The 72,089-nt window shown below is 34.7% G+C and overlaps 4 protein-coding genes across 4 annotated transcripts; 2 read left to right on the top strand and 2 right to left on the bottom strand.

Annotated features, from left to right (window-relative positions):
- The first annotated feature begins 13,393 nt into the window (after positions 1-13,393).
- LOC139849323 (uncharacterized) lies at positions 13,394-13,963 on the top strand. Its single transcript, XM_071838985.1, has one exon. It carries the CDS (start codon positions 13,394-13,396, stop codon positions 13,961-13,963), a length of 570 nt encoding a protein of 189 aa, XP_071695086.1.
- Positions 13,964-14,350: 387 nt separating this feature from the next.
- Positions 14,351-18,016, bottom strand: LOC139885701 (uroporphyrinogen decarboxylase 1, chloroplastic-like). The gene is made up of 6 exons (XM_071869456.1): positions 17,837-18,016; positions 17,580-17,734; positions 16,415-16,797; positions 15,247-15,531; positions 14,929-15,164; positions 14,351-14,669 (listed from the first exon to the last, which is right to left on the bottom strand). Exons 1-6 carry the CDS (start codon positions 17,857-17,859, stop codon positions 14,516-14,518), a joined length of 1,236 nt encoding a protein of 411 aa, XP_071725557.1. The 5' UTR covers positions 17,860-18,016; the 3' UTR covers positions 14,351-14,515.
- A 31,489-nt stretch (positions 18,017-49,505) lies between these two features.
- LOC139849316 (ATP-dependent DNA helicase Q-like 1) lies at positions 49,506-53,043 on the top strand. The gene is made up of 10 exons (XM_071838978.1): positions 49,506-49,617; positions 49,966-50,366; positions 50,875-51,135; positions 51,237-51,400; positions 51,492-51,588; positions 51,695-51,738; positions 51,821-51,935; positions 52,014-52,367; positions 52,456-52,677; positions 52,775-53,043. The coding sequence occupies exons 1-10, from the start codon at positions 49,506-49,508 to the stop codon at positions 52,883-52,885; spliced, it is 1,881 nt and encodes a 626-aa protein (XP_071695079.1). The 3' UTR covers positions 52,886-53,043.
- A 2,102-nt stretch (positions 53,044-55,145) lies between these two features.
- On the bottom strand, positions 55,146-57,396 carry LOC139885700 (RNA pseudouridine synthase 1). The gene is made up of 3 exons (XM_071869455.1): positions 57,059-57,396; positions 56,016-56,749; positions 55,146-55,487 (listed from the first exon to the last, which is right to left on the bottom strand). The coding sequence occupies exons 1-2, from the start codon at positions 57,357-57,359 to the stop codon at positions 56,088-56,090; spliced, it is 963 nt and encodes a 320-aa protein (XP_071725556.1). The 5' UTR covers positions 57,360-57,396; the 3' UTR covers positions 55,146-55,487; positions 56,016-56,087.
- Positions 57,397-72,089: the final 14,693 nt, after the last annotated feature.

The following is a 72,089-nucleotide window of genomic DNA, read 5'->3' as shown; positions in this document are numbered from 1 at the left end:
CGACTACTTATATGGATCTTGCTTTTGCAAGAATTCGATATCGAGATCCGGGATAAGAAGGGTGCTGAAAATCTCGCGGCCGACCACTTGTCTAGACTCGAGAATCCAAATCTCGAAGTCCTTCATGAGTCGAGCATCCATGATGATTTTCCTGATGAATATCTCATGAAGATGGATAAGGTGGACGAGCCATGGTACGTGGACATTGTTAATTATCTTGTGGGAAAATTCTTGGAAAAAGAGTGGTCACATCAAAAGAGGAAAAAATTCTTTAGTGACCTTAAGTACTATTTCTGGGAGGATCCCTATCTTTTTTGTTGTTGTCCCGATGGGGTTATCCGCCGGTGTGTTTCCGGTGAAGAGTGTAGGTGAATTTTAACCGAGTGCCATAGTGGTCCGACCGGTGGGCATTTTGGACCCCAAATCACGGGGCGTAAGGTTTATGATGCCAGCTTCTTTTGGCCAACAATTTTCAAGGATGCCCACCTGATTTGTAAATCGTGCGATTCTTGTCAAAGAGCCGGTAAAGTCACCAAACGGGATGAGATGCCGTAACAAAGCATCTAAGTGTGTGAGGTATTCGATGTTTGGGGAATTGACTTTATGGGGCCATTTCCGAAATCTCATAATTATAGTTACATACTCGTCGCCATTGACTACGTGTCTAAATGGGCCGAACCGCAAGCTTTAGCCACAAACGATGCACGAGTTGTGATTTCTTTCCTTTAGCATTTATTCTCTCTTTTCGGAACTCCTAAAGCATTAATTAGCGATAGGGGTACTCATTTTTTTAACGCCCAAATGGAGAAGGTATTGAAGCGATATGAAGTTCTCCATAAAGTTTCTACTTCATATCATCCCCAAACGAGTGGACAAGTTGAGAATACCAATCGAGCTCTTAAAGAAATTCTTGAGAAAACTGTAAGGTCGAATCCGAAGGAGTGGGTGAATAAGCTCGATGAAGCTTTGTGGGCGTTTAGAACCGCCTACAAAACACCGATTGGTACCACTCCTTATCGGTTGGTTTATGGAAAAGCGTGTCATCTACCGTTGGAGATTGAGCATAAGGCGATGTGGGCACTTAAAAAGTGCAATTTGGATTTGAAGGAAGCCGGACGCCTAAGGGCGGGGCAATTGAATGAGCTTGGTGAATTACGCCTTGATGCGTATGAAAATTCGTTGATTTATAAGGAGAAAACCAAGCAATGGCATGATAGAAGGTTAAAGGGTCTGAAAGAGTTTAATGAGGGCGATCGAGTGCTTTTGTTTAACTCTAGATTGAAGCTTTTACCGGGAAAACTTAAGTGCCGGTGGACGGGACCATTTGAGGTTGTTAAGGTGTACCCATACGGTGCGATTGAGTTGAAAAATGCGAGTGGTACTACCTTTAAGGTTAACGGACATCGAGTTAAGAAATATTTCGATGGTCCATTGGAGATTGATGACGGGGTTCACGTTGAACCCGATCCTAACGTCACTTGAAGTTGGGGACGAGTCTTGTGAATGACTAGGTAATAAACTTCACATTGTTGTAGAGTTTGTATGTTTTTGTGCTTGTTTGATAATATGTGCAATGTGATCGTGCTCGGCTTTTTGTTGGGGGTGTTTGTTGGTTTTTAGGTAGAGAAATTGGGTTAAAATGGCTTAAAATTGAGAAAAACTGGGTTATCAGCACTTGGAGCGCCGCTCCAAACCCTTGAGCGCCGCTCCGATTGTACGTATCTGATGTACCAGATGTTAAAAAACCCTCGACATGATTTTTACGCATATTGGAGCACCGCGCAATGTTTTTGAGCGCCGCGCGAATACCCTGCGCGCCGCTCCAATTCACAGACTGGCGGGCTGTTTTGTTTTTTAATAAAAAAAAACCAAGTTTTCACAACCACACAAATAGGGACGGGAATTAGCTGTATTTTACACCCAACCCTCTCATTCTTTTCATTCCATCCAACTTTCTTACACCTACAAACACCTAGATCTACAAACCCTAATTTACATAACTTCAATTTCTTGTCTAATTACTTCCACATCTTGCAAGAATGGCTCCCCCTAAGGTCCGAATTTGTTTTCTATCTTACTAATTTCATCTAATTATGTGTATTTACTTGCTTAATCTTTGATTTACATGATGAATTAGTGTGGGGTTTGTCTAATTGGGGTTTTATGTTCTAATTAGTAATGGGTTTTGTTAGATTATGCTTGTATGCTTTGATTGCATGATTAATTTGGTGTTTTTAGAAGTTATACTTGAACCTAGGGTTTGTGTGCTTGAGAATCCGAATTTGTAAGTGATAGAAGAGTTGCTTGCTTGAAATTGTTCTTGTTCTTGAGTTGTTGATATGCGTTTGAGCTAGTGTGGGGTTGTGTTCGTATGGGCGGGTCATATTGGTTTGAATGACTTGTGCTATATTTGATTTATTTATTTGTGATGCCATGCTAGAGGGAACATAACATGTGTTTTGTGATGTGATGAGTATTGTGTTAGTGGTAATTTGAATTGGTGAAAGTTAGCAAACATGATGCACTTTATTAGTTTTGTGGAATTTACTAGAGTTATGTGCAATCATGTTTGTCATGTTTTGGTTGTGTTGTTATGGGAGTATGGTTGTATGTGCTATGTTTTAAGAGATAATGCAATATGCATAGATTTGAGCTCTTGGCATGTTTACATGTGTTACTTGGTTAACTTGGTGATTGTTGTTTACATGTGTTACTTGGTTAACTTGGTGATTGTCGTTAAGGTGGATTGAAATGCAACATGTTTTGGTTGTGATGGAATTTGGTGCTTATTATTTTGACTAACACTAACTTTTGAGTTTGGTGTTTTGTTTTCTTTATTTGTTTCATGTGTGCAGAGATCGAGAGGAAACATAGAACAACCACCAAATAACCCGGAAATTTGGTTGTCCCAAATCGTTAATAATGAGGAATTAGAGGAATGATTTACAATAGTTAGCACCCGTCCAATAGCACGAACATACTATTTGGATTGGACGCAACTTACAGCGTTGGGTAATAATATTGTTAGAAGATTGCGTGAGTATTTGTGGGTAACATACGCGGGTCAAGAGTCGAGGCCATACGAAAGGTTATTTGAAATTCGTGAAGATATTTTTGAACAGTTGACTATCGAGTTCTTTTCAATGGTGAATTGTCAACCGCGAGCCTCTCCGACCAAGGCAGATTTCTTGACATTTAGGTTAGGCGGGTTAGAGCGTAGCATGAGTAAGATTGGGGTAGCTCAGGCGTTAGATTTGTATCCCGAGTTGAATGACAATGATTTAAAGTGGTTTTTGATTCAATGCAAAGTGTTTGGGCAGGAGGCCTTTAGTGAGAGTGATTATTGGCCAACAATGGCGAAGAAAACTGCGGGGCCTTTTAGTTCCAGTCGAAGTGTTCAGTCAATGTTACGACTTCCGGAGGACCGAATGATTTTCAAGATGATTGCTCATATGTTCATGGCTAGAGGAAATGCAAATAAGATTCAGCGACGGGACCTTTGGATTCTACAGCAGATTAAATTGAGAGAGCGAATTGATGTCCCTTGTATGTTAGGAGTGTGGTTACAAGAGATTGGAACGGATAAACGAACGGAACGCCCGTTGTTAGGTGGGTATTTGGTCACTAGGTTTGCTCGGGCATTTTCAGTCCCGACTAACAGGTGTGATATGTTAGGGGTTGAGGCGATGCCCAATAATATTCTATTTTTCTCTAAAGTCGAATTTATCAGGAGAGGTCCAACAGGTTGGGTTTTATGGGAGGATGAGCAACAACAACCATGTGGCGTTGCTGGACGTGGTCGCGGACATGGAGTTAGTTGATCCACGTATGAGGCAGGTAGTTCGAGTGCAAACGTACTGGGTACGTGGTCCCTCAGTGAAGAAAGTTGGGATTCTCTGGTTAACAGTGTAGATGGGATGCATATAGAGTATCGGGATAGTCGGTCAGCGTATAATGCTCAGGTTGAGCATAATCAGAGGTTGCTAGAGAAGCAACGCATACATAATGAGGATATGAGGGTTTGGCATGAGAACAGTTATGGTGCGATTAACACAGCTTTGGGACGGTTTGGAACAGAGGTTGGTAACTTGGGTGAGCATGTTAATAGGGTCGAGTATGATGTGAGGGGGATTCGGGCTCACAATCAGTGGGAGATGCATCAGAGGCAAATTCAGAGACAGATGCGTCAGAATTAGGAAGCTTACATTCCGACGCGGACTACCATCCCTGATTATACGTTCGTTACTCCCCCGAGGCCGGATCCATCATATGACCCGTACCAGGCTTGCCAGGACACCTATGGTGTAGATTGGGACCCTTTCAGAGACTTATGGCCGTGAGAATGATTTGTTGCGCATGTTTTTTGTTGTAATTTGTTTAAAACTATTTCCTTTTCGTTGGTCTGTATTTGGATAATTATGTATTCTGCTTATGTACTTTAAAACATATTTTGGGGGCAAGGCGTTTCGGCATCGGGTGGTGCCACCTTGTCCTGTTATGTAGTTCGTTTGTTTTTCTTTTCATAGGTTTGTTGGTGAAACGTTTTTTCAAGTCTGGCATTAAGTTCAGCAAAACTACATGATTGATGATATTGGTGTGATGATCGGGAATGGACGATGTTCTTATGCTGGCAGTCAGTTCAGCGCCATCTGTCACTGGCATTCCGCGATTAGTGGTTACGCTCGATAAGTTTTTATATTTTCTTTCTCACATAACCCTTTCGATTTTAATCTATTTTTGATCTCAAGTGATGGGGACATTACTTGATCTCAAGTGTGGGGTGGGGGATGTAAAATCTCTCGGGTTGGTTGTTAATGGAATCATCATCATAGTAGTTTTAATCTAAAAAGACTTGACGTTTCACGAGTTTTGGTCGTAAAAAAATTATGAAAAATTAGGGAAAAAATAAAAAAAATAGAAAAGTTAGTTTAAAAATATAAAAAAATAGAAAAACAATTGAAAATTCGGCCAAAACTTTTGTTATGAAAATTGGTTTTAATTTGGCTTGGTATTTTATGGCATATTTCGTGATTTCAAAGAAGCCAAAACCTTTGTTCCACATGTTCATTTTCTTGAACATGAAATCCTACGAGTTCGGAGAACTCAATATTAGGTCACCTGTACCAAAACGGGTGTAAACCGTGAGAGAGCGGTGATTGCATAGCGTGATGGTGACCGAATCACGTGCCAGATCAAAAACTTTTGGTTACTTGGTATAGCAGACTTCCGAAACTATACTATTTTATTATTACATCATCTAATGGTGTGATACTGTGGGAAGAGGAGCCTTGAGCTTCACCAGTGTTGTCCTTTTTAGGAACAATAGCTACGTGCTTGTGTTTGCTTAGACAACACAACCCATAGTCAAAAGCTATGGCACCTAAAGGTTTTTGGGATTTATCAGAAGGGTAGTATCTACTTCCTACCTTTCTTAAAACAAGTAGAAAAGCTTGTCATGTGGGAAGTAGGCAACTTGGAATTAATTTCAACCACGTTCATTACCACTGAATGTGAAATCCTACGAATTCTTTAAGAATTCAATCGTAGGTCACTTGCACCAAGGCGGGTGTCAACCGTATGAACGGTGATTGTATCGTGTGGTCAAAACCGGGCCATGCGCTAGATCGAAAACTTTAATAGGGCGATTCTCATTGTTTCTCCTAACAAGGACAATGTTGCACCCGACCACTTTATATAACCATAGGAGTAAAGTCTCCAAATCGACACACTTGCTGATTTATTTCAGAAGCTGTAGTCAAGACCAGTTGTAAGGTGACAAAAAGTCTTGAAAAGTCATTGCTAAAATCGACTCGAAATCTACCAGGCCTCAACATCAAATAGGGAAACTGGTAGTCAGACTTATCTCGATGAGGGAGATCTGTCTTGTCAAATGGGAAGCGCACCATGATACACAATTCTGTGATTGATCAGATTCCCAGTTGGATAACCTCCGGAAAAGTAAGATATCAGCTTTTAAGCCTGATGAACTTCAATCTTTATGATTGACTTAATGGATTAGATGATTACCTCATGATTATCGATGCTATCTGGACGTAATGTGTATCCTCCTAAGCACATTATTTTCTTACCGACATCTCACGATGTTAGGTACTGTGGGAGGCATTGGCTTGACCAATTACGAGGTAGCCCGTGCGTTCTTTTTGGCACATGCGTTCGATTGTCATATCTTTGGTGTTTAGCTCCCACTTGATTCCCGGTTCCTTTGAAGACTTACATTATGGTTCGAGATTCTTTGCCTCATTTTATTTGGTACGCTATTCAAGACTATATTTAGCTACTTAGTTCATATCTGATTGCTTGAGGATTGGGAAGTTAATTTCGGGGGAATGCAAGTGGGAGGTATGGTTGGTAATTACTCTAAATCGTGCCCATGCTAGATGATGGTTTGTTGGTTGTTCGTTTGGTTCTACATATACTTTCAAAGATGTTACTTTATGGTAGAAGATCATTTTCGAGTTTAATTGCTTGAGGACAAGCAAAACTCTAGTGTGGGGTTGTTTGATATCGCATATTTAATACACGTTTTCCTTAGCGATATCGGACACATTTTGGTCCTTTTGGATACGATTTAGTGTTATTTCGATAAGTGTTATGAAAGTTCGAGTTCTAAGATCAAGGAGATGGAATTTGAAGTTATTTGATGGTTTTAGTGATTTTTATGGAAACGAGTGAAAGAGATTGGTTCGATGCGATTTTGGATGAATTTAGTGAGTTTTCAGCTTGGATTCAGCGAAAAAGGGCCTGGAGCGCCGCTCAGAAAGGTGGAGCGCCGCTCTAGTAGGCAGAAATTTCAGTTCGAGGGGTTTTGGAAATTGACAGTTCAGAAATTAGCTATATGGAGCGGCGCTCCATATATGGAGCGCCGCTCCACCTCCTGTCAGTTTCAGAATTTTACTATTTAAAGCCCAAATTTTTACCCTAATTAATCATTATTGCATCCAGACAAATTCCAGCAGCTTTTTGACGAAAAAGGGTTATTTTTGGAGAATCCCAAGATCATTCTAACACATCAATCATTCCAAAAACGCGTCTCGATCCATTTATCATTCATGAACACAATTTTTATTAGGTTTAATTCTTATCATCATAATGAATACTCTTAATTGTTTATTTGTGATTTTGGCTTTAGCTATGATTGTTGGGTAAGCACTTTAATGTTTGTCTAGATTGAATATTCGTATGCGTTTGGATGATACTTTAATGTTTAATTTGATTAATGCATGATAATTATGAGTTTTGATTAAGAACCATTCTTGTGGGTGTTGATTATTGTTACTGGGTTGATTAGTGTACTTGTTTGAACAAAGGGAACCTTGTTTCAATTTAGTGCATTAGTTTCCAATTGCTTTGTCTTAACCAATTGGGTGCTTATTGGACCAAGGGGGTAAACCGGGTAACATAGGTTAAACAAAATAGGGGTGAATTGTGTGGAACGAACGCATAACCAATTGAATCTTAATCTTATAATTAGTTAATTACTAAGTCACAAACGAAAGAGGTCTTTGGTGAAAGGGAACCCTAAGCCAATAAATCCTAGTTTGACGTGTTTGCTAAAAGAGAACTCTGGGTAAACCGACTCTGTAGTTGCATGCATTGATAAATTGAACTAATGCTTAATAATAAATCATCCGACACTGCGAATAGGAGATCTAGGCGAACATTCTTTTATCTATTGAATTCAAATATCTTTACTTTTCGTTGAGTCTGCATTTCTTTTCTATAAACTTTAAAAACACAAAAATATTGTCTTTTACTTTTAATCTATCCTTGATTTGGCTAATCGTTAAATAGTCACAAAACAAATTATCTTGTACTTTCGATTTTCATGGATTAGCTTAGTTTATTTTTATTAGTTGCAATCTTAATTCTCACGTTTAAACTGTCCTTGGAACGATTTCGGAATTAGCAACTTTATACTATTGCACGATCGGGTACACTGCCCGTTAATGTGTAGTAATCTTTAAACCGGCATTTTTCAAGATTAATTATATACTAGATATTACACATCAATACCAGCAGCAAATGCTCCAGCTCGAATTGAAATTCCAAAAGCTGGCAATAATGTTACTCTTGAGTCTTTGCCACGCCAGAAACGTGGGAGACAAATTGGTTCCAAAGATAAAAATCCTCGAAAAAGAAAATCATCTGATAATTAGGTAAAAAGGTGTTCAAGAAGAACCACAAATCAATATTCCTTCTGCAGAGGATATTGACGATGTATATACATAAATTGCAATAAATTATGAAATATTATGGAACCGAAACAAAATGACAAATATTGATTTTTCATATAATCTTACAATGACATCATGAATAAAGATGATGATCTGGAACCAAAATTTGTCATTGCATGTCAAAATAGACATGATTGGACTCAATGGATAGGAGCAATACGAGCTGAATTTGAATCACTCAATAAAAGAAAAGTTTTCGGATCTATCGTCCTCACACCTAAATATGTGAAACCTGTGGGGTATAGATGGATTTTTGTGCGAAAAAAAAATGAGAAAAATGAAGTTACAAGGTATAAAGCTAGACTTGTAGCTCAAGGTTTTTCTCAAAGACCGAAAATTGATTATGATGAAACTTATTCTCCTGTTATAGATGCAATTACTTTTATATACTTAATCAGCCTAACAGTTTCTAAAAAATTTAGAAATGCATCTCATGGATGTTATTACTACTTATTTAAATGAATCATTTGATAGTGATATATACATGAATATCCATGAAGGGTTTAAGGTATCAGAAACATCTAATGCAAAACCCAAAGAAATGTATTCCATTGAATCACAAAGATTTTTATATGGGTTGAAACAATCGGGTCGCATGTGGTATACACGATTAAGTGATTACTTGATAAGCAAAGGGTATATAAATAATCTTATTTGCCTATGTGTTTTCAATAAGAAAACAATGTCCGAATATGTGATTGTAAGTTGTTTATCTCAATGATCATAACATCATATGAACAAATAAAGTGATCTATGAAATCATTCAACTTCTAAAGAAATTTAAATGAAAGATATTGAAAAAAAAAACAAGTATTGCCTTGGATTGCAAATTGAGCATATGCCTAATGGTTTACTTGTACATCAAACAAACTATACCGAAAAGATTTGAAAACATTTTTAAAGACAAAACCATTGGTTGATATATCACTCAATATTGACACTGATCCATTTCATCCCCGTGAAGATCATGAAGATCTTTACGGATCAGAAGTTCCATATCTTAGTACAATTGGGGTTATTATGTATTTTACAATTTGTACAAGACCTGACATTTCTTTTGCAGTTAATTTGTTGACAAGGTTCAGCTCAACCCCTACAAAAAGACATTGAAATGGGATCAAGCAGATTTTTGATACCCTTGAGGAACTACTGATTTAAAATTATTTTATTCTAACGTTTCAAAACAAGACTTGGTTGATTATGTATATGCAGGTCATTCATCAAATCCTCATAAAGATAAATCTCAAACTCGATATGTATTCCTAAATGGAGGCACAACAAAATCATGGCGTTCTTAAAACAAACACTTGTTGCGACATCATCAAATCATGACGAAGTGATTGCATTATATGAAACTACTCGAAAATGTGTTTGGTTAAGATCAATGACACAAATCATTATTGATTCTTGTGGACTAGAACGCTATAAAAGACCAACAACTATCTTCACCAACAACTATATATGAAGATAATGCAGTTTGCATAATACAAATGAAAGAAGAGTATCAGAAGTGACAGAACAAAATATAAATGCTGACGAGGCGCCAAAGCCATAGACGATCTTGACGGTCATAAGTTTGATGGAAAAGAATGGTATGTTGGTAAGGCTCAGAAAAGACTAAAAGGGAATAGGAATTGAAACAAGGGTTTGAGCAAACCATGAAGGAGACTGTAGACAAATCACAGGGGCTAAACTTATACATAAAAGATTTAGATAATAAAGTTTCAGATGAAAACCTCAGATTCTTCTCATATACTCAAGATCTCGTAAAAGACAACCAGATTAAAATGAGATACGTTCAATAAACAACTCTGCTGATATTTATACCAAAGCACTGTCAACCGCTGTTTTCAGAACACACGTTCACAATATTGGCATTAGGCAAGTTCAAAAGATGTGATGACTCAGCGATGTTTACTTGAGGGGGAGTCAACTCTATACTGCACTCTTTTTCCTTTGACTAAAGTTTTTATCCCACTGGGTTTTTCTTTAGCAAGGTTTTTAACGAGACAGTACTAGTTGCACTCTAATAAAATTGTCATCCAAGGGGGAGTGTTATAAGAAAGTCAATTATGGATGACAATTGTTTTCACCTAACCCTCATAATTCAAACATGTACAGTATATTATTGTATTATAAATACCGATTGAAATGAAAAGATGTAGACACCCATTTTCTTCACTAAGAATTTACTATATTCTCTCTTCTTTCATATTAGTACTATATAGTTGGACATAGGCCACTAAAGGTAGTTATAAACTACTAAATTAGAACACAAACAACATATTCGTGCCAATGGGGCTTTGCCTCATTGGTAACCATGCTTGCATGGTTTTCGAGGAGACCCGGGTTCGAGTCTCACCAGGGGGTTTTCCCCACCTGCCCGTTTGGATGGTGGCGGTTTCCTCCTGAAAAGTGCGATGCGATGCGATCTAACCACTAACCGTGCGATGAAAACTAACATGCCTTTCAAAAAAAAAAAAAAAAAAAAAAAAAAACAACAACATATTCGTAGCTAATACAAAATGACAACACGCATAATTGAAGTTATACCCAGAAATAATAATCAGTTAAGACAAACTAAGCAAACAAGATAACATTATTAATTAATGTTAGATAACATAAGGTTAGCATTATTCACCAACTAAGTCCCTTAGCATCAATTTCGGATATTGGTCCTCTTGTTTGACGAAGTGAAAATGACTCTTGGCATTGTTCCTTATCCAGTAATGGTGTATTTGAGGTTGCTAGTACTAGGCGATGTATTGATCATCATTCGTTGCCTAGTGGTACAGAGAAGACCAGATGGTGTAAGACTTTGCCCCGAAAGATGAACGTTTTTTATATAGAGAGTGGCTTTCAATAGGCTCCCGACTCGTATTAATATTTCGTCTAGTGGCATGGATATTGAACGAATCGGTTGTGTGTTATGCCCGTATCAGGTTGAATCTTCTTCGCATATCTTTTTCCTTTGTGAAGTCGCTATTGAGGTTTGGAGAAGGGTTAGACTTTGGGTGGATATTCAATGGCCAAGATTCTCCGTTTGGTCCAAATGGATAGTGTGGTTCGATGATTAGCACGTCACGTCGGATAAGAAAATGCGATTGTTGCTATTGTAGCATCTACTACATGGATATTGTCGAAGTATCGGAACGCGGTTCTTTTTGCCACTCATACGTTTAAGAAACAAGAGTTATTTGATTCAATTTGTATGTATTCATTTAATTGGGTTAGTGATAGAGGAAAACTCAATATTAGTTGGTCGGAATGGCTTTCAAAGCCATTGTAACTTTCGTGTATGTTTGTTTTCCCGTGCGCCCTTCTCCAGCGTCTTGTTAGAGTGGCGGTTGCTTTATAAATTTTTGCCGTTCGAAAAAAAGTCCCTTAGAGCTGTTGTACATATTTTTTTTTTCTTTTTGCAAAAATAGTAGACTTTTATAAAAAACAGAAAACGTTTTCGAAAAGGAAACGATTCAACGAGAGATACAAGAAACTATGATGAGACTCGTAACTGGAAAGCGGCTAAACAAAAGAACTATCTATACCAAGTCTCATCTACCCTAAACCGAACGAATACCAAACCCAATTACAATAACAAACAATCACAAGCATTGATCAGCGAAACCAAAAGAAAGCTACCAAACAAGAAACCGATAAAAACGAACTCAAATATCCTTTATGAACTCGCCAAATTCTTTCATTTTGACACCTTGAACCAATTTCTTCCTTCGCTTTTGTTGGTTTTTAGTATTAGCCGGTACACACGAAATCTCGCTATAATTGATAAGATTAACTATAATTGGTTCATTTCTGACCATACACGTCATCATAACATCGAAAGCCGCGGAAGCCACGTCGGTCATTTTATTTTTATCCACGGCTGAAGAAACACCAATACCCAAGCCCGCAACACTATTCTTCTTATCAAACTTACCACCCAAAACAAGTTTTAAATGACCTCCCCGTAATCTAAGTCTTCATCATAACCACGCGTTCACATCTTTAAATTGGTCCCTAGGAACTTTAAATAATGCCAAGCTGTACATGAGATTCACTTAAGGTGAACATAAGAGCGGTGGGAGTGGAGGGTGTCACTTACCCCGTCCCACACCTCGGTCCCAGTCACCCCACTCCCCATCCCTTGATCAAGGTTCAGTCGCGTCCTCGTCAGTCGCCCAGGCGACGGAAATTTGGGGTTCGGTTTATTAAAAAAAAAAATACATCTAACGGCTCTATATTGGACCGTTGGCTTTTTTTTTCTTTTTTTCTTTTTTAATGCTATATATTCACAACACATATACAAACACAAACACAAACACATATCATTTTACATCCATTTTACTCAACATATACTCCCACAATCAAATCCAAATTCTATCATCTAAATAAAAATATTTCTTTAAAAATGAGTAGTTCCGACGAAGAAAGTTTGGTTAACGCAATGAAAAGTATATTTGCCTATTGAAATAACGTGGTAATACGTAGAGAGGTCGAGGAACAAATGAGACTCAAAGCTCAAGACGAAAACGTCGCTACATTCATCGTGATCGTGTAGAAGCGCACAATCGTTTGATGAAAGATTATTTTGTTCAAGATCCGAAGTATCCCCCTGAATATTTCAAACGGCGTTATCGAATGTCACAAAGTCTTCTTGAAAAAATAATTGAAGGTATACTTTCTTACTCTACTCGTCCCAATGCACCAAAGTGGTTTACTTATTTTCAACAACGTCCCGATGCACGTGGTGTTCTCGGAGTATCTACTATTTTAAAAGTCACTTCTGCCATTCGTCAACTAGCATACGGTGATTCACCGGATCTATTTGACGAATATTTATAAATTTCAGAGAGAACATCACGTGAGTCTTTGCAAAATTTTACAAGATGTATTATAGACTTGTATGGTAATGTATACATGAGAGAACCGACCGAGGACGATATCGTCGTTTGTATCATAAACATGAAGAACTTCACGGCTTTCCTGGAATGCTTGGAAGCATTGATTGTATGCATTGGGCTTGGGGTAAATGTCCAAATGCATGGAAAGGGCATTTCACCCGAGGCGATCACGGTTACCCGACAATCATGTTGGAAGCCATTGCATCGTATGACAATTGGATTTGACATGCATATTTTGGAATGGCCGGTTCGAACAATGACTTGAATGTCCTTAATGCATCTCCATTGTTCGATAGTTTACTAACTGACACGGCTCCTCAAGTTCCATACGAAATTGGGGACGTTGATTTCGATCGAGGCTACTATCTTGCCGATGGGATTTACCCTTCGTGGGCTTCTTTCGTTAAGGGATTCTCAAGTGTTGTTGACGCAAAAAGGAAATACTTTACAAAGAAACAATCTGCAGCTCGTAAAGACGTTGAGAGGACATTTGGAATTTTGCAAGGTCGTTGGGGTATTTTAAGACAACCTGCTAGGGCATATAGCGTAAACAAAATCAAAAGAATCATGTATGGTTGCATCATATTGCACAACATGATAATTGAAGACAATGGTTTTAACATCGCTGAAAATAAATCTTACTACTTGCCTGTCAACAACCTACAAGGATCAACTTGGTACGAAAGGTGTGATGTATATGCCGAGAAGACAAAAGAGCTGCGTGACAAAGACGAGCATGAGTATCTTCGACATACTCTAGTTTCGCATCTATGGCATAATCGCGGTGACGAAATAGTTAACGAATTGTAACATTTTAATCGCGATAACGTAATATTTTTTTTTCTTTTTTTTATTTTTAGGAATCGTATGGTTTTTTATTATTAGGAAATGTAATGTTTAATTTTTATTTTAATGGAAGTTATTTCTATTTATGTTAATTTTTATAATTATATTCATTTATGTCATAATTAAAATCATAAAAATAATAATAAAAATATAAACTGACATGCCCAACTACAGAGGTCACCACTGCCCACTTTTTCTGACTCGACAAGTCAAGCCTGACATGCCAAGTGACATCAGTCACCACTCCCAGTGCTCTAATGGTCATATGCCCTTATGGCCTCCATATCACAAATGAAGCAACTGAATTTTTTTAAAATATTGCCAAATAGAGTACTTAACTATATATTTCTGCATACCATACCTTGATAAAATAATCAGACTACAAACAATTCTGTTTTTCACATAAGAATTACACTTTACATATCAAACGGTAAGTACTGCAGCCTAAATGACAAAATTTAAACAGACAAATGAACTAAAACTGATTTCTACAAGGAAAAAAAAAACAATTTACATTTAGACAGCAACTTTAGCTTTCTCCTCAACAGATCCAAAGTTGAAGCTTCTTGCAACATCAAAGAACCGAGCCACGGCTTCCTCAGGAGTTCCAACAAGAACGCCATGGCCCAGGTTCAAAATGTGACCCCTTGGTCCAGCACACTTCACAACCCTGTCATAACGACACAATCATCCATATTAAAATTATCATGTCTAAATATGTCATAAAATATATATGGGCTAGAAACAACAATACTAAGTCCTGTTTCCATTTGGCCTCTTAATGGGGAAGGGTGTCTGATTCTATCTCTCCTAGAAACAGACCAATTTTCAGATTAAGTGAGAAAGAAACAACAATTTTACTTACTGAATGAATTAAGAGCTGTATGTACAAAAATAGATCATTAAGTGGAAAGTAGACAGGTCCTAACCTATGAATTTCATCTGTCAAAGCAGGAAGCGTTGAAAATAAATAAGCCGGATCAACGTTTCCTTGTATGCTGATGTCATCGCCCAGCCTACGTCTTCCATCAGCCATATCAACCGTCCAATCCAACCCAATCACATCAACTCCTGTCCCTTTCATCTTTTCAAGTAATCCACCGTTTCCGTTTATGTAAAGTACAAGTGGGGTTTCAGGACACTTTTTCTTTACAATGGACACAATCTGAAAATACAAAAAAGAACGAAACTTGATGATGATTAGTCATGGAAAAAAGATTGGAGATTTAGAGTTGAGTTGACTTTACCTCGTTGATATAAGGCTTTGACCAGAGCTCCCACATATGTGGAGGTAGTTGACCACCCCAAGAATCAAATATTTGTACACAATCAGCACCCGATTTCACTTGGTAGACAACGTACTCAGCTATAGCCTCGGTTAAATGTGACAAAAGAGCCCGTAATACGTGGGGAGCTGTATGACACATGCTTTTTATGTTTGTATATGTACGAGTAGTGCCACCTTCTACAATATATGTGGCAATTGTCCATGGAGCACCCACAAAACCCAAAATTGCAGCTTTCCCATCAACCTAATTCACAAACATTGTGTAGATTTTCAACCACACCAATTCAGTCAATAAAGGTACAGTTTGACTTTCTAGTCAAACCCATTACTACAGCATTTTAATTCATTACAAAATCGGTTTGTGTAATGTTTTATCTCTAACTGATAAGTTGTTCGATTTTATTCAAACCAAATAATTCAGTTGAGCAGAAACAGTTTGACTTTCTAGTCAAACCCACTACAGCATCGCAATCCAATTCTACAGAAGTCTTAAATCGCGAAGCAATGCTTAATCTCTAGCAGAGCAAAAGGGTAAAGGCGTAAAGCTAATAATGTAAGCAAAAAAAAGAAACTGGCCAGATGGGTTGTGGGTCACCAAATGTGTATTCAAATGCATAATAAGCTCCTAAATGGTCTTGCTTTCGATGAAAAATTCTTTATTAATTAGAGTCAAGGGTATTTTAATGGTATTATAGACATATAGTTATTGCAAATCAGGAAAATTATTATAATACCAAAAAATGGATAAAAAGTGTTTGAGGACCCCCCCACCCATCCGTATTGTTTTGATCACAATTACAAAATTGCTTATTTTGACCCATTACAAACGCTGACTCACAAGTGTTGCCGCCTCTACGAATGTGATACTGATGTTTGAGAAAATTTGACTAAGTTTGACTTTGACTGATTTTAACTGATTAATCTCTACTTTGACTGATTAACCGGATGCTGATCGAGTAATCACCGAGTAATCCCCGTTGACCGAGGGGTTGATCGAGACCAATTTTGATTACTCGGATCGGACCTCTCCAACAACCGAGCACTGGTACCGTTTTCTATTCGAGTTTTTTCTGTAATTGAAATCTCCACATAATAAGACTTCGGAAGTCGAACGTATAGTCTAGTACCTCTTGTCGAAGAATCTTGAGGGAATCACCAACGAAGTTGAGCTGATCCAAGTTGATTGGATGTAATGCTTTCAACCCTTCCTCGGAACGAATCGGAGTTTGAATAACCGGGCCCCGTACTTCTTCTATATCAAAGGGAACACCAAATGCGGGTAGAGGTGTAAGAATGTCGGAGAAAATAATGACTCCATCAGGATGAAAAGCATCCCAAGGCTGCAATGAAATTTCCACAATGAGATCGGTTGTCTCTGATCTCTCTCTGAAAGACGGGTGTTTCTCTGCAAGTTTTCTGTAAACCGCCATGTATCTGCCAGCCTGCCGCATCATCCATGCTGGCGGTCTGCTTACAGGAAGTCCTTTTGCCGCCTTGACCAAGAGTGGTTCTGTATCGCCATAACAGTTGAAGACAAAACAGATATAGAGCAAACTAGAAATTAGGTAGATACGAATCATCATTACTATATATGCCTTCTTACCCGTATTATTTAAAAAGTCAATTAATTAAAAATTTTAACAAGTCTACACTTCCACCCTTTTGGCAGTTACATATAAAAATTATAACTTCGTGTGGTTAGAGCCGAGTAAACTACTCTTGATTGAATTCTCATTTTATCTCTTGCTTACATTGACTTTCATTATTATCTGGAAATGAGAAAGCATTGGTCTTGAAGTCCTGTCTCTAATATCCATTCATTATAGGTGGTAATTTCGACCCATTATACTTGTGAATGGGTTGACTTGGCTCTATGTTGTAGAGCTAATAGATTAAATTGCATTAGTTTTTCTCACGTACTCACGATTAACAATGTCCGTGATTATATCATCTGATCGGATCTGTGAAATGCAAGCCCTATATTGGTGTTATTGTTTTACTGAATATATTACACAAAATACACGTGTCGAGAAAAATGATTTTGCTGCAGCCTAATGTATAGTTGGTCATCTTAATGGACAGAATATTATGTTGACATCACTTAGCATAAATATCAACATTTGATACCACTTTTACACTTACACTACAATAAGCCAGAACTTATATGTCATTCTAGTTACATTCGGGCTTATTATTTCACATACCACATGGGATTAATGTTCTTATAATATAACATCAAAAAAATTCATTGTTTACAAAAAATTGCAATTACTTTGGAAATAAAATTAGTACCAGAAGAAGAAGTTTCAGCAGATGAACTAACAACTCTGAACCTGTTAAACCTATGGGTGTATCCGACCCGAATTTCATCCGGGGTGCTTGAATTAAGCCCTAATGGTACAAGAAAGCTTGATGATTTCCATCCAACACTGCAACAACCACACCCACTGCAATCACAATCAACAAAACACAACCCACATTCAGGAAATATTACAAAAAAAATCAAAATCAACATCTTGATCGTGTAAAAAGGTGTGAGAGGTGAGTACCTGTTTAAAGAAACAAAACCCATTTGAGGGAAATCAAGAATTTGAATCTTTTTCAGCAAAGATTGGAACTTTACAAGATTATTAGATTATTTAAAGGAAGGACTTGAGTGGGAGTGTTTTAATTTTGGTTCTGCCATAGAATGCTTATTCCATTCAGAGCTGGGTTTCTTATCCAGGGGATATCCTGTACACTGTCTTTTTGATTTCATGTTTTGGTAGTTTGCTGTATTTAGCACTCAAGTTTAAGAAAATACAAAAAGGTCCAATTTATGAAGAGTTTTTCGGTGTACATATTAGGTTTATGTATGCCGTTTGCAATGTGGGTGCAAAAGCAACAATTTATTTTATACAAAATTTCATTCCTCGTTCCTGAATTTTACGTCGATTTTGACTTCCTATCCTTTTTTTTTTTTTTTTTTTGCATTCCTCCTCCATAAACTATCAAAAGAGTACATCCCTCGTCCCCCGTCTACTTTCTGTCTATTTTTCCGTTAAATGAAGTCATGTGCTAAGCATGTGAGGGTAGTTTCGTTATTTTACATATTTCTTTTGACTTTTTCTCAAATCTACAGAAATTCAAACCCCTATTTCCTCTTTTTATTTTATTTTAATTTATTATTGTAATAATTATATACTACAAAATAAACTCAAATTTCAGATCTGCTTTCATGGATTTTTTCATGAAGAAATCAGACCCAGATTCAAAATCAACCCACGAAGATGTTCTAGTGTCCTCTTCACGAAGAATCTGCACCGGCGGCGGTTCTAGTGTCCTCTTCACGGAGATTGCACGAAAATGTTGAAGGGAAAACAAATCTGTGTTGCACGAATTTTACAAACAAAGCTTACCGGAAAACGTTGTGAACCCGGAAAATGGACGAATCTGAATTCCTGCTTCTACTTTTGATACAAATCGACATAGAAAAGGGTTTTTATTTGTTTCAATTTAGTTTCAAATCTTGATTGTGTAATTTGTTCGTGAGTAGATCTGCATATTTTATTTTCAAAAAAATTGAAACTAAAATCGAATTGTTCATCGATTTTGGTTGTGTTTCTGCAAAATCTAAGAATGAAGATGTGTTTAATGATTGATATTGCAGCTATTTGCAACTTTTCATGAAGTTTCATGGAGTTTTGAGGTGTTTTCCATTAACACCACCACCAACCGCCGCTAGCCACCCATCTCCGGCCACCCTCTATTAAATTACAATGTTCTTACTGTAGTGACCCGAACTTTTCCATGTTTATATATATTAATTGAGATTGATATTTACATGATTAAATGTTTCCAACATGTTAAGCAATCAAACTTGTTAAGACTTGATTAATTGAAATATGTTTTATATAGACAATTGACCACCCAAGTTGACCGGCGATTCACGAACGTTAAAACTTGTAAAAACGACATGACGATATATATATGGATATACATATGGTTAACATGAGATTATGATAAGTAAGTATCTCCATAAGTATATTAACAATGAGTTATATACATATAAACAAGACTACTAACTTAAGGATTTCGAAACGAGACATATATGTAACGATTATCGTTGTAACGACATTTAAATGTATATATATCATATTAAGATATATTAATATATCATAATATCATGATAATATAATAATTTAACATCTCATTAGATATAATAAACAATGGGTTAACAACATTAATTGAGATCGTTAACTTAAAGGTTTCAAAACAACACTTACATGTAACGACTAACGATGACTTAACGACTCAGTTAAAATGTATATACATGTAGTGTATTTAGATGTATTAAAATACTTTTGGAAGACTTCAAGACATATATCAAAACACTCATACTTAACGAAAATGGTTACAGTTACTTTTCCATTCTTTTCTTTCATCAAGAATTCTAGTCGTATTCTTACTCGTATTATACACAGCTTCAAAACGTACTTACTATGAGTATATACCAATAGGAACTAGCATGGGATTCCACTCTTGATTATGTCATGTATGACTAATCAATTTTAACTTCTACCATGAGCTAGTCAACTAACTAGAACTCCTTTTAACCTCACTCACCACTCACCAATTACCACTCATCATTCACTCCATTTCACTTCCAATTCTCTTTCTAATTCTCTCTCAACACACACACACTATTATGAACGTATTTTTCCAGTAGTTAATCATCATCTTCATCAAAAATCACTTCAAGAATCAAGCTATAATCATCATAGGAAGAACACTTCAAGAACACTTCAAAAATCCCTTCAAGTTTACTAATTTACTTCCAAGCTTTCTAATCCATTCCAAGTAATCATCTACGATCAAGAAACCTTTGTTATATAAAGTAGGTTATCTTTCTTATTCAAGGTAATATTCATATTCAAACTTTGATTCAATTTCTATAACTATAAACTATCTTAATTCGAGTAAAAATCTTACTTGAACTTGTTTTTGAGTCATGATCCTACTTCAAGAACTTTCAAGCCATCCAAGATCCTTTGAAGCTAGATCATTTCTTGTCACTTCCAGTAGGTTTACCTACTAAACTTGAGGTAGTAATGATGTTCATAACATCATTCGATTCATATATATAAAACTATCTTATTCGAAGGTTTAAACTCGTAATCACTAGAACATAGTTTAGTTAATTCTAAACTTGTTCGCAAACAAAAGTTAATCCTTCTAACTTGACTTTTAAAATTAACTACACACATGTTCTATATCTATATGATATGCTAACTTAATGATTTAAAACCTGGAAACACGAAAAACACCGTAAAACCGGATTTACGCCGTCGTAGTAACACCGCGGGCTGTTTTGGGTTAGTTAATTAAAAACTATGATAAACTTTGATTTAAAAGTTGTTATTCTGAGAAAATGATTTTTATTATGAACATGAAACTATATCCAAAAATTATGGTTAAACTCAAAGTGGAAGTATGTTTTCTAAAATGGTCATCTAGACGTCGTTCTTTCGACTGAAATGACTACCTTTACAAAAACGACTTGTAACTTATTTTTCCGACTATAAACCTATACCTTTTCTGTTTAGATTCATAAAATAGAGTTCAATATGAAACCATAGCAATTTGATTCACTCAAAACGGATTTAAAATGAAGAAGTTATGGGTAAAACAAGATTGGATAATTTTTCTCATTTTAGCTACGTGAAAATTGGTAACAAATCTATTCCAACCATAACTTAATCAACTTGTATTGTATATTATGTAATCTTGAGATACCATAGACACGTATACAATGTTTCTGTAACGACCCGACCAAAACTGTTATTGACGGCGCCGTTAACTTAGGTCCCGTTGCGTGGTCGTAGTCCCTATATGAGACTCGTTTGACCAAAATTATGTCGCGTTCATTTGAAAGGTACAAAGTTTAGTTTAACAAACGGATCGACAATAAGTTTAAGTTTACAAAAGTCATAAAGTATAAATGAAATAACTTGCGACATAATATAAGTTGAAAAACACAGTTGCTATAAATAGCGTAAGTGTGTAAACAAAAGTTTGAATCCAAAAGTGCTATCCCTAGCGTATGTATGTATGTATGCTTGACTCCAAGCAAGTATGAGTGTACGCGGAAGCATGTATCAAATAGCCAAGTATGAACCTGAGAAACATATAGAAAACTGTCAACGAAAAACGTTGGTGAAATCATAGATGTATTTGTAAACTTGTTTTTGAACCACAAGATTTAGTATTCCCATAGTTGATTATCAAAATCGTTTGCATTCCAAAAGTATTGTTCGCGAGCACCCAATTATCAAGACTTAACGTTTCCTTCCATAGAACCCCATCACAATAGTGTTAGAACATACACTGTTTCTCGAAAATATATTTCATCCGTAGACGGTAGCGAACCGTCCGTAATGAGGGTTTGTCAAACCCGTATGGCCACACAATATAAGTTCTCGCTTACACCCTGCAAGTGTAACTAATGATAATCGAATTGAGGATTTTTGTTCTAACTCGCTGTGGAATGTTTGTTTTCCTTGTACTTGTGTTCAAAGTATAAAAGTAAGTAGTACAAAATGTGACAAAGTATATGTTTCTCAGCCCACAATTTAAAAGTATAAAAAGTTGTTGAAAAGGTGGGACTATGATCTCACCTCGAGTGCACGAGTATAAAAGTACTTCACAAAGTAACGTATGCATGAAAGTTGCTTAGCCTTGACCTAAACAAGTAAGTTGTGTCAATTAACCGGTTACGACACAAAGTCGGGTGAAATGTGTTCAATTAGTCATATGGCTCGTTACGACTCGATTAAGTATAGCATGTGAATCACGTTGTCAAGTTTCATACAAGAAACAAGTATAAAAGCATGTTAGAATGATTGTATAAAAGTTTGGTTAAGTTTGACTAAAAGTCAAACTTGGTCAAAGTCAACGAAAAAGTCAACGCGTTCGGGTCGGGTCCCGAACTATTTTTCTATGCTAAATATTCATATACAAGTATATTAAAACAAGTTTCATGTGAATCGGAGGTCGGTAGCTAGTCAAACATTTCGCGTGAAATGCGCCAAACAAGGCAGAATCTGGCCAGGCCAATCCGCGCGCCGCGCGGGGATGGGGCGCGCCGCGCCACCATCTGGGCAGAGATTTCTGGTTAGTTTTTCAAAGTATGCACGAACCAAAACATTTTCCAACCCAACTCTTGACCCGCAAACACTTATAATGCCTATCATATATCGTCGAAAAGGTATTTTGACGAGGAATACAACTAACCACATATCATCAATCAAAAACATCATTTACAATAACCGAAAACTCGTTAATTGATCAAGAAAGGTTTATTTTCAAAGTTTCAAGTTCGTAAAACGTATTTTATGATTCGGGAATCCAATTTACACATACGATATGCCGTTTTGAAGGTAATGAAGCATACATTACAACTAAACACTTACTAATAACATTTCATGGCATTCAAGCATCAAAAGTTCATGTCAAGAACTATCAAACCCTAGTCAAACATCACAAAATCATTAATCGGGTTTTTGAAGTTTTCTTAATCAACCTACACATCGAAATGTGGCTAATGATACTAGTAACACAATTAAAACATGCACTTTAACAATCTAACAACATTAACTCATCCAAAATCAAGGATTAAGCAAACCCATTTCAAAAACTCAAACTAGTTACTCCAAACCACAAATCGAGCAAACAAAACATATATTCATGTTACACACGAGCCATAGACACTAACTAACACAATTTCAAGTATATAAAACGAATTTAGAGAAATTTAGAGTTTTAGAAATGTTACCCAAAATGGATGAAATTGGTACCAAATCGAAGAGGATGATGAGAGGATCACGAATATGTAATTTGTTTTGAAGTTTGCTTCCCGATCCGAATTTAGATGATGAATTATGTTTGTGTTCTTGAGAGAAAAAAAAAAAGAAAGAAAGAGAGAGAGATGGAGGTGATTGAATGGTGGTGATTGGGGTGGACTAGTTGACCTAGTCAACTAGTTTGCCCCGTGTCAATTTTAGTCCCTCGAGTTTAGAAGCGGGTGCGGGATTTAACCGATCGAATATTTTTAAAACGCAAGTTAACGAGAAATGTTATAATTAAATGACGGAATTATTATGAACGTTAGTCAACGGAAACTACGAATTTAAATACGAAAGATTATGTTAAAAAAAAAAAAAAAAAAAAGACGGTGTTAAAATTAAATTTAACGGAAAAACGCGGGATGTTACATTATCCACGCCTCAAAAGAAATTTCGTCCCGAAATTTAGTTGGAAGTAGTAGTTGTTGAATCTTCCTCGAGATCTTGCGTTGCCAATTCTACGAGTGAGGGAGAAGTACGTCCTAGGGTATTTCAACGAATTTTGACGGTCGGGATCATATGTTGTTTTAAGGTTTGGCTTCACGATTTATGGTTTCAACCGGTCCTCCTAGGAAGTGAGGGTTATCGTCGATAGTGAGTTCATCAAAGGAGATAACAAGTTCTCGTTTCGCAAAACACGTCTTTGAGTTGATACATCGAATGTAGGATAAACGGAGACTCAAAATGAGCCGGAAAATCCAAACGGCTAGCAACGGGTCCAAAACACCCCAAGAATTTAAAGGATCAAAATATCGCGGATTTAGCTTCCTACGTTTTCCCGAAACGGATTGCACCTTTCCAAGGTGCGACTTCTAACGTGACGCGGTTTCCCACATGGAACTCGAAAGGTTTACGTCTAACATTGGCAAGCTCTCTGGGCGACTACGAGTCGTGTTGGGTCTTTCTTGGATATGAATAAATTTTCTCAGTTGCTCATGAATAAACTCGGCTCCGGTGAATTGATCATCGTTTACTTTGTTCGACAAAAGAGAATGACATTTCCGGTCACATGTGGTTTCAAAAGGTGCGACGTTAAGAATCGAATGATAACTATCGTGGTAAGAGATTCTGGTTAAAGGCAAGACTTTTCTCAAGTGGTTTGAAGTTGGTAACTCAAATTCGTATTACGGTTTCCAAGGTTTGAATCGTATGTTTGTTCGGTCTGTCGGGTTTTGGATGGTACGCGGTACTCATGTCTAAACGTGGTCCCGAGGCTTTTTGTAAGGCACTCCGAAATCTAGAAGTGAAACGAGGATCTCGATCCGAAACAAAGTACATTCCGTAAGGTATATTTGAACAAGTTTGTTAGGACAAGTTTCTCAAGAAAATTCGCGTCGCGGAAGATTTATCGGTTTCCAAATACGTTCGTCGAGACTATTCACCCTCGAGGCGAATACTAGTATAACGTGAAGAGTCTCTCTCCATTGAGAATTTAAAATAGAAGATTTCCTGAACCAGAATTACGAGTGTAAGGCGAGAGAAGTTTCCGCCTCAATGCGAGCATAACGAGTAAATTGTAGTTAGTCAATAAGACTGCGCGAGGACGAGCTAGTATACCCGTGTGACATACGGTTGAAGTCGAATGGAATCGGTAATTCATTCGGAAGCATAAATATAATTTGACAATAATTGAAGGTGTGTCCCCGGTATGGTTGTTATAAATATTCTCGGAGTTTTCGGATGTCCAAACATGAAAAGATGAAGTCATGTACATGGCACATGGTGGTGTTTAGGTTGATCGAGTCTAACCACCATCACGCGTCACTAGAACTTTGGTATGTCTTACCGTAATATAACCACGTTGATCGAGTGTCGTTATATTACGCTAACTCATACCTCCATTCCCACATCACTCTATAGATTCAAGTTCGTGTAATCGTGAAGTTTTAAAATAAACAAAGTGTAACGACGTCTCTAACGTGACTCGTATTGAATCGAAAGAATTAGTGCAACTATAAAGAAGCGTTCCCCGAGGGAAGTGTATAAATGATTGTTCACGGCAATGTGGTTCGAGTCAGACAATAAGGTATTCAGGTATGAAAAGAGTAACGAGTCATGATAACGAGTAGCACGCAACCGTAGTGATAAATGTTGATGACGATACTCACCTAGAGTAGTGATGGTAGTAACACCAAAAAGTAGATAGTAAGAAACACTAGTGGAAAACCGATAGTAAGTTGAAACGGTGGCGAATCATAATCTGGGAGACAGGGTTCCCGGACAAGTGTGACCAATGAAGTCGTTGTCATCCTTACGCGCATGAATCTTGAATTTACGTGTGTTACCAAAAAGTGGCGGAATACGAGTTCGTATGATGAAGGTTGGGTACCATTAAAAAGTTTGCCTAAGAATGATTCAAGTATAATGCACAAGTAGTCAAGTAAGTGCTATCTATAGCAAATGTATGTCAGAATGCAAATGCTAACTATCCGGTTGTAGTCTAGACTCACTAATGCGTCCTAACGACTCTGTTAGACACACTAATGCACGTCCTAGTTCCCTACAACCAACGCTCTGATACCACTTGTAACGACCCGACCAAAACCGTTATTGACGGCGCCATTAACTTAGGTCCCGTTGCGTGGTCGTAGTCCCTATATGAGACTCGTTTGACCAAAATTATGTCGCGTTCATTTGAAAGGTACAAAGTTTAGTTTAACAAACGGATCGACAATAAGTTTAAGTTTACAAAAGTCATAAAGTATAAATGAAATAACTTGCGACATAATATAAGTTGAAAAACACAGTTGCTATAAATAGCGTAAGTGTGTAAACAAAAGTTTGAATCCAAAAGTGATATCCCTAGCGTATGTATGTATGTATGCTTGACTCCAAGCAAGTATGAGTGTACGCGGAAGCATGTATCAAATAGCCAAGTATGAACCTGAGAAACATATAGAAAACTGTCAACGAAAAACGTTGGTGAAATCATAGATGTATTTGTAAACTTGTTTTTGAACCACAAGATTTAGTATTCCCATAGTTGATTATCAAAATCGTTTGCATTCCAAAAGTATTGTTCGCGAGCACCCAATTATCAAGACTTAACGTTTCCTTCCATAGAACCCCATCACAATAGTGTTAGAACATACACTGTTTCTCGAAAATATATTTCATCCGTAGACGGTAGCGAACCGTCCGTAATGAGGGTTTGTCAAACCCGTATGGCCACACAATATAAGTTCTCGCTTACACCCTGCAAGTGTAACTAATGATAATCGAATTGAGGATTTTTGTTCTAACTCGCTGTGGAATGTTTGTTTTCCTTGTACTTGTGTTCAAAGTATAAAAGTAAGTAGTACAAAATGTGACAAAGTATATGTTTCTCAGCCCACAATTTAAAAGTATAAAAAGTTGTTGAAAAGGTGGGACTATGATCTCACCTCGAGTGCACGAGTATAAAAGTACTTCACAAAGTAACGTATGCATGAAAGTTGCTTAGCCTTGACCTAAACAAGTAAGTTGTGTCAATTAACCGGTTACGACACAAAGTCGGGTGAAATGTGTTCAATTAGTCCTATGGCTCGTTACGACTCGATTAAGTATAGCATGTGAATCACGTTGTCAAGTTTCATACAAGAAACAAGTATAAAAGCATGTTAGAATGATTGTATAAAAGTTTGGTTAAGTTTGACTAAAAGTCAAACTTGGTCAAAGTCAACGAAAAAGTCAACGCGTTCGGGTCGGGTCCCGAACTATTTTTCTATGCTAAATATTCATATACAAGTATATTAAAACAAGTTTCATGTGAATCGGAGGTCGGTAGCTAGTCAAACATTTCGCGTGAAATGCGCCAAACAAGGCAGAATCTGGCCAGGCCAATCCGCGCGCCGCGCGGGGATGGGGCGCGCCGCGCCACCATCTGGGCAGAGATTTCTGGTCAGTTTTTCAAAGTATGCACGAACCAAAACATTTTCCAACCCAACTCTTGACCCGCAAACACTTATAATGCCTATCATATATCGTCGAAAAGGTATTTTGACGAGGAATACAACTAACCACATATCATCAATCAAAAACATCATTTACAATAACCGAAAACTCGTCAATTGATCAAGAAAGGTTTATTTTCAAAGTTTCAAGTTCGTAAAACGTATTTTATGATTCGGGAATCCAATTTACACATACGATATGCCGTTTTGAAGGTAATGAAGCATACATTACAACTAAACACTTACTAATAACATTTCATGGCATTCAAGCATCAAAAGTTCATGTCAAGAACTATCAAACCCTAGTCAAACATCACAAAATCATTAATCGGGTTTTTGAAGTTTTCTTAATCAACCTACACATCGAAATGTGGCTAATGATACTAGTAACACAATTAAAACATGCACTTTAACAATCTAACAACATTAACTCATCCAAAATCAAGGATTAAGCAAACCCATTTCAAAAACTCAAACTAGTTACTCCAAACCACAAATCGAGCAAACAAAACATATATTCATGTTACACACGAGCCATAGACACTAACTAACACAATTTCAAGTATATAAAACGAATTTAGAGAAATTTAGAGTTTTAGAAATGTTACCCAAAATGGATGAAATTGGTACCAAATCGAAGAGGATGATGAGAGGATCACGAATATGTAATTTGTTTTGAAGTTTGCTTCCCGATCCGAATTTAGATGATGAATTATGTTTGTGTTCTTGAGAGAAAAAAAAAAGAAAGAAAGAGAGAGAGATGGAGGTGATTGAATGGTGGTGATTGGGGTGGACTAGTTGACCTAGTCAACTATTTTGCCCCGTGTCAATTTTAGTCCCTCGAGTTTAGAAGCGGGTGCGGGATTTAACCGATCGAATATTTTTAAAACGCAAGTTAACGAGAGATGTTATAATTAAATGAAGGAATTATTATGAACGTTAGTCAACGGAAACTACGAATTTAAATACGAAAGATTATGTTAAAAAAAAAAAAAAAAAGACGGTGTTAAAATTAAATTTAACGGAAAAACGCGGGATGTTACAGTTTCGACCTATCATGTCGACACATCTATATATATTTTGGAACAACCATAGACACTCTATATGTGAATGTTGGAGTTAGCTATACAGGGTTGAGGTTGATTCCAAAATATATATAGTTTGAGTTGTGATCAATATTGAGATACGTATACACTGGGTCGTGGATTGATTCAAGATAATATTTATCGATTTATTTCTGTACATCTAACTGTGGACAACTAGTTGTAGGTTACTAACGAGGACAGCTGACTTAATAAACTTAAAACATCAAAATATATTAAAAGTGTTGTAAATATATTTTAAACATACTTTGATATATATGTATATATTGTTATAGGTTCGTGAATCAACCAGTGGCCAAGTCTTACTTCCCGACGAAGTAAAAATCTGTGAAAGTGAGTTATAGTCCCACTTTTAAAATCTAATATTTTCGGGATGAGAATACATGCAGGTTTTATAAATGATTTACAAAATAGACACAAGTACGTGAAACTACATTCTATGGTTGAATTATCGAAATCGAATATGCCCCTTTTTATTAAGTCTGGTAATCTAAGAATTAGGGAACAGACACCCTAATTGACGCGAATCCTAAAGATAGATCTATTGGGCCTAACAAACCCCATCCAAAGTACCGGATGCTTTAGTACTTCGAAATTTATATCATGTCCGAAGGAGGATCCCGGAATGATGGGGATATTCTTATACATATGCATCTTGTTAATGTCGGTTACCAGGTGTTCACCATATGAATGATTTTTATCTCTATGTATGGGATGTGTATTGAAATATGAAATCTTGTGGTCTATTGTTACGATTTGATACATATAGGTTAAACCTATAACTCACCAACATTTTTGTTGACGTTTAAAGCATGTTTATTCTCAGGTGAATACTAAGAGCTTCCGCTGTTGCATACTAAAATAAGGACAAGATTTGGAGTCCATGTTTGTATGATATTGTGTAAAAACTGCATTCAAGAAACAGATTTCGATGTAACATATTTGTATTGTAAACCATTATGTAATGGTCGTGTGTAAACAGGATATTTTAGATTATCATTATTTGATAATCTACGTAAAGCTTTTAAACCTTTATTTATGAAATAAAGGTTATGGTTTGTTTTAAAAATGAATGCAGTCTTTGAAAAACGTCTCATATAGAGGTCAAAACCTCGCAACGAAATCAATTAATATGGAACGTTTTTAATCAATAAGAACGGGACATTTCAGTTGGTATCCGAGCGTTGGTCTTAGAGAACCAGAAAATTTGCATTAGTGTGTCTTATCGAGTTTGTTAGGATGCATTAGTGAGTCTGGACTTCGACCGTATTTTCTTTAAAAATGATTACTTAACATTTTTGTTGGAAACTATATATTTTTAACATATGAATATTATGTGATATATTAATCTCTTAACGTGTTTGATATTATGTGATAGATGTCTACCTCTAGAACAAGTCCCATTGACTCACCTAATAATAATGAAGAGTCAAATGTAAATTGGAATGATTCGTGGACTGATTCACAAGTTCCCGAAGAGGAACCGGAAGAAGAGTCGGAACCGGAAAAAGAATCGGAACCGGAAGAAGAATCGGAACCGGAAGAAGAAATAGAACCGGTGGGGGAAATAATAAAACGGTTAAGTAAAAGAGAATCCTCAACCAACCGACCAAGGTTAATTATGGTCAATGGTGTTTTCGCCAAGGAAGCAAAATATTGGGAGGATTACCAATTCTCCGATGAATCGGATTCCGACGAGAATTCCGATGATGTTATAGAAATTACCCCAACTGAATTTAAAAAGGCAAAAGAAAATAATAAGGGAAAGGGCATAAAAATAGAGAAATCTAATTCCAACCCCGATGAACTTTATATGTATCGTCAACCCCCGAAATCCTTAAGTTGTAACAATGACCCGGGAACCTCTAAACCACCAGGTTTTTCCAAACCAATGTGGACAACGACGGCTCGTATTAGGGGAACATCATATATCCCTAGAAACTTGGCAAAACGAACCAAAACTGAACAAGAAGAAACGAGCGAGTCGGAATAAGATAGTTGTATTCGTGTGGTGTAATATATGTAGTATAGTGTGCTTATGCTTTATGATATATGTAAAAATTGCTTGTATTAATAAGTATTTTTTTTTATGAATCTAACTCTTGTCTATTTTACAGTATAAAAACACAAAATGGATAGACAACCCAATATTTTAAGAGACCTACCCGGAGACATGATTGATGAAATCTTGTCTAGAGTCGGTCAGAATTCCTCGGCACAACTATTTAAGGCGAGATCAGTTTGTAAGACATTCGAAGAACGTTCCAAGAATGCCTTGGTTTATAAAAGGCTTTCGTTCGAAAGATGGGGGATATCACATTGGGAAATCCATAAGTTACGATGTATTTACTTTGACGCATATATTGCGGGGAACCCAAATGCTATTTTACGCAACGGGTTAAGAAATTATTTTGACTCAGTATATCCGAATATAGGACTTCGTGATTTAGAAAAAGCGGCTAACATGCAACATAAAGAAGCATGTTATGCTTACGGATTAGTAATGTTCGCTTCTCACCAAAGTGAGAACAAGAACATCGGGCTACAACTATTAAACAAAACGTTCCCACAAGTGACGGAGTCGGTAATTGAGGTAAGAAATGAGGTTTTTAGGTTATTACAAGACTGTTGGTCATTACGTAACCCTCGTCCCTTTGACGACGTTACAACACGCTGTCTTATCAACGGCCATAACGGTTATGTTCCACAAGACCAAGGATGGGAAGTAGTCCTAGTAAAACCAGAATGCATGACTTGTTTCTGGACGTATGAATTACGTGTCTTTATTGCCTTTGCTGAACGACTTGTGTATTAGCTAGAATTATCTTCACAACTATCTTGTATCAAAGTTATTGTGTGCTATATTTCATGCTTTATGTAAAATAAGCGGTATTGTAAGTTTGTAAAATATTGTATAAAAGTTTGAACGCGAAATATTATTACAATCAGTTTTTCATATAGAATTGTAGTAGTTGAATTGTATATTAGCTACTAAGTATGAACTTAACGGGTAGGTACTACCCGAATTTAAACTTATAAAACACTAATATGAAGAAAAAGCTTTTATAAATGAGTTCATATTATGCTACAAAATACTATTAACTACTCTTAATATTCTGTATGATTAACTTGTTCCATTTGACTATTTTGAAGGAAATGGCACCGACTACTCGACACACCGTGAATATGAATGAAGAGGAATTCCGTACTTTTCTAGCTTCAAACATAGCCGCAGTACAGGCTGCGCTACATACCAACAATAACCTTGGATCTGGCAGTACAGGAAATCGTGTAGGATGCACCTACAAAGAATTCACTGCCTGCAAACCTTTGGAATTTAATGGAACCGAAGGACCGATCGGATTGAAACGGTGGACCGAGAAGGTCGAATCGGTGTTTGCCATAAGTAAGTGTACTGAAGAGGACAAAGTGAAGTACGCTACGCATACCTTCACAAGTTCTGCATTAACATGGTGGAATACCTATCTAGAGCAAGTGGGACAAGATGATGCGTACGCACTACCGTGGTCAGCATTCAAGCACTTGATGAACGAGAAGTACCGTCCCAGAACCGAGGTCAATAAGCTCAAGACAGAACTTAGAGGGTTACGAACCCAAGGATTTGATATTACCACGTACGAAAGACGATTCACAGAATTGTGCCTATTGTGTCCGGGAGCATTCGAAGATGAGGAAGAGAAGATCGACGCATTTGTGAAAGGATTACCGGAAAGAATCCAAGAAGATATAAGTTCACACGAGCCCGCCTCCATACAACAGGCATGTAGAATGGCTCACAAACTAGTGAACCAGATTGAAGAAAGAATTAAAGAACAGACTGCTGAAGAGGCCAATGTGAAGCAAGTCAAAAGAAAGTGGGAGGAAAATGGTGATAAGAATCACCAATACAACAACAACAGCAATTACAACAATAATCGCAACAATTATCCCAACAATCGCAACATCAATCGCAACTACAACAAACGGCCCAACAACAACAATAACAACAACAACAGCAGCAACTACAACAATCATCCCAACAACAATAATAACCGCAACAACAACAACAATCAGAAGCAGCTATGCCAAAGGTGTGAAAAGTATCACTCGGGGTTCTGCACCAAATTTTGCAACAAGTGTAAAAGAAATGGTCATAGCGCGGCGAATTGTGAGGTCTACGGACCAGGGGTTAATAGAACGAAAGGAACAAATGGTGTCGGAACGAGTAATGGCGGAGCAAGTAGTGTCGGAGCAAGTTATGCCAATGTAGTTTGTTATAAATGTGGAAAACCGGGCCACATTATTAGAAATTGCCCAAACCAGGAGAACACGAATGGACAAGGCCGCGGAAGAGTTTTCAATATTAATGCGGCAGAGGCACAGGAAGACCCGGAGCTTGTTACGGGTACGTTTCTTATTGACAATAAATCTGCTTACGTTTTATTTGATTCGGGTGCGGATAGAAGCTATATGAGTAGAGATTTTTGTGCTAAATTAAGTTGTCCATTGACGCCTTTGGATAGTAAATTTTTACTCGAATTAGCAAATGGTAAATTAATTTCAGCAGATAATATATGTCAGAATCGAGAAATTAAACTGGTTAGCGAAACATTTAAGATTGATTTGATACCAGTAGAGTTAGGGAGTTTTGATGTGATAATCGGTATGGACTGGTTGAAAGAAGTGAAAGCAGAGATTGTTTGTTACAAAAATGCAATTCGCATTATACGAGAAAAAGGAAAACCCTTAATGGTGTACGGAGATAAGGGCAACACGAAGCTACATATTATTAGTAATTTGAAGGCACAAAAACTAATAAGAAAAGGTTGCTATGCTGTTCTAGCACACGTCGAGAAAGTACAAACTGAAGAAAAGAGCATCAATGATGTTCCCATTGCAAAAGAATTTCCCGATGTATTTCCGAAAGAATTACCGGGATTACCCCCACAGCGATCCGTTGAATTTCAAATAGATCATGTACCAGGAGCTGCACCAATAGCTCGTGCTCCTTACAGACTCGCACCCAGCGAGATGAAAGAACTGCAAAGCCAATTACAAGAACTTTTAGAGCGTGGTTTCATTCGACCAAGCACATTACCGTGGGGAGCTCCTGTTTTGTTTGTCAAGAAGAAAGATGGTACATTCAGGTTGTGTATCGACTACCAAGAGTTGAACAAACTTACCATCAAGAACCGCTACCCACTACCGAGAATCGACGACTTATTTGATCAACTACAAGGCTCGTCTATTTATTCAAAGATTGACTTACATTCCGGGTATCATCAAATGCGGGTGAAAGAAGATGATATTCCAAAGACTGCTTTCAGAACACGTTACGGTCATTACGAGTTTATGGTCATGCCGTTTGGTTTAACTAATGCACCAGCTGTGTTCATGGACCTTATGAACCGAGTGTGTGGACCATACCTTGACAAGTTTGTCATTGTTTTCATTGATGACATACTTATTTACTCAAAGAATGACCAAGAACACGGTGAACATTTGAGAAAGGTGTTAGAAGTATTGAGGAAGGAAGAATTGTACGCTAAGTTTTCAAAGTGTGCATTTTGGTTGGAAGAAGTTCAATTCCTCGGTCACATAGTGAACAAAGAAGGTATTAAGGTGGATCCGGCAAAGATAGAAACTGTTGAAAAGTGAGAAACCCCGAAAACTCCGAAACACATACGCCAGATTTAGGACTAGCTGGTTACTACAGAAGGTTCATCCAAGACTTTTCCAGAATAGCAAAACCCTTGACTGCATTAACGCATAAAGGGAAGAAATTTGAATGGAATGATGAACAAGAGAAAGCGTTTCAGTTATTGAAGAAAAAGCTAACTACGGCACCTATATTGTCATTGCCTGAAGGGAATGATGATTTTGTGATTTATTGTGACGCATCAAAGCAAGGTCTCGGTTGTGTATTAATGCAACGAACGAAGGTGATTGCTTATGCGTCTAGACAATTGAAGATTCACGAACAAAATTATACGACGCATGATTTGGAATTAGGCGCGGTTGTTTTTGCATTAAAGACTTGGAGGCACTACTTATATGGGGTCAAAAGTATTATATATACCGACCACAAAAGTCTTCAACACATATTTAATCAGAAACAACTGAATATGAGGCAGCGTAGGTGGATTGAATTATTGAATGATTACGACTTTGAGATTCGTTACCACCCGGGGAAGGCAAATGTGGTAGCCGATGCCTTGAGCAGGAAGGACAGAGAACCCATTCGAGTAAAATCTATGAATATAATGATTCATAATAACCTTACTACTCAAATAAAGGAGGCGCAACAATGAGTTTTAAAAGAGGGAAATTTAAAGGATGAAATACCCAAAGGATCGGAGAAACATCTTAATATTCTGGAAGACGGAACCCGGTATAGGGCTGAAAGGATTTGGGTACCAAAATTTAGAGATATGAGAGAAATGGTACTTAGAGAAGCTCATAAAACCAGATACTCAATACATCCTGGAACGGGGAAGATATACAAGGATCTCAGGAAATATTTTTGGTGGCCGGGTATGAAAGCCGATGTTGCTAAATACGTAGGAGAATGTTTGACGTGTTCTAAGGTCAAAGCTGAGCATCAGAAACCATCAGGTCTACTTCAACAACCCGAAATCCCGGAATGGAAATGGGAAAACATTACCATGGATTTCATCACTAAATTGCCAAGGACTGCAAGTGGTTTTGATACTATTTGGGTAATAGTTGATCGTCTCACCAAATCAGCACATTTCCTGCCATTAAGAGAAGATGACAAGATGGAGAAGTTAGCACGACTGTATTTGAAGGAAGTCGTCTCCAGACATGGAATACCAATCTCTATTATCTCTGATAGGGATGGCAGATTTATTTCAAGATTCTGGCAAACATTACAGCAAGCATTAGGAACTCGTCTAGACATAAGTACTGCCTATCATCCACAAACTGATGGGCAGAGCGAAAGGACGATACAAACGCTTGAAGACATGCTACGAGCATGTGTTATTGATTTCGGAAACAGTTGGGATCGACATCTACCATTAGCAGAATTTTCCTACAACAACAGCTACCATTCAAGCATTGAGATGGCGCCGTTTGAAGCACTTTATGGTAGAAAGTGCAGGTCTCCGATTTGTTGGAGTGAAGTGGGGGATAGACAGATTACGGGTCCGGAGATTATACAAGAAACTACCGAGAAGATCATCCAAATTCAACAACGGTTGAAAACCGCCCAAAGTCGATAAAAGAGCTACGCTGACATTAAAAGAAAAGATATAGAATTTGAAATTGGAGAGATGGTCATGCTTAAAGTTGCACCTTGGAAAGGCGTTGTTCGATTTGGTAAACGAGGGAAATTAAATCCAAGGTATATTGGACCATTCAAGATTATTGATCGTGTCAGACCAGTAGCTTACCGACTTGAGTTACCTCAACAACTCGCGGCTGTACATAACACTTTCCACGTCTCGAATTTGAAGAAATGTTTTGCTAAAGAAGATCTCACTATTCCGTTAGATGAAATCCAAATCAACAAAAAACTCCAATTCATCGAAGAACCCGTCGAAATAATGGATCGTGAGGTTAAAAGACTTAAGCAAAAAAAAATACCAATTGTTAAGGTTCGATGGAATGCTCGTAGAGGACCCGAGTTCACCTGGGAGCGTGAAGATCAGATGAAGAAGAAATACCCCATCTATTTCCAGAAGATTCGTCAACACCTTCAACAGCTTAAAATTTCGGGACGAAATTTATTTAACGGGTAGGTACTGTAGTGACCCGAACTTTTCCATGTTTATATATATTAATTGAGATTGATATTTACATGATTAAATGTTTCCAACATGTTAAGCAATCAAACTTGTTAAGACTTGATTAATTGAAATATGTTTCATATAGACAATTGACCACCCAAGTTGACCGGCGATTCACGAACGTTAAAACTTGTAAAAACGACATGACGATATATATATGGATATACATATGGTTAACATGAGATTATGATAAGTAAGTATCTCCATAAGTATATTAACAATGAGTTATATACATATAAACAAGACTACTAACTTAAGGATTTCGAAACGAGACATATATGTAACGATTATCGTTGTAACGACATTTAAATGTATATATATCATATTAAGATATATTAATATATCATAATATCATGATAATATAATAATTTAACATCTCATTAGATATAATAAACAATGGGTTAACAACATTAATTGAGATCGTTAACTTAAAGGTTTCAAAACAACACTTACATGTAACGACTAACGATGACTTAACGACTCAGTTAAAATGTATATACATGTAGTGTATTTAGATGTATTAAAATACTTTTGGAAGACTTCAAGACATATATCAAAACACTCATACTTAACGAAAATGGTTACAGTTACTTTTCCATTCTTTTCTTTCATCAAGAATTCTAGTCGTATTCTTACCCGTATTATACACAGCTTCAAAACGTACTTACTATGAGTATATACCAATAGGAACTAGCATGGGATTCCACTCTTGATTATGTCATGTATGACTAATCAATTTTAACTTCTACCATGAGCTAGTCAACTAACTAGAACTCCTTTTAACCCCACTCACCACTCACCAATTACCACTCATCATTCACTCCATTTCACTTCCAATTCTCTTTCTAATTCTCTCTCAACACACACACACACTATTATGAACGTATTTTTCCAGTAGTTAATCATCATCTTCATCAAAAATCACTTCAAGAATCAAGCTATAATCATCATAGGAAGAACACTTCAAGAACACTTCAAAAATCCCTTCAAGTTTACTAATTTACTTCCAAGCTTTCTAATCCATTCCAAGTAATCATCTAAGATCAAGAAACCTTTGTTATATAAAGTAGGTTATCTTTCTTATTCAAGGTAATATTCATATTCAAACTTTGATTCAATTTCTATAACTATAAACTATCTTAATTCGAGTAAAAATCTTACTTGAACTTGTTTTTGAGTCATGATCCTACTTCAAGAACTTTCAAGCCATCCAAGATCCTTTGAAGCTAGATCATTTCTTGTCACTTCCAGTAGGTTTACATACTAAACTTGAGGTAGTAATGATGTTCATAACATCATTCGATTCATATATATAAAACTATCTTATTCGAAGGTTTAAACTCGTAATCACTAGAACATAGTTTAGTTAATTCTAAACTTGTTCGCAAACAAAAGTTAATCCTTCTAACTTGACTTTTAAAATTAACTACACACATGTTCTATATCTATATGATATGCTAACTTAATGATTTAAAACCTGGAAACACGAAAAACACCGTAAAACCGGATTTACGCCGTCGTAGTAACACCGCGGGCTGTTTTGGGTTAGTTAATTAAAAACTATGATAAACTTTGATTTAAAAGTTGTTATTCTGAGAAAATGATTTTTATTGTGAACATGAAACTATATCCAAAAATTATGGTTAAACTCAAAGTGGAAGTATGTTTTCTAAAATGGTCATCTAGACGTCGTTCTTTCGACTGAAATGACTACCTTTACAAAAACAACTTGTAACTTATTTTTCCGACTATAAAACTATACCTTTTCTATTTAGATTCATAAAATAGAGTTCAATATGAAACCATAGCAATTTGATTCACTCAAAACGGATTTAAAATGAAGAAGTTATGGGTAAAACAAGATTGGATAATTTTTCTCATTTTAGCTACGTGAAAATTGGTAACAAATCTATTCCAACCATAACTTAATCAACTTGTATTGTATATTATGTAATCTTGAGATACCATAGACACGTATACAATGTTTTGACCTATCATTTTGACACATCTATATATATTTTGGAACAACCATAGACACTCTATATGTGAATGTTGGAGTTAGCTATACAGGGTTGAGGTTGATTCCAAAATATATATAGTTTGAGTTGTGATCAATAATGAGATACGTATACACTGGGTCGTGGATTGATTCAAGATAATATTTATCGATTTATTTCTGTACATCTAACTGTGGACAACTAGTTGTAGGTTACTAACGAGGACAGCTGACTTAATAAACTTAAAACATCAAAATATATTAAAAGTGTTGTAAATATATTTTAAACATACTTTGATATATATGTATATATTGTTATAGGTTCGTGAATCAACCAGTGGCCAAGTCTTACTTCCCGACGAAGTAAAAATCTGTGAAAGTGAGTTATAGTCCCACTTTTAAAATCTAATATTTTCGGGATGAGAATACATGCAGGTTTTATAAATGATTTACAAAATAGACACAAGTACGTGAAACTACATTCTATGGTTGAATTATCGAAATCGAATATGCCCCTTTTTATTAAGTCTGGTAATCTAAGAATTAGGGAACAGACACCCTAATTGACGCGAATCCTAAAGATAGATCTATTGGGCCTAACAAACCCCATCCAAAGTACCGGATGCTTTAGTACTTCGAAATTTATATCATGTCCGAAGGAGGATCCCGGAATGATGGGGATATACCCACTGGCCACTATTAAATTAAATGTTAATCAAAACGACGTGTCTAATTACACACACTTTTCTCTCCGTACACATCCCACCTTCCTTACTTTTTTTAAAAACATTTTCAAACTCAGATCTAACTTCATCTTCATTCTATGTATCTATTCAACCAAGCTTTGTTTTGTAGATCTTCGGTATCCCTTCTCCGGCCACCGGCACCTCGCCGGTGGTTCGACCTTTTTCTTCTTTCTATTTTTTTCGGCGATCGGAGTGTTTTTGTCACACCCCCATAATGGACCAGGGGTAATTGTGACCAATCATATCATAACACAGTTGTATAAGCGAGAACGACTCTAAATGAGACGTTTTATTTATTAAATAAACAGCGGAAGCATTATTCAAAGTTTTACATCATAAGAGTACAGTAAATGGAAAATGTCTTAAACAAAATGATAAATATGAATGATGGACTCCATGCAAGCAGCAAAGCATACATCAATCATCTAGTAGCAAGTAGCAGCTAGCTCAATCATCACCTGAGATAAAACACGCTTAAAGTGTCAACCAAAAAGGTTGAGTGAAATTCATAGGTTTATAAATAATATCCAAAGTTTTAGATCACAAGATTTAGTTTAAAGTTGATTGATATAGAAATATCAATATAAATGTGTTGCTGCATTTTGTAATATCGCTACTAAACAAGTTTACCCTATGACACCTTGTACTGTCAGTGTCGTGGAATCATTATTATGTAACCAAAGACCAACGGTCGAATGTTTAGAGATGTTACTCTCAATAGGCCTACTCACAATAATTAAGTTTGCATTTAAACGTAGCAATTAACGATATTACGGTAGGGATTTAGCATAATCAAAGCATGACAGCATAGTTAACAATTTAGTACTTGTGTCTAAGCGTAAAACATTTATAAAGCAAGCATGTGTCTCACCCCAAAAGTTATAAAACAGTTATGAAACAGTAAAAAGTGGGGCTATGAAGTTCACCTTAGTAGCACACGAAAGAATTGAACGGAAGGACGTGACCGAGATCTCAACCTAGAGATATAACGTATGATCAGACATTGCCTAACAGACAATAGTATATAGTACTATATTGATAGTAATGGTTCACTAAAGAATTTCCATTTTCAGAAGGTTACTATTTATGGAAAGTTTCCACTTATAGTAATTTTCCAATTTTAGAAAGTTCGGGTTAATCTTTAGCAAGACGTTGTATAACTTTACTCAAACTTCGTTGCTATCAAATAAGTCAGGAATGACCAGATGTAACCGGGGGCCCAGGATTCTTGACCAGAATCTAAGTCATGGCATTCGAGATCCACAAGCTTACCCATAAATGGCAACCTAGACATCATTCACTTACGACCGTGAGTAGCGATGAAGTTCACATGAATTATACATTATCTTTGATTAACCTTCACTTTAGGTGTATACACACAACGAATTATTAATGTACTTAATAATTATATATGTGATAATATAACCTAAGTTTTATTTAATATTTAGTTATTATACCTTAGTATGTCTTATATATATTAAATATAATTACCTTTAAATAAATACCTAAATTACTTCAAAAATAATAGTGTTTTATTAATCGAACATTATTCAAAAATGTCTAAATAATAAATTAAATATCTAAAAATTACATACATAATTTTTATAGTCTTAGTTAATCATATAGATTAGTAGAAAAATTTAAGAAAACGTTTTTATTATATTTTTGTATTTATTTTTGTTTTTACCCTTAATGTATTCACAAAACAAATTTAATTCTACATAATTACTAAAAAAACCCAAATAATTATTTTTATAATTTTTATAAGTTTCTATCAGTCTAATAACCTGTATAAGAATATTTAAAAAATATTTTTTTATTATTTTATATTTATTCTTAATTTACCTTCGAATTACATAATAATAGAGTTTAATTATATAATAAATACCAATTCGATCCAAGTAATTATTTTTATAATTTTTTCAGATCTATATAAGTTTTAAAAACTCAGAAAAAAATTATATATATTTTATTTTTGGTTAAAAGTATTTATTACGAATTTTACATTATTTTTACGTTTAAACACTACATAATTCGTATTTAATTATAAATAATATTCCATAAATTATCAAAATTATTTTTATGCATCATAACACTTATAATACTAATTATAACATATAAACATAATTAATTTCGAATTTTACAAAGAATATACAATAAATGTAAATATAAATGACAATATTGAAAAAAAATTAATAAAAATAGAAAGTACCTCAAATTTTCTTCAAGGTTTTGAGAGAATAACTTAAGTTTTTGTGTTTGGCAAGAAAAAATGAATGAGGATCCATGTATTTATAGATAAAAAATGGTTGGTGAAAAGAAAAAAAATAATAAAATAAAGGTGCCAATTTTGACAAAATAATAAAAACATGCTAAAAATGTTTTTAATAAGTTTTTGTTTTTGAAAATATTTATTCAAAATTCATGGGCTCATTATTTAATTTATTAAAAAAAAAATCTTATTTCTTTTTATTTTTATTTTTTTTATAAGCTAAAAATATATATAATGATTAAAATAACTTATCATTTAATTAATAATTATGTTACATATAGTTTTAAATATAATACGCATTAATATTAACTAAAGTTATTTTATATAATTAGTGTAAACTTTAGTTAACAGAACGTGTCAACTAAAAATAAATATTTGATCAACGTCGAATTTAATTATATATTACGTATGGATAACAACCCTATAGTCAAATTAGTCAATTCAGGTATGGAAATATGAGGGTTGTTATAGTACCTACCTGTTAAAAGAAATTTCGTTCCGAAATTTAGTTGTTGCCATTAATCGGTGTTGTTCGTACATAGACGAGGATATTTACGTTTTATTTGGTTTTCACGTTCCCAGGTATGCTCGGGGCCTTGCGTGAATTCCAACGGATAGAATATTGTTCTGTTTCAAGAATTAAAATCATACATACCATAATTTCTACAAGTTCTTCTACGAAGTGCATTTTATTATTAATGCGGAGATCATTCAAAATGATGATGTTATACAAGTCATTTCAGTAAATTGGATATATAAAATGTGTTATGAATAATATCGAGCTCATTTAAACCTTGAGCATTTATGCCACAATGTTAGGGTAGACAAAACAGATAGTAGTTCATGAAAATTATAGTCATGAAGTTTGATAGAGATCATCATTGTTTACAACAAGAATATTGTAATGATGAATATAAGTTGAAGAATAAAGTTTTATCACTATTGAATAATATGGATAGAACGATTCGATTATAGAAAGAGTATAAACGAAGCTATCGTAAAAGAGTGAATGAGTAAATTAAATGTTCGCCTTAACTTTTGACGTAGTCACGATTGATTTCCGGAATTCAAGGGATTAAAGGAAATCTTCGTAATCTATAAGATTTAATTATCCGGTATTTACGGAATTTTGAGATTTCTTTGATTAAATGCGATGAATTGCCTCGATTGCTGTGTTTGGAAATTTTGCTATAAATTAGCTTCTTCCGTTTCATTATCTTCACCACTTCTATACTTTCTTCCTAGATTCATACTTCCAAAAGATTTGTTAATATGCTCAATCCCGTATTGATATTTGTTATTATATTGACCATATATGCAGTCATGCTTCTTTTTCTTTACCACCAGAGGAATCTGTTTACTTCTACTATGCTCTTGGGGTTATAGTGTTTTTAATTCTCTCGTGTCTTTATGTTGCTATACGCATTGATATACACGATTTGTAATTTTCGTGTTGTTATCGGGCTTTGTATTTTCCCTTATATGTCGGAGCTCTTTACCTTTTTATTCTGCTCTCGACTCTAAGTTAAGCGAGTAATGGTCCAGAATTTGTAGGTATGAAGTTTCGAATGAACCTAATGTTCTAAGCGTAATATCACGATTTGATTTGGTAAATTACCAGAATTACTGAGGATAGAACTATCAAGAATATATGTTCTTGATATGTTCAGAGATTAAGTAGAATGTAAGAGTCGTGTAACATGGCAAATAATGATTATAAAGTCTATGAATCATCATCTTCCATTAAAAATTTAGCATGACTTACTGTAATATAATCACGTTGGCCTGACGTCATTATATTATACTAACTCATGCTTCAATTTCCAACATTTCTTCAAAACATTTATAATTTAAACTTGAATTTTACTGAATATAGAAACTAAAATAGTTTCCTTTATAAAGATATCGCAAAGAGATACTTAATTGTGGACAAGAATCGTTATGAAAATATCTTCAGAAATATAGAGGATATTTATAATGACATCTTGGAATTTCTAAGTTCGAAGGTTGATGAAGAAAAATTTTCCGCAAGCTTTTAACATAACTTCGGAGCAAGATATTCTCTAAAGATTTCATCGGATCCAGAATTACCTGGATTCTTTGAATATAGGGTTTGGTCCTTGTATTTGTCCTTGGTCTCCTCCATGGTTAGCTCAATCCGTTTTTCAGTTCCAAATTTTCTTTTGAGCTTTTCCAACGTACCATTCTTTATTATCAAACTTTTGGCCATTGAGACCATCTACAATTTTGCTGTTTCCTCTGCATTTAATGCAGCCATATTTGATTCATCGGTTATCAATCCGAGATGGTTTCAAGAAATTTCATTTTTAGATGATTAAACGCCGATTGTAATCGTCAACGGTTCTAGTGGTTGATGAATAGGCGTTGTTGATTTCAAATGTAATGAACGATAATTTCGGTGGTTTGATGTGATAATTCATCATAGAATACGAATGAATATATTTCATGAATGTAGTGATCTTTAAGAAGATTACACTTGCTAAAGCTTTACTTGGATTCCGATATGTCCAAATCAGAATTGGTAATTAAATTTGTATGAAAATGGTTGTTCTTTAGTGAACGGATACATATGTGGATGTAAGTAGTATAGTTACTAATTATTGAATCAGATTTTGAAGAATGTACAATGTAAGATATTGATGTGAGATATAAATATTTCTCGGGTTTTACCTACCCGTTAAAATATTTTCACAATTAACAGTTTGTACAAAAGGATTTTTAATTACAATCCTTATGAAGATATACGTTCATATATGTATTCTTCACGTATAATATAGATTTAATGAGTTAATATACTATTAAAATCATTTGATTTGCGGTTGAAGCGAGAATAAATAATCTTCAAAACTTGAGAGATTACATAATCATCGCATAATCTTTCTTTAATGAAGTTATGAATCAATACTCCATCGTTCATTGTTATTGATATACCTCGGTATATGATGTTGATGCTCGTGGAATTCTTGTGAAATTCACAAGGCACGAATGATGTTTTCTAAAGAGTTTTGAGTACATCGAAAATGAAAGTGTAAAACCAAACATGTATTTGAATAATACACTTAGTTTATTATGAAATGGAGTTTATTGTGATGAAGCAGTGATTAACGAGGAATGTATATCATAGCATATTAGTGATATGAATTAACCAAGTAGTACATACTATTTAAGATTCACACGTAATAGCTTAATACGAAAAGATTTATTATTGTTCCAAACCATATATATATATATATATATATATATATATATATATATATATATATATATATATATATATATATATATATATATATATATATATATATATAAAGTATACATATATAATTTTCAGGAAGAATGAGTCAATACATCTTAACTCATTATTACTAATATTCCTTGGTATCTATGGGGCGTATGATGTTGATATCCGAGGTACAGATTATGGTGTTTGTTATTGGTGAAGCTGATGTTATTAGTGGTGATGCTGTTGGTACTGGTGGTGATGCTGGTTATGCTGCTGGTGCTCGTAGGTTTCGCACCATATTCTCCAGAGCCACCACTCGAGCGCGAAGCTCATTGACTTCTTCTATTATTCCTGGGTGATTGGCGGTTCGGACAAGTGGATGAATAAGATCTAGAATTTTAGATATTATATATTCGTGACTGGATACCCTGGAAATGAGGGTGAAAATAGTGTTCCGAACGGGTTCGTCAGTAAGTGCTTCAGGTTCTTCACCAAGAGGTGAATTCGGTTGGTGGAAGGGATCACCTTCTTCTTGTCTCCATTGATTAAGTTTACTACGAACCCATCCCCAATTTATCCAAAATAGATGATGACTAATTGGTTGGTTCATTCCGGTTACGCTGCCATTGGAGCTCGAGGAGTTCGAGGAATTATGTGAGAAATCCATATTATCTGATCGGAATAAGGGTTTTTGTTATGAGATGAGTGTTGAATATTGAATGATATATTTGTCTTCTTGATATACGTATATATAGCAAAAAGATTTCCGTAATTTACGGAGGAAATTTAGGAAAAGTGTTAGACAAAGTTTATTAAGATAGATATGATAAGATATAATAAGATATGATGTGTCTATAATCCAATAATAGCAGTATGACGTGTCGAGATCATAAAATGATAAGTATGTAATCTGATAATCTTTTGATTAAAGACTTTCAATTCGTAATGGCCTATTCAGGTCTAGGGGCTTGAGCTATAGGATCCTTTAAATCGGTAATCCAAATCCTTCCATTCTAGAGTTTCGTAGACTCCATCCGTCAAGAAAATTCAATAACGAGAAATAAAAGGTATAAAAGTAATGAATATGAGTAGTGATGACATTATAATGTCTTTGAGATTCTTGATTACTCAATGACATTTTTTGGTTCGCAAACTGATGCATAAAGGCATAAAGCATATAGGTACGTGATATAACAGGGAGTTATATACGTTTGAGTATGAATAGTAACAAATATAGGAGTTTCAAAAATTCATGGATAATATTACATATGTAATACACAAAACCATGATAAATGACATAGGAATGTCGAGAACGGTGTCGCATTTAAATGTGGTGGCAGAATTGAATAGTACTTAGGAGAATGAGCAGAGTTCTTAGATTGGCTCGGCATTCTAAGATAAGTAAAGTTTCTAAAGTATATTGTAGCATTTAACAGTTAAAGGCAACAATTAAAGGCACTATAGTCAAAGGAAGTTGTAGTCCTACATTGCTAAGGTACCTAATTGTATAAGGCACACATAAGATGCAATCCTGGTTCTCTACAAAAACCTGCTCTGATACCAATCTGTCACACCCCCAAAATGGACCAGGGGTAATTGTGACCAATCATATCATAACACAGTTGTATAAGCGAGAACGACTCTAAATGAGACGGTTTATTTATTAAATAAACAGCGGAAGCATTATTCAAAGTTTTACATCATAAGAGTACAGTAAATGGAAAATGTCTTAAACAAAATGATAAATATGAATGATGGACTCCATGCAAGCAGCAAAGCATACATCAATCATCTAGTAGCAAGTAGCAGCTAGCTCAATCATCACCTGAGACAAAACACGCTTAAAGTGTCAACCAAAAAGGTTGAGTGAAATTCATAGGTTTATAAATAATATCCAAAGTTTTAGACCACAAGATTTAGTTTAAAGTTGATTGATATAGAAATATCAATCTAAATGTGTTGCTGCATTTTGTAATATCGCTACTAAACAAGTTTACCCTATGACACCTTGTACTGTCAGTGTCGTGGAATCATTATTATGTAACCAAAGACCAACGGTCGAATGGTTAGAGACGTTACTCTCAATAGGCCTACTCACAATAATTAAGTTTGCATTTAAACGTAGCAATTAACGATATTACGGTAGGAATTTAGCATGAATCAAAGCATGACAACATAGTTAACAATTTAGTACTTGTGTCTAAGCGTAAAACAGTTATAAAGCAAGCATGTGTCTCACCCCAAAAGTTATAAAACAGTTATGAAACAGTAAAAAGTGGGGCTATGGAGTTCACCTTAGTAGCACACGAAAGAATTGAACGGAAGGACGTGACCGAGATCTCAACCTAGAGATAGAACGTATGATCAGACATTGCCTAACAGACAATAGTATATAGTACTATATTGATAGTAATGGTTCACTAAAGAATTTCCATTTTCAGAAGGTTACTATTTATGGAAAGTTTCCACTTATAGTAATTTTCCAATTTTAGAAAGTTCGGGTTAATCTTTAGCAAGACGTTGTATAACTTTACTCAAACTTCGTTGCTATCAAATAAGTCAGGAATGACCAGATGTAACCGGGGGCCCAGGATTCTTGACCAGAATCTAAGTCATGGCATTCGAGATCCACAAGCTTACCCATAAATGGCAACCTAGACATCATTCACTTATGACCGTGAGTAGCGATGAAGTTCACATGAATTATACATTATCTTCGATTAACCTTCACTTTAGGTATATACACACAACGAATTATTAATGTACTTAATAATTATATATGTGATAATATAACCTAAGTTTTATTTAATATTTAGTTATTATACCTTAGTATGTCTTATATATATTAAATATAATTACCTTTAAATAAATACCTAAATTACTTCAAAAATAATAGTGTTTTATTAATCGAACATTATTCAAAAATGTCTAAATAATAAATTAAATATCTAAAAATTACATACATAATTTTTATAGTCTTAGTTAATCATATAGATTAGTAGAAAAATTTAAGAAAACGTTTTTATTATATTTTTGTATTTATTTTTGTTTTTACCCTTAATGTATTCACAAAACAAATTTAATTCTACACAATTACTAAATAAACCCAAATAATTATTTTTATAATTTTTATAAGTTTCTATCAGTCTAATAACCTGTATAAAAATATTTAAAAAATATTTTTTTATTATTTTATATTTATTCTTAATTTACCTTCGAATTACATAATAATAGAGTTTAATTATATAATAAATACCAATTCGATCCAAGTAATTATTTTTATAATTTTTTCAGATCTATATAAGTTTTAAAAACTCAGAAAAAAATTATATATATTTTATTTTTGGTTAAAAGTATTTATTACGAATTTTACATTATTTTTACGTTTAAACACTACATAATTCGTATTTAATTATAAATAATATTCCATAAATTATCAAAATTATTTTTATGCATCATACCACTTATAATACTAATTATAACATATAAACATAATTAATTTCGAATTTTACAAAGAATATACAATAAATGTAAATATAAATGACAATATTGAAAAAAATTTAATAAAAATAGAAAGTACCTCAAATTTTCTTCAAGGTTTTGAGAGAATAACTTAAGTTTTTGTGTTTGGCAAGAAAAAATGAATGAGGAGCCATGTATTTATAGGTAAAAAATGGTTGGTGAAAAGAAAAAAAAATAATAAAATAAAGGTGCCAATTTTGACAAAATAATAAAAACATGTTAAAAATGTTTTTAATAAGTTTTTGTTTTTGAATATATTTAGTCAAAATTCATGGGCTCATTATTTAATTTATTAAAAAAAAACTTATTTCTTTTTATTTTTATTTTTTTATAAGCTAAAAATATATATAATGATTAAAATAACTTATCATTTAATTAATAATTATGTTACATATAGTTTTAAATATAATACGCATTAATATTAACTAAAGTTATTTTATATAATTAGTGTAAACTTTAGTTAACAGAACGTGTCAACTAAAAATAAATATTTGATCAACGTCGAATTTAATTATATATTACGTATGGATAACAACCCTATAGTCAAATTAGTCAATTCAGGTATGGAAATATGAGGGTTGTTATAGTTTTTCCGGTTGACTTTTCTTTTCCTTGCTGCCGTTCGAGTGGCAGGTTCTGAAGGTTGGTCGGGAGCCACGATGGTCGTCGACTTTGTTTTTATTCCGGCCATTGCTTCCCGTGTATCCTCTTCGGTTCCATTTGTCTTGCATGATTCTCGCCGAATTTTCTCTCCCAAGCACCGGTAGGGCGACGTTTTCTCGTCCGTCTGTGTTTATTTGGTTTTTCTCGTCGTGGGTTTGGGTTGTTAGTGAATCTGGTTGAGTTGATCCTTCGCCGGCTTTGTTTTTCATCATTAGAGTTTTGGTTTTCTGGCTCCATTCAGCTTTTTTGGCCAGCGACGAGTGCCATTGGCACTCTGGCTCAGAGGGTAGTTTGCTGCCTGTGTTTTTGTTTCTTGGTTCCGGGCTTGTGAGTGTGAGGTGGGTGGTAATTTTCGACATTCTCGGGCCGACCTTTTTTAGTCATGGTTGCTGTCGGTTCTCTGTTTGGTCATTTTCTGATCGGGCCTCTTGTTGACGTTCTCTTGTCTTGGGTGTGGTCGTGGAACTCTTTTGGATAGTAGCCGGATATTTTATCCGGTAACTTATCTGGCAGGCTGCGGTGGAGTATGACGGTTTTATTTGTATGTTATTTGTTTTGGTTGTTCTGTTGCGGTTATGATCGACGTTCTCCCGATCACCATAGTTTGTTGTTAGTTTGGTTGGTCGTGTCTTAGTGCGGTTGGTATTTTTTTAGTCCATATGTGATAGTCTTTGCTTGCTTTTATTTTCTAGTGTTACCGAGTTTTCACCCTGTTGGTGAGGTCGTTAGTTTAGGTGGTTTAATTTGATAAGACTCGTTTTGAATTTCATTGTATCGATTGTACGTGCTGATCTTCGAATCCGTTATTAATGTTATTTTTACTTTAAATAAAAAAAAAATGGCGGGTAATTTATCAGTAACCTCACCTCTTTTCAAGACTAATTAATTTATAAACGTTCCATTTGTGATTTGTGCGTGTATAATACGCTTACGCCAGAAAATAAAAAACAAAAAAATAAAATAAAATACACCGTATAATACTCCAAATAATTTTGGTAAATAGAAGCGCGGGAAAGGTTTTGGGGATAGTACTGCAGAAGTCAAAAATGGGTGTGAATCTGGAAAATGAAAAATCGCGGTTCATAAGTTTAGCTCTTGAATTCGGATTCGATCATGAATCTGCTCGCGTTTGCTTCGATCGTCTTGTTCATCTCTACGGTATTAATTCTTATCTAGCTATTTACATATTATCACTTCAATTTGCCTTTTCAATTCAAAAAATTAAAACCCTAAAAATCGCATTAGCTTTAGGTGAAACAGTAATCTTGCTTCAGTGTACGATAGGTGTATTTAATAACAATATATTGAGTAGTATCAATTTGAAACTTGAATGCTTGTTTTTTTAATTACTCATCTATTAATTAAAGTGATGCAATGTTTGATTCTGATAGGTGCTTTAATTATTGTTTTAAAATGTGATGTTTTTGCTAATTTGTTTTTAGTTAATTTTTAATTTAATGAAAAGTGTTAATGTTCAAGGAATTAGTGATTTAAGTTATTGTGTAGGCGAAGATGGGCGGGACTTTATCACTGTGGAGAACTGTGGTGATGATTTTCTTGCGTCGCTTGCTGAAACGATACAAGATAGTGAGGATTGGGATGATTTACAAGCGTTGGAGACCGAAGCTTGTGGAACATTGGCAGATATGTTCAACGAGGATTCGATGAAGGATACTGTAACCAATGACGACGACGGTATTAGGGAACAACCATTTGTTCATGTTTTAAACGACTCACCTGAAAATCAGAAATATCAAAACTTGATGCATTTGGATTCTGATACTGAAGATGAGAACCCTGACTTTAATATCTCGAGTAAGAAGCATATAAAATTGACTAACCCTTTATTGCGTAGCAAAAGCAGTCAGTTGCCGCCACGTGTAGGTGAAAGCACTTCAAAAAAGAAGGTGAAACTAGTTTGTCATACTCACTGTTGTAGAAAACCCCGATTACTCCCGATTACCGATTAATCCCTGGTTATTCCAAAATCCGTTTAATTAATCGGCCAACGTCAGTTAATGGGTAAATCACGTTGTTGATCGAAGTCTGTGAAAGTCAAAATTGGTCAACATATTAACAAGATTTTTTTTTTTTTTTTTAACTAGAATTTTAGAGATTTTGAACAAATTGAAAGATTTTAGACAAGTATGTTAAAGTTTATGTTTATGTTTATGGTTTTCTTCTATATATACACATATAATTTTGAAATATAATATTTAAATGTATAAAAAGTACAATCCGATTAATTCTCGAATTGCCGATTACTCATTGGTCGATTACTCCCCGAATAGCGAATTTTGCAACCTTGTACTCATACTCTGTATGCATTATCTCTATTGTTACTTTTCTTTGAACGTTTAGTTGAAATCCTGTTATTGATAATTATTTCGATGATTTGTATTGTACATTTTGTAGGATGGTCAGACTAAAAGTACACAAACTTCAGTTTTATCATTTTTCGGCAAGAAGACTAGTCCGACAGCATCAAGTGATGGTAATGGAACTCTTAGTTATGAAGAGTTGAAGTCACTAGACGACCTTGAATTGGCAAACGTTGTGATATTTGGTAATAAGGCGTTTCGTCCGTTACAACATCAGGCATGTAAAGCGTTTGTGGAGAAACGTGATTGTTTCATTCTTATGCCTACAGGGGGTGGTAAAAGTCTATGTTACCAGGTATACATGCGCTTTTCGATTTTTAGATGTAACAGTTGCATTTTGTTATTTTATACAGATAATTACAAACTTCGATTCTGATGTTGTAAACTTTCATGCAGCTACCAGCAACAATGAAGCCAGGTGTCACCATAGTTATCTCCCCTTTACTGTCTCTTATTCAGGACCAGATAATTACTTTGAACCTCAAGTATGGCGTACCGTCAACTTTTTTAAATTCACAACAGACTACTGCCCAAGGAGCTGCTGTACTTCAAGAGCTAAGGTAAAATTGTCATGTTTCAACTTGAGGTTAGATATATATGTTTTAGATATGGTGTTATATGTATAAATTACTTCATACGTTAACGTTATAGGAGAGAGAAACCATCGTGCAAGCTTTTGTATGTTACTCCTGAAAGGATTGCAGGCAACTTGTCCTTTCAAGATACCTTAAAAGCTCTACATCGAAAGGTTCGTTTCTGGATTTGTAGAAAATGGTTCGTATCAATATGTCACTGCAATGATTTTTAAGATGAAAACTTAATTTTTAAACTAGAACATGGCCCACGTTTTACAGGGACAACTAGCTGGTTTTGTTGTTGATGAAGCACATTGTGTGAGGTACGAGGTTGTCCAGTATGAATATTATGTTGGTTTAAATGTTTTTTTTTTATTTGATATACTTCTCCTTTTGTTTGTTCAGCCAGTGGGGACATGATTTCCGTCCGGATTATAGAGTATTGGGATGTCTGAAGCAGAATTTTCCAAATGTCCCTGTGATGGCGTTAACCGCTACTGCAACAGAGGCAGTTCGTAAGGTATTTCTGACTGACCCGCCCATTTTATCACCTCCACCATTGCTACATTGATCTTATGATGCCTACTGTTTTACACAGGACATTTTGATGGCGTTAAGAATCCCGCACGCACTTGTTCTAGAAACAAGCTTTGACAGGCCAAATTTGAAGTATGAAGTGATTGAGAAAAGCAAAGAGCCGTTAAAACAGCTCGGAAAGCTAATTTCCGAGCGCTTCAAAGATTCCTCTGGAATCGTGTACTGTCTTTCAAAAAATGAATGTGTGGAAGTTTCAAAGTTTTTAAATGAGAAATGTAAGATTAAAACGGTATATTATCACGCCGGTTTATCTGCTCGTCAAAGAATGACTGTACAACAGAAATGGCACACGGGCGAGGTGCATGTAGTGTGTGCTACTATTGCGTTTGGCATGGGAATCGATAAGCCTGATGTTGTAAGTATATTACATACAGTATCTTTTGTATCAAGTTAGGAAATGGTTGGCAGTTAAGTTTATAATCTTATATGATTATTAATTTCAGAGATTTGTGATCCATAATACACTATCGAAGTCTATTGAAAGCTATTATCAAGAATCTGGGAGGGCTGGAAGAGATAATCTTAAATCTGAATGCCTTGTTTTATATCAGAAGAAAGATTTTAGTCGCATTGTCTGTATGCTACGAAGTGGAGGGAACAAAAAAGAAAGCTTTAAGATAGGAATGGATCAAGCTCGTAAAATGAAAGAGTATTGTGAAGAGAAAGTAAGCATAGATTATTTAATACTTACAATTATCTGATTGCACATTTTAAATCTATTTATAAGCATTGTTTGATGTATTGCATCTTTGAAATTGGCAGGCGAAGTGTCGTAGACAGATGTTACTGGAGCACTTTGGGGAATCGTTTAACCGAAGAGTGTGCAAATGTGGATCTAATCCTTGTGATAACTGTCTCAAGCCATCTTCATGATTAATCCATGCTGAAATTGTGGCGTTTTAACAAGTTAAGCCTACTACAAAGACTCGTAATACTTCAAAACCCTCGTTGGGTATAAGAACTAAGAAGCCACTCACAGATTCGCCATTGATCGAGAAACAATGATTTAGTAGTCAAACAATATCGTTAAATCTTGCAGAAAATAATATTATCAATAGTGTTCATTATTTATAAAGCAGTCTTCTATTCTGATACAATCATACATTGAACAGGTTGGGATCATAAACATGTCCAAATAGCTTATGCACTTTTGATTTATGAAAACATGGCATGTCATAATATCATGTCACAAGAATCTCAGAATGTTATGCTAAATGTTTTTGAATCTCCCAGCTTAGAAATTTCACTAGTAAAACAAAATACAGATCATTAATTTGTTGTAACCAAACATGGTTTTGAGTTTTCCTTCTCATGTGATCTGCTCCACATAGAGGCAACATTACATCCCCAACATTTAGTTCCACATCATTTTCCTGGTCAATGGCTACCAATTTCGGCCAAAAAGCGCCATTTTTTCCGGTAAAAAGTCACCGACCAAGAACACCATTTTTTTCATATCCAAAAACGTTAAACATTGTGTTAATCGAAACTTAAAATCACTTTTTTATGGGTTAGTAGTTAAACACCATAACTGTTTTCATATCCAAAAATCAAGAACAACGATGTTCACATCAAAAACACCAATGTCGTTTTTACGGTCAAGAACACCTCCAACGGACCACCATTGTAGTAACAACAGTGACGTTTTTCCGGTCAACAACACCAGTGACCAGTGGCAGATTCGGGAATTTTGTTCGACGGGTGCAAAACGTTAAAAGTTTCTAGAAAATAAAAAGACATGGGTCAACATGTTGAAATTTAATAAAAATACACTAAATGTTGGACTTTAACATAAAAATTTACTCGTCGGGGGCCCCGGTTATCCTCCCCTGCCAGTAACATTTTTCCGGTCAAGAATACCAATGACGGTTTTCAGATCCAAATTTTAAGAATGAAGATGACTTCATTTTTTTCGTTTTTAGATCTCAGATGCAAGCGATTCAAAACGATTTTTTGATCCAAAATCAACAATGACGGTTTCTTCAATTTAAGATCTCATGGTTCAGAATTCTGAATTTTCATAGTTGAAACACTCTCTTAACCATTAAGCACCTACATTTTCTGTAATATCCACCACAAATCATATCCAGAACACTTAACCAACAATTATATTGAAGTTTTTATTCATGTAACACATTAATAAAGTAATTTTACTCAATTCATACAGTTCATTCAAATTGATTATCAAACAACTTTTTTTCATTCAGAACACACTTTATTCAGAGGCTTTGAATCATTCAGATTCTGAACCATTCAGCGCTAAATCATTCAGTTTTATCAAACACACTCTAAGAAATGCATGAAACACTCACCTATTGTCTAATACGAATTACACAAGCCAGCATATCTAAACTATTAATGTATACTATCATATCGCTAACAAATTGTTTCTGAAGTATTTAGTTCAACAAAAGACAACTTTAAGGTTTATTCTCTCTTGAAACTTACCTTATATCTGTAATACGCATTACACATTTATCTTAAAACTGAGATTAAAATGCAATCGAATAGCATTTTTAGCGGCATGAAAAGCAGCACAATGACCACCAAGTCCAGCGATCACAAGGTAATAATAGTTTCATTACCAATACCATTCCCATTATCATAATCAGACAACGAAGCTACCAAAACTTTATTCTTTTTACACAATTGCTCGTATTGAACGGCATTATTCAACAAAGACAATTTGCAGCGGGAAAACCGTTCTCTTCTAAGGCCACAAAACCAGAGATGATTAGGTATACTTGTGTTGCTGTTGCGAGAGTTTATTCCGACAAGCGATCCAACGCTGATCGGAGACTATGAAGAAAGTGAAAAAGATTGCTAGTTTGAATCTAGGGTTTAAAATTGAAAGAGTTTTTCCAAAAAGATTGATATCTTGACTTCAAGCCATGGTCTAAACAAACGAAGTCCGTTCACTTAAAAGCCAACACCAACCCTTTGTTAGCCCACGAAGGCAAAGGGGGCATGAATGACAATAGAAGAAACCGTAACGGGATGGTCAAAATTTATCAAATTTCACTAAGTCTTCGTATGAAAAAGAAAAACTAAAGAAAACACAAGTAAAATGTATGTGTTAAAACACATGAAGTATTACAATTTACAAATAATTTTAGCATCATTTAGTATCTATCGATCACACTTTATGCTGTGACATTTATATTTTACAATCTGATAATGAAACGAGATACCAATTACCAACCAAAATACCATCCAGAAAATCATCAAAGAGATATAATGTACAAACAATAAAAGCAGTGAACTTAATGGACCTAACCTTTGATAGATATATCCAAAACTTGTCATTTTCCTCTTGTGTAAACTTCGGTCTCTAGTTTCGGTCAAATCAAAAAGTCAACAATCTGGTTATGAACACATTTGGTTTCTGTGCTTATGTAAAAAAATTTCAACACATTTCCTGGCAAACGTTTTCCCTTCATGTACAAGGAAGCAATAACATGTTCCAAGAGTCAACCTACCAATAAACAATTGTGAAGTGTTCAGATGACCATGTACGAAGCTAACAGTCTTATAAATGGTAAATAAATATATCAAACACAACTTAATGATATATAATGCCATTTACCGAACACTATATTCTAGTAAACTTCTGGTAGACTACAAAATTTGTTCATATGGTAATGGAATACCAATATTAGGGACTGGATTCATAAAAAAACATAATTTGAAGAATCTCATTCGAATAAAGTTTTACTATGACAACCCGGTCCAATATAAGTACCATGTACAAGGTGTGTAATGGGCAAATGACCAAATTACCCTCTTCATGTGAACCTCTATCACAAGTTCTTATTCTAACTTTCTAAATCTAAAGGCATACAACTCAAAAACACATACTAATTTTCTTTTGTTAATTTATACAGCAAAAGATAAGTCTAAAACTACATTCAAACCCTACCATTCCTCATGATTATGGCCAAAATCAATACCAAATGAAAAACCAACCATAAGAATTTGTATTTTTAGAGATAGCATGTATTACCTGATGATGTTGCCAGTGGATGGAATTGAAAAGAACTTCAAATCATGGTCTAAATAAACAGAATCTATTCACTTATAAAGCCAACGCCAACCCTTTATTAGCCCACGAAGGTAAAGGGGCATGAATAACGACAGAAGAACCCGTAACCGGATGGTCAAAAGTCAAACTTTCGGCGTGAAGTTCATGACCATCGTATACAGTCTCATTCCACTCATAAACACCCTCGTATTTCACATCTCCCCTTACAGGTATTCCAAGGTACTGACAATGCAACCGTATCTGATGCGTTCTTCCACTTCTAGGATACGCTCTAACCAAAATCTCAACCTTATTTGCTTCACAATCGAATTCGATTAAAGATTTGTCTTCAACAACTACATTCAATTCACTCATCTCTTTAGTACATTCCTCCCCATTTATCGATAATACTTCAAATAAAGTTTCCATGTGTTTAACCGAAGATCCACCTGGTAACTTCCTACCAACATCTTTTGCAGCATACACACGCCAAGCTCCAAACTTTGATCGACCATGGCCTGATTTAAGAGTCATCTTTTTCCATTTTGGACGTTGTCCGACGCAAAAGGCGATGTATGTTTTTCTCACTTTGTGATCCGTGAAAGCCTTAACGAGCTTTGCAGCTACTTTATGTGATTTGGTGATTAGTATCACACCACTTGTATCCCGATCGAGTCTATTTGCAAGATGCAGTTCCATCTTCTTCGCTTGGGTACCTACAAATACAGAAATTAACACACATAGTGTCCATAACATATCATTGTTTTTTATTAGCAAAAAAAGCAATTATACTTACTATAGTACACCAACCAAAAGTCAATATATACAGCATAATACAACATTTTATTGAGGATAACTTTTTATAGGGTGTAATCATATAAGGGGCTTAATCATTACCAACTTTAAGGTTATATATGTATCCAAATTCATTATTTGATTATAAACTTATTAATTTTCCCATTTATACATTAACTATTAAAAATAAGTATTTAAATTAAAGAATAAAAAGAAAAAAATAAACTTACCGAGTTCAGTTGAGTTATTGAGTAGAAGAGTGGGAACAGAAGCCAAAATAGTTTCACAATAAACCCCCTGAGGTTTATTGAAAGCAATAAGCCATTCATCTTCAAAAAGCACATCACTTTTATTAATAGTAAACAAACTGGATTTAGAAGAAGCTGACATGGCTCTGTTGAGTTCTATGTCTTTAGATATGAGTGGTAATGGCGGGGACAGTGGAACTGGGTAATTTTCTAATAAAATGGGCTCTTTATTTAATTGGGTTTCTTGGGAATCAAATTGCTGGTGGTAGGGTTGGGCTGCCATGGACGGAGATCGGAAGATGGTGGTGGTGGTGGTTGATGATAACGATGTGCGGCGGATTGAGGGCAGAAGAGAGCTAAAGGGTATCATAGTCAATTTAGCAATGTTAAAGGCTTTTGGAGTTCATACATCAAACTAGCATTTTATATTTGACTAAAACCACCCTTCCAGTTTGAGTTAATTACATTAATAATGAACTCAGTTTTTAATTTTAGACTTCCTATTAAGATTATTCTATGACGGTGTGCAACTCTTCTTTATCCACCACATGATTCGAACTCGAAACATCTTACAAGAATGTCAAGACCCCTAACAATTAGAGTATCTTCACATATGTGATGGTTGTATCATACGTTATATTTTATTTAGAAAAATGTTAAACGTAACTCTTTAGAGTTACGTGTAAGCATACCATATTTAACATTTATAACTTTGTTTAATTAATTTGCAAACTATATATATATATATATATATATATATATATATATATATATATATAGGATCAAGAGGGAAGTAACCATTCGGGGGGAAACGGGGGAAACAAAAACTTTTTTTTTTTAGTTTTTTGAAAAAACTTTGTTCACGAACATCATAAATGAGATGAAAATATAAACATTTAGTAGAGACACTTTGTGATAAATGTTTTTATTTTAGCGGGAAAACGCTCGAAGAAGTAATATATAACAATTATCGTGTTTTTCGAGCGTATTTTGAGGTTTTAGCTATTGGAGTTTAGATATTAGGGTTTAGATATTAGGGTTTATAGGGTTTAGATATTAGGGTTTAGAAATTTAGGGTTTAGGGTTTAGATTTAGGATTTAGATTGAGTTTTTAACACGAACGGTTTAGAGTTTAGGGTTTAGGGTTTAGGGTTTGGTGTTTTGGGTTTATGGAATAAACTCAAAACACCAAACCCTAAACCCTAAACCCTAAACTCTAAATCGGGCTAAATTTTACTTCACAAAACATAAAGAAAAAAAACGTTCATATTCTTCACGAACAATATTATCTTGAATGTTATTTTTGTCGATCGTTTTCCCGCCTAAATAATAACATTCATCACGAAGTGTCTCTTCTAAATATTCATATTTTCGTGTGATCTTGATGTCGGAAAAAAAATTTCAAAAAAAACGAAAAAAAAAAATTTCTTCCCCCCGCTTCCCCCCGATTGGTTACTTCCCCATTGATCCTGTCCATATATATATATATATATATATATATATATATATATATATATATATATATATATATATATATATATATATATATATATATATATATAGAGAGAGAGAGAGAGAGAGATTTAATCAAGAGGGAAGCACTTTTTTTGGGGGAAGTGGGGGGAAGTAATGTTTTTTTGTTTTTTGAAAAAACTTTGTTCACGAACATTATAGATTAGATGAAAATATGAACATTTAAAAGAGACACTTTGTGATGAATGTCATTATTTTGATGGAAAAACGCTCGAAAAAATAAAATAAAAACATTCAATGCATTGAATGTTTTCTTGCTGAGTTTTTTTTTTAAGGGGTTAGGGTTTAGAAATTAAGGGGTTATAAATTAGGGTTTAGCTATTAGGGTTTAGAAATTAGGGTTTTGGGTTTAGAAATTAGGGTTTAGGGTTTAGAAATTAGGGTTTAAATTGAATATTTTAACACGAACGGTTTAGAGTTTAGGGTTTAGGGTTTTGGGTTGAGGGTTTACGGAGTAAACCCGAAAACCCATAAACCCTAAACCCTAAATCCTAAACTCTAAATCGGGCTAAATTTGAAAAAAAACACTTCAAATAAGATGAAAACAAAACGATGCAAATAAACTCAGCAGCAAAACATTCAATGCATTGAATGTTTTTATTTTTTTCTTCGAGCATTTTTCCGATAAAATAATGACATTCATCACAAAGTGTCTTTTTTAAATGTTCATATTTTCATCTAATCTATAATGTTCGTGAACAAAGTTTTTTTTAAAAACAAAAAAATAAAAAAAATAATTTGCTTCCCCTTCCTCCCAAAAAAGTGCTTCCCTCTTGATTATGACCATATATGTATATATATATATATATATATATATATATATATATATATATATATATATATATATATATATATATATATATATATATATATATATATATATATACACATATATTGTGACGCCCCGTACAAAACCATCGTGTACGGATCATCAACAACAGGATCATTACAAGGTCAAACACTATATGTTGTTTGAAAATAAGTTTGCAATCCTAAAAAGGGGTAACGTCTTTACCGACGTCAAATGTTTTACAAACGATAGTGTGCTTCTACGAATAGAAAGCAACAACGTAAGTACGAGACTCAAAGGTCATTACAATTTCATTGTTCAAAAGTAACATAGTTCGTGAATGCAAAGTAAAAGTTTCATGCAGAGACATCTCTAAACAAAAGCAGCGGGAGTCTACACAGCAAGTCTAACAGCGAGACTAATACAGCGGAAGAATCAAACGTCTAAGCACCTGAGAAATAACATGCTTAAAATGTCAACACGAATGTTGGTGAGCTATAGTTTAATTGTAACAGTAATGTAAGGTAGGCCACGAGATTTCGCAATTCAAAACAGTATGAAAAGTATATGCTTATCCGTGGGCACTTGGTAACTAACTTAACGTATCATCACCCCCTAAAAGTACACTTGGCGAGTGTGTAAGTCTACGAAGTATTAAACATCCGTTAAATGCTAGCGCGACTAGCTCGAGTGGGGATGTCAAACCCTATGGATCCATATCTAAGATTCGTGTTCACCGGTTCAAAAACCAATGACTAAATGTTACCGAGCTAAGGGGAAAGTTTATGCTGTTATATAACCCATACATATATAAAATTTAAGTACTCGTGCCTAGTAAGTAAAACATAAAAAGCGCATGTATTCTCGGTCCCAAAAATAGTTGTAGTAAAAAGGGAGCTATAACTCACAGTGAAAGTGCGGTAAAAGTCGATACGAGGTAAGTAAGCAAGTAAGTCGGTCCGAATGGTCGTCAACCTAAGTTAAAAGTTACTAAGTCAGTAAATCGTCCCAACGGGATTAAAAATACGTAATTTAAGTCTTAAGTGTCATCATCATCAACATCATATGTAAAAAGTAAAGTAAGTTTTCAATCAAGAATAGAGATCGAAACAAAGGATGACTTCGTTCAGCTGCTACGACCTCTATACAAACTGAAATGACGTGAAACCGGTAGTCATGGCTCCATATATGAGTCCTCTAACCGCTGACCAATTTTCAGAACCAAACTCGTCTTCGTTTGACCGTGGTGACGGTTTAAGTACGAGTAGGTCAGAAATTTCAGCACAACGTTACAAGGGCGTAGTGACTTTCGGAAGGCTATAAATCCTAAACCGTATGTCGGATTTAGGCGAGGCCTAAACGAAAAGTTATCTACTAGAACCGAACTAACTTAAAATAAACTTTCCAGTAGCCCAGAGAGTCTGGTAAGACCCTGAAAAACAGAAAGTAAGTGCTTCGATGGGATTCTTGGTGCTTGATGCTCATCACGGTTCTCATCCTTGATGCTTGTAGCTTCAAGTGTACAACTCGTTGATGTGTTTACATCACTTTGACCAAGGTTTAACCATCAACATACACGAGTCAAGACTAATAATTAAAACACAACTCATGTGAGAGTTTGAGCAAAGTGATGAACCAAAGTTACATCAATATTCTTAGTTTCAACACAAATACAAGTCTTATTATGCTACAACTTTGAATCAAACTAAATAATCAAGACTTTGAGCTAGAGAGCTTAGATCTTAACTAGATATTAAAGATCTTAGACTAAAAAGTCTAGATCTTATGTTCTTGGTGAAACCCTAAGTCAAAACACTTAGACTTTCAACTTTACACAACCATAAGTTATGAAACTTAGATTTTGTAAAGTAAAGTGAACACAAATAAATGAATTCTTGTTTTAACAAGTTAGATGACCATAAGTTATGTATCTTAGATCAATCTTACATGTTTGAAAGTTATAAACTAGTAAGCTTAAACTTTATTGTTCTTGAACTTTCAAAGTTAGACTTTGGTTACAAGATTTATGCAATCAAAGTTAACAAGTAATCTTAGACCAAGTAACTCAAACAAATCGAATTCCATAAACAAAAATAATAGATTTAAAGTTAAAAGTAAACAAGTTCAAGTAAGGATCCTTTATATAAAAAGATATCAAGTTACAAACTTGAATATTCATGAAATGAACTTTAAAGTTCCAATACTTGAACATAAAGAGGATCTTAAAGCATTTGATCCTTAAATTTGTTACAAGTTTCATGTAGAATCAAAAGCTACAAAGCTTTGATCCTTGTTCTTGCTTCTTTATCATAAAAGTAATCAAAGGTTTCAAGATAACATGACGATTGAAGTTATAAAAACCAAAATCCAATACTAAATAATGATGATGATGAGCTACTGTAATGACCCGAATTTTTCGACTTGCTTTTGTGCTTTGTGTTTTCGTGAAACTGCGTATTTGTGCGTACTGAGCTACATTATACTCTGGGGACTCCCTGCATGTTGAATACTTTCGTTTATATGTTAAAACATATCATTAAGTACATAGGATACTTAACTTAACCCCCGGAAGCCTTTATGACCGTTAGTGTCACTTAACGTTTTTAACGAACTGCGTACACGTTTAACTTTTGTCGTAATCGGAATATTATGACTATGAAATACTAATTGTTATTTTATAATAACAATTACTTGGGTTTGATGTTAAAGCGAAGGGGTACTAAATACTATAATATTTTACTAGGAAATACTATTAAATACGATACAATTTTACACAAGTTATTTATTTATTTATAGAGTGGATATACCTAAACCTTGCTACAACACTTACAGGCAGTGTACCTAATCGTACAGTAGTGTAGTTTTTAGTAAGTCCGGTTCGTCCACAGGGAACTAGCCAAGTTTAACGCTATATTTATAAAACTAAATTTGTATATAAATATATATATAAATATAAGAAGTATTAATATTATTATAAAAGGGGATTTTTACCGTTTAATGACCGGTTTGTCGATTTAAAAACTTAAGTCGCAGTTAAAACCTAATGTAAAATATTAAATATATAAAAGACTTAATTTAAAGCGTAAAGTAAATAACAATAATTAAAGTGCGATAAATTAAAGTGCGATAAATAAAATGACAATAAATAAAATTGCGATAATTAAAAAGTGCAATAATTAAAATGATAATAAATTAAAGTGCGATAATTAAAAGTGCAATAATTAAAAGTGCAATTAAATATAATAAAAGTGCGATGAAATATGAAATAAAGGAATTATGCTTATTTAAACTTCCATAATCATGATGTTTGACGTATTGATTTTAGTTTATTACCATGGGTTAATTGTCCTTTGTCCTGGATTATTCAATATGTCCATACGGTTTTGTCCATAATAGTCCATCAGTCATAAATATAAAGTGCGCGAGTCTTCGTCAAATTATCCTTATACCCGAAGTCAAATATTCCAACTAATTGGGAATTCAAACTGTAACAAGGTCTTAATACTTTGTTTAATGAATACACCAGGTTATCGATTGCGTGTAATCCAAGGTTTTATTACTTTGTTAACAATTACACCAATTACCCTTGTATGTAATTCACCCCTATTTCAACAAGTCTATTGATTATTAATCCATCCCCGTGTCCGGTCAAATGAATAATTATTGGTATTCATAGATATCCCGCCCACCGTACCCAGTCAAGCGTATGTGGTTATATATAAATACGTCAAATTATAAGTCTATATATTAAATTAACGAGGTATAATTTAGTTAATATAAAGCCCATTAATAGCCCATAGTCTAATTTCCACAAGTGTCGTTTTTTTGTCCAAACCCCAATTATGGTACAAACCTCAATTACCCCGTCTTTAATATTTAGCCCAACATCATGATTACTTCTGCATTAAATAAGCATAATAATAACTTAGCTACGAGACATTAATTTAAAAAGGTTGAACATAACTTACAATGATTAATAATAGCGTAGTGTTACATGGACAGAATTTTGACTTACACACTTACAACATTCGCTAAAATACCCTTATTATTATTGATCTTAAATTAAAATTAAAATATAATTATATATATATATCTGTGAGATAGAGAGGATAGATGGATGATACTCGAGCAAAAGACTGCCTTTTATAGGAATGTGGCCAGAAAAAGTTGGCCATGCGATCGCATGGAAATTAGGCCTCTAGGCCATGATTTCGCATGGAGTATGAATCCAGCTCACATTTCTTTGTCTCATAGTTTGCCGACGGTTTATATATATAATATAATATATATATATATAATTTTAAGAATTATTTATATATTATATTATATTTATGTGCATAGTTGACTTGTAATTTTTAGTCCGTTGCGTCGAGCGTTGAGAGTTGACTCTGGTCCAGGTTCCGGATTTTCGAACGTCCTTTCGTACTATTTAATATCTTGTACTTTGCGTTTTGCATCTTGTACTCTTGTAATTTTGAGATGTTTCTCATCAATAATTTGAACCACTTTGATTGTACTTTGTACTTTTGAGCTTTTTGGTCGTTCGAGTCTTCAATTCGTCGAATCTGTCTTTTGCCTTCACCTTTTATTATTTAAACGAATATTACTTGTAAATAGAACAATTGCAAATAAAAGCTTGTCTTTCTTGAGGGATAATGCTATGAAATATATGTTCGTTTTTAACATTATCAAATATTCTCACACTTGAGCGTTGCTTGTCCTCAAGCAATATAGTCTTAAAATAAAAAAAATACTAGAATCACTTCTTTATTCTTCACACTTTGTACATCAGTGATTTCTATACGGCGGTATGAACAATGATAGTAACGTTGTGGTTTACAGTCCCACATGACTATGAAAATTTAGATCCTTTTAGGAAATTGGATCTTTATGAAAACATCTGATCTTTTGAAAATTCATTCTAGATTTTATTCTAGATAAGTTTTCCGGAATAACCCTTCACCGGTGTTTGCAAATTGTTTTTGTTGATTTTGTGGGTTTCAGATTTGAAAATTTTAGCTCAAAACTTGCGGTTTTGTGTCACCCACTTGCTAACCTTGTATTGGGAAAGCAACACGTCCAGTATACTTGTTCCGTATATTACCTTTTGGTAAACTACCGTCCGGTTGTAAAGGAAAGCGTTGAACAAGCAACTGTTAAGGCAATGTCCCGTGACATACTTTTAATTATGGTCTATATCGTGTCGGATGCAATTACTATCCTTTGTAGGAGCAATAGTAAAGATCACCCTATAGTTTTTCGGTCTGATACAAGGTCCTGTCTTCGACCATGCTATGCAACCACCGTTCTTACGGTTGACACCCGATTTGGTTCAGGTGACCTAATGAGTTCCAGGTGAATTCCTAGAATTTTACGTTCATTGGTAATGAACGCATTAAAAATGGGTTTTTAGAAAACAAATCAGTTTGTAATTTGATCAAAATATTTTTTCGTTCAAGCTCGAGTTTAGATATCATCGAATTCCATGAGTTTGTAATTCTCAATCTTTAAAGACAATCTCAAGGATTGAGTAATATCAGTCTTAAAAGCTGATTTTTGATCTTTAAGGAGATTATCCTTTCTGGGGATCTGATTCATTAGTCTTATAAGCTAATTTGCACGGTGCTCCCCCATTGTATGAGACAGATCCTCTCATGGTTAGGATAAGTCTGACCACTTGGCGACCCTGTTTGATGCTGAGGTCCGTGGATTTCCAGCTGATTTTAGAGATGACTTTTCAAGGTTTTTTTGTAGACTCTACAACTGGTCTGGATGACAACTTCCTGACCTAAATCAAGAAGCGCGTTTCTTTTTCGAAAGACTTTACTTCCTTTTAATAATGGAATTGATTCATCGTGTAGATCCATTTTTCTTTCAAATATATTACAATTTACCGGGTAAAACGGTTAATTTTGTCCAAAATAAAAGTATCTTCTATTATTTGTACAAAAATATGTGATATATGTTTTAAATAACTTGGTAAATTTTTTCCACACTTGGCTTTTGTTTTCCTTTCTTTGCCTTTTTATTGTCCTCTATTCCATTTTAAATGAATTCTAACATTTTGGGTTGTTTCTTAATTTATGTCCATTTCGAAGTAACAATAATTTCGGTGTTAACACCTAGTTTTATCGTTCATAAATATGTATAAACATGATTTTGAGTTCATTTAATTGAAAATTTTGAAAATTTTTACTAGAATTGGGTAGTCAGTATATAAGACTAGGGCTGTTATTTATTATCAGAGAGCACTAGATTCTAATACAACTACCGCGTTACTAGTATTCTTAATGGTAACCAAGTGTTTAAATTAAAATTTTAAAAATCCGAAAGAATTTAACCCCTTCCCACACTTAAGATCTTGCAATGCCCTCATTTGCAAGAAATTATAAACAATTTAAATTATTGAAGGTGATTAGCGTAGAAAAATGATTAAATTTTACCAAAGTTTCCAAACATATTAGCGTTTGTTTGCTGAATGATCAATGGTGCACATCATTTGTTCATTCCGTCTTGTTGTTACATCACATTTGTTTTTCGTTTTGTCGTCAAAATTAGTAGCTTTTGCTGAACTTAATGCCATTCTTTAAAAATACGCTGTTTTACCCTGTTGTGTACAATTGACAATATACATACATACAAATAATAACATGCATGGTAATTTGAAATGGGACTTAACATCCCACTTTCAAATCAAATATGAAATATTAGTACAACATAATAAAAATGTTAAACATTACATTAAAAGTATCATAATTTTATATGTTTAAACATAAATAAATAAAAATAATAAAAAGATAAAAATCATAGAAATCACCAACGGGAACTATATCAATCTGGATAGGGATTCCAGTTCATGTCGTCGGGCGGGTTCCATGGTTGGTTATAGGTGTACTGATAGGTCTGGTTGTAGTGACCCGAACTTTTCCATGTTTATATATATTAATTGAGATTGATGTTTACATGATTAAATGTTTCCAACATGTTAAGCAATCAAACTTGTTAAGACTTGATTAATTGAAATATGTTTCATATAGACAATTGACCACCCAAGTTGACCGGTGATTCACGAACGTTAAAACTTGTAAAAAAACTATATGATGACATATATATGGTTATATATATAGTTAACATGATATTATGATAAGTAAACATATCATTAATTATATTAACAATGAACTACATATGTAAAAACAAGACTACTAACTTAATGATTTTGAAACGAGACATATATGTAACGTTTATCGTTGTAACGACATTTAATGTATATATATCATATTAAGAGATACTCGTACATCATAATATCATGATAATATAATAATTTAAAATCTCTTTTGTTATTATAAACATTGGGTTAACAACATTTAACAAGATCGTTAACCTAAAGGTTTCAAAACAACACTTACATGTAACGACTAACGATGACTTAACGACTCAGTTAAAATGTATATACATGTAGTGTTTTAATATGTATTTATACACTTTTGAAAGACTTCAATACACTTATCAAAATACTTCTACTTAACAAAAATGCTTACAATTACATTCTCGTTCAGTTTCATCAACAATTCTACTCGTATGCACCCGTATTCGTACTCGTACAATACACAGCTTTTAGATGTATGTACTATTGGTATATACACTCCAATGATCAGCTCTTAGCAGCCCATGTGAGTCACCTAACACATGTGGGAACCATCATTTGGCAACTAGCATGAAATATCTCATAAGATTACAAAAATATGAGTAATCATTCATGACTTATTTACATGAAAACAAAATTACATATCCTTTATATCTAATCCATACACCAACGACCAAAAACACCTACAAACACTTTCATTCTTCAATTTTCTTCATCTAATTGAACTCTCTCAAGTTCTATCTTCAAGTTCTAAGTGTTCTTCATAAATTCCAAAAGTTCTAGTTTCATAAAATCAAGAATACTTTCAAGTTTGCTAGCTCACTTCCAATCTTGTAAGGTGATCATCCAACCTCAAGAAATCTTTGTTTCTTACAGTAGGTTATCATTCTAATACAAGGTAATAATTATATTCAAACTTTGGTTCAATTTCTATAACTATAACAATCTTATTTCAAGTGATGATCTTACTTGAACTTGTTTTCGTGTCATGATTCTGCTTCAAGAACTTCGAGCCATCCAAGGATCCATTGAAGCTAGATCCATTTTTCTCTTTTCCAGTAGGTTTATCCAAGGAAATTAAGGTAGTAATGATGTTCATAACATCATTCGATTCATACATATAAAGCTATCTTATTCGAAGGTTTAAACTTGTAATCACTAGAACATAGTTTAGTTAATTCTAAACTTGTTCGCAAAAAAAAGTTAATCCTTCTAACTTGACTTTTAAAATCAACTAAACACATGTTCTATATCTATATGATATGCTAACTTAATGATTTAAAACCTGGAAACACGAAAAACACCGTAAAACCGGATTTACGCCGTCGTAGTAACACCGCGGGCTGTTTTGGGTTAGTTAATTAAAAACTATGATAAACTTTGATTTAAAAGTTGTTATTCTGAGAAAATGATTTTTATTATGAACATGAAACTATATCCAAAAATTATGGTTAAACTCAAAGTGGAAGTATGTTTTCTAAAATGGTCATCTAGACGTCGTTCTTTCGACTGAAATGACTACCTTTACAAAAACGACTTGTAACTTATTTTTCCGACTAGAAACCTATACTTTTTTTGTTTAGATTCATAAAATAGAGTTCAATATGAAACCATATCAATTTGATTCACTCAAAACGGATTTAAAATGAAGAAGTTATGGGTAAAACAAGATTGGATAATTTTTCTCATTTTAGCTACGTGAAAATTGGTAACAAATCTATTCCAACCATAACTTAATCAACTTGTATTATATATTATGTAATCTTGAGATACCATAGACACGTATACAATGTTTCGACCTATCATGTCGACACATCTATATATATTTCGGAACAACCATAGACACTCTATATGTGAATGTTGGAGTTAGCTATACAGGGTTGAGGTTGATTCCAAAATATATATAGTTTGAGTTGTGATCAATACTGAGATACGTATACACTGGGTCGTGGATTGATTCAAGATAATATTTATTGATTTATTTCTGTACATCTAACTGTGGACAACTAGTTATAGGTTACTAACGAGGACAGCTGACTTAATAAACTTAAAACATCAAAATATATTAAAAGTGTTGTAAATATATTTTGAACATACTTTAATATATATGTATATATTGTTATAGGTTCGTGAATCAACAGTGGCCAAGTCTTACTTCCCGACGAAGTAAAAATCTGTGAAAGTGAGTTATAGTCCCACTTTTAAAATCTAATATTTTTGGGATGAGAATACATGCAGGTTTTATAAATGATTTACAAAATAGACACAAGTACGTGAAACTACATTCTATGGTTGAATTATCAAAATCGAATATGCCCCTTTTTATTAAGTCTGGTAATCTAAGAATTAGGGAACAGACACCCTAATTGACGCGAATCCTAAAGATAGATCTATCGGGCCCAACAAGCCCCATCCAAAGTACCGGATGCTTTAGTACTTCGAAATTTATATCATATCCGAAGGGTGTCCCGGAATGATGGGGATATTCTTATATATGCATCTTGTTAATGTCGGTTACCAGGTGTTCACCATATGAATGATTTTTATCTCTATGTATGGGATGTGTATTGAAATATGAAATCTTGTGGTCTATTGTTACGATTTGATATATATATAGGTTAAACCTATAACTCACCAACATTTTTGTTGACGTTTAAAGCATGTTTATTCTCAGGTGAATATTAAGAGCTTCCGCTGTTGCATACTAAAATAAGGACAAGATTTGGAGTCCATGTTTGTATGATATTGTGTAAAAACTGCATTCAAGAAACTGATTTCGATGTAACATAATTGTATTGTAAACCATTATGTAATGGTCGCGTGTAAACAGGATATTTTAGATTATCATTATTTGATAATCTACGTAAAGCTTTTTTAAACCTTTATTTATGAAATAAAGGTTATGGTTTGTTTTAAAAATGAATGCAGTCTTTGAAAAACGTCTCATATAGAGGTCAAAACCTCGCAACGAAATCAATTAATATGGAACGTTTTTAATCAATAAGAACGGGACATTTCAGTTGGTATCAGAGCGTTGGTCTTAGAGAACCAGAATTTTTCATTAGTGTGTCTTATCGAGTTTGTTAGGATGCATTAGTGAGTCTGGACTTCGACCGTGTTTACTTGAAAAATGATTGCTTAACAAATTTTGTTGGAAACTATATATTTTTAACATGTGAATATTATGTGATATATTAATCTCTTAACGCGTTTGATATTATGTGATAGATGTCTACCTCTAGAACAAGTCCCATTGACTCACCTAATAATAATGAAGAGTCAAATGTAAATTGGAATGATTCGTGGACTGATTCACAATTTCCCGAAGAGGAACCGGAAGAAGAGTCGGAACCGGAAGAAGAATCGGAACCGGAAGAAGAATCGGAACCGGATGAAGAAATAGAACCGGTGGGGGAAATAATAAAACGGTTAAGTAAAAGAAAATCCTCAACCAACCGACCAAGGTTAATTATGGTCAATGGTGTTTCCGCCAAGGAAGCAAAATATTGGGAGGATTACCAATTCTCCGATGAATCGGATTCCGACGAGAATTCCGATGATGTTATAGAAATTACCCCAACTGAATTTAAAAAGGCAAAAGAAAATAATAAGGGAAAGGGCATAAAAATAGAGAAATCTAATTCCAACCCCGACGAACTTTATATGTATCGTCAACGCCCGAAGTCCTTAAGTTGTAACAATGACCCGGGAACCTCTAAACCACCAGGTTTTTCTAAACCAATGTGGACAACGACGGCTCGTATTAGGGGAACATCATATATCCCTAGAAACTTGGCAAAACGAACCAAAACCGAAGAACAAGAAACAAGCGAGTCGGAATAAGATAGTTGTATTCGTGTGGTGTAATATATGTAATATAGTGTTCTTATGCTTTATGATATATGTAAAAATTGCTTGTATTAATAAGTATTTTTTTTATGAATCTAACTCTTGTCTATTTTACAGTTTAAAAACACAAAATGGATAGACAACCCAATATTTTAAGAGACCTACCCGGAGACATGATTGATGAAATCTTGTCTAGAGTCGGCTAGAATTCCTCGGCACAACTATTTAAGGCGAGATCAGTTTGTAAGACATTCAAAGAACGTTCCAAGAATGTCTTGGTTTATAAGAGACTTTCGTTTGAAAGATGGGGGATATCACATTGGGAAACCCATAAGTTACGATGTGTTTACTTTGACGCATATATTGTGGGGAACCTAAATGCTATTTTACGCAACGGGTTAAGAAATTATTTTGACTCAATATATCCGAATATTGGACTTCGTGATTTAGAAAAAGCGGCTAACATGCAACATAAAGAAGCATGTTATGCTTACGGATTAGTAATGTTCGCTTCTCACCAAAGTGAGAACAAGAACATCGGGCTACAACTATTAAACAAAACGTTTCCACAAGTGACGGAGTCGGTAATTGGGGTAAGAAATGAGGTTTTTAGATTATTACGGGACTGTTGGACATTACGTAACCCTCGTCCCTTTGACGACGTTACAACACGCTGTCTTATCAACGGCCATAACGGTTATGTTGCACAAGACCAAGGATGGGAAGTAGTCCTAGTAAAACCAGAATGCATGACTTGTTTCTGGACGTATGAATTACGTGTCTTTATTGCCTTTGCTGAACGACTTGTGTACTAGCTAGAATTATCTTCACAACTATCTTGTATCAAAGTTATTGTGTGCTATATTTCATGCTTTATGTAAAATAAGCGGTATTGTAAGTTTGTAAAATATTGTATAAAAGTTTGAACGCGAAATATTATTATAATCAGTTTTTCATATAGAATTGTAGTAGTTGAATTGTATATTAGCTACTAAGTATGAACTTAACGGGTAGGTACTACCCGAATTTAAACTTATAAAACGCTAATATGAAGAAAAAGCTTTTATAAATAAGTTCATATTATGCTACGAAATACTATTAACTACTCTTAATATTCTGTATGATTAACTTGTTCCATTTAACTATTTTGAAGGAAATGGCACCGACTACTCGACACACCGTGAATATGAATGAAGATGAATTCCGTACTTTTCTAGCTTCAAACATAGCCGCAGTACAGGCTGCGCTACATACCAACAATAACCTTGGATCTAGCAGTACAGGAAATCGTGTAGGATGCACCTACAAAGAATTCACTGCCTGCAAACCTTTGGAATTTGATGGAATCGAAGGACCGATCGGATTGAAACGGTGGACCGAGAAGGTCGAATCGGTGTTTGCCATAAGTAAGTGTACTGAAGAGGACAAAGTAAAGTACGCTACGCATACCTTCACAGGTTCTGCGTTAACATGGTGGAATACCTATCTAGAGCAAGTGGGACAAGATGATGCGTACGCACTACCGTAGTCAGCATTCAAGCACTTGATGAACGAGAAGTACCGTCCCAGAACCGAGGTCAATAAGCTCAAGACAGAACTTAGAGGGTTACGAACCCAAGGATTTGATATTACCACGTACGAAAGACGATTCACAGAATTGTGCCTATTGTGTCCGGGAGCATTCGAAGATGAGGAAG

This window comes from Rutidosis leptorrhynchoides, chromosome 1, assembly GCF_046630445.1.
Source record: "Rutidosis leptorrhynchoides isolate AG116_Rl617_1_P2 chromosome 1, CSIRO_AGI_Rlap_v1, whole genome shotgun sequence".
In the NCBI taxonomy this organism is placed as follows: domain Eukaryota; kingdom Viridiplantae; phylum Streptophyta; class Magnoliopsida; order Asterales; family Asteraceae; genus Rutidosis; species Rutidosis leptorrhynchoides.
This window is presented reverse-complemented; position numbering and strand designations above follow the sequence as displayed.

Excerpts from the sequence above, each read along its gene's own strand:
- LOC139849323 (XM_071838985.1), top strand. The coding sequence starts at position 13,394 with ATGGCCGGTTCGAACAATGACTTGAATGTCCTTAATGCATCTCCATTG.
- LOC139885701 (XM_071869456.1), bottom strand. The coding sequence starts at position 17,859 with ATGGGTTTTGTTTCTTTAAACAG. Across the intron at positions 16,798-17,579 it reads TGCTGAAACTTCTTCTTCTG|AACCACTCTTGGTCAAGGCG; the intron begins GTACTAATTTTA and ends ATGGCGATACAG. Across the intron at positions 14,670-14,928 it reads TTGACAGATGAAATTCATAG|GGTTGTGAAGTGTGCTGGAC; the intron begins GTTAGGACCTGT and ends TCGTTATGACAG.
- LOC139849316 (XM_071838978.1), top strand. The coding sequence starts at position 49,506 with ATGGGTGTGAATCTGGAAAATGAAAAATCGCGGTTCATAAGTTTAGCT. Across the intron at positions 51,136-51,236 it reads GTAAAAGTCTATGTTACCAG|CTACCAGCAACAATGAAGCC; the intron begins GTATACATGCGC and ends ACTTTCATGCAG. Across the intron at positions 52,678-52,774 it reads AAGAGTATTGTGAAGAGAAA|GCGAAGTGTCGTAGACAGAT; the intron begins GTAAGCATAGAT and ends TGAAATTGGCAG.
- LOC139885700 (XM_071869455.1), bottom strand. The coding sequence starts at position 57,359 with ATGGCAGCCCAACCCTACCACCAGCAATTTGATTCCCAAGAAACCCAA. Across the intron at positions 56,750-57,058 it reads CAATAACTCAACTGAACTCG|GTACCCAAGCGAAGAAGATG; the intron begins GTAAGTTTATTT and ends CTGTATTTGTAG.